At 38.5% G+C, this 64,514-nt stretch overlaps 4 protein-coding genes across 4 annotated transcripts; all 4 read right to left on the bottom strand.

The window, feature by feature from the left end:
• Positions 1-23,337: 23,337 nt before the first annotated feature.
• Positions 23,338-23,903, bottom strand: LOC113315932 (chloroplastic import inner membrane translocase subunit HP30-2-like). Its single transcript, XM_026564175.1, has 2 exons — positions 23,426-23,903; positions 23,338-23,378 (listed from the first exon to the last, which is right to left on the bottom strand). Exons 1-2 carry the CDS (start codon positions 23,901-23,903, stop codon positions 23,338-23,340), a joined length of 519 nt encoding a protein of 172 aa, XP_026419960.1.
• Positions 23,904-24,970: 1,067 nt separating this feature from the next.
• LOC113317068 (ras-related protein Rab7) lies at positions 24,971-27,669 on the bottom strand. Its single transcript, XM_026565217.1, has 7 exons — positions 27,525-27,669; positions 27,380-27,406; positions 27,150-27,249; positions 26,591-26,737; positions 26,422-26,502; positions 25,531-25,673; positions 24,971-25,350 (listed from the first exon to the last, which is right to left on the bottom strand). The coding sequence occupies exons 1-7, from the start codon at positions 27,575-27,577 to the stop codon at positions 25,281-25,283; spliced, it is 621 nt and encodes a 206-aa protein (XP_026421002.1). The 5' UTR covers positions 27,578-27,669; the 3' UTR covers positions 24,971-25,280.
• A 1,419-nt stretch (positions 27,670-29,088) lies between these two features.
• Positions 29,089-32,662, bottom strand: LOC113317867 (proline-rich receptor-like protein kinase PERK1). The gene is made up of 8 exons (XM_026565991.1): positions 31,785-32,662; positions 30,951-31,502; positions 30,736-30,822; positions 30,566-30,636; positions 30,303-30,379; positions 30,046-30,193; positions 29,765-29,932; positions 29,089-29,548 (listed from the first exon to the last, which is right to left on the bottom strand). Exons 1-8 carry the CDS (start codon positions 32,368-32,370, stop codon positions 29,252-29,254), a joined length of 1,986 nt encoding a protein of 661 aa, XP_026421776.1. The 5' UTR covers positions 32,371-32,662; the 3' UTR covers positions 29,089-29,251.
• A 22,923-nt stretch (positions 32,663-55,585) lies between these two features.
• LOC113318566 (probable chlorophyll(ide) b reductase NYC1, chloroplastic) lies at positions 55,586-59,257 on the bottom strand. Its single transcript, XM_026566748.1, has 10 exons — positions 58,815-59,257; positions 58,582-58,660; positions 58,335-58,470; positions 58,061-58,135; positions 57,774-57,969; positions 57,575-57,643; positions 57,139-57,278; positions 56,853-56,975; positions 56,371-56,563; positions 55,586-56,219 (listed from the first exon to the last, which is right to left on the bottom strand). The coding sequence occupies exons 1-10, from the start codon at positions 59,166-59,168 to the stop codon at positions 56,034-56,036; spliced, it is 1,551 nt and encodes a 516-aa protein (XP_026422533.1). The 5' UTR covers positions 59,169-59,257; the 3' UTR covers positions 55,586-56,033.
• Between the last annotated feature and the right edge of the window lie 5,257 nt (positions 59,258-64,514).

Below are 64,514 nucleotides of genomic sequence, written 5' to 3'. Positions count from 1 at the left end.
CCTAGATTAATCAATCACCTCTCAACAATCCTTCTTGACTACACAAGCGGTTTGTCGAGGAATCACAAACAGTGAGACGAAGATGTTTGTGACTTCTTTATCTTGCCTATCAGAGAACTCTCACGATCTCAAGCCAATCAATAGATTGTAATCGTACGATAGAAGATGCAAGATCAGATCACACAACTACGATAAAAGTAGTATCGATCTGGCTTCACAATCCCAATGTAGTCTTTAAGTCGTTAACATGGTTTTAGAGAAGAAAACCAAAGGTTAAAGGAGAATCGACTCTAGCGAGCGCACTAGTATCACACAGACGTGTGGGGATTAGTTTTGCACAATGCTAGATGTCTCCTTTATATAGCCTTCAAATCAGGGTTTTTCCTTAGTTACAAAGCAATCCATATTCACCATTAGATGAAAACCTGATTTAGATTCAAGCTAATATTTCTCAATCATTAGATCGAAAACTTATCTTGTCACACACACTTGGGTAGACGTTTACTGGGTTTGTGAAAACCGTGCCCAAACGTGTACGTGTATGTTGGTTCAACATAGTAACCCAAAAGGTTAACCATATGAAAATTTCATATTAACCTAGTTCTTCTTCACCATAACTAGTTCAATTGACTCAAATGAACTAGTTAGAGAGTTGTTCAATTGCTATGAGATCTTATGTAACTACACGAGACACAATTGAAAAAAAGATGATTCGATTCGATGAATCGGCTCATGAAATTTATAGCCACGGTTTGCATAAAGCATTCCTTAGTAATTTAAGTTTCATGTTCAGAGCACATCGTTAGATCATAACCACTTAATATCACAAACAAGTTCGCGGACTTAAGACAACCGGCAGAGTTTTCCAAACTCAGCAGAAAATCTCGGCAAAGAGACTTCCGCCAGTTCGCGGACTGAGTTCGCGGAATTGAACTTCACCAACGAATTTGGAATCCCGGCACAAATTCTCGGTACAAGAACTTCCGACAGTTCGCGGACTGAGTTCGCAAACTGGGTTCACGGACTTGGCAAAGCCAATTCCTCCGGTTTCTCTCAATCAACAAAGTTTGAAAACTTCGGATTAAGGAATACATGGTTATGTAATCTAAACTCTCATTCCAATCATTGAGACATTCTCAGAGGACGTTATATAGTCGTTATTCACAGACCGTTTCACGTCAGAGCAATTCTCAAAGTAATTGAAACTTTTCATGACTTTTGTCACTAGGTGAAGATAAACTTGATCAAAGCGAAACGATTTACCAACACACGATTTCGAGAAAAAGATAAGTAGTGAATACCCAGCTCGAAATGTCAAATGTGTATGATCCAGTCTATATAGCATACGACTTTTTGTCTCATAAGGAGTAGGAGATAAAATATATAGAATTTTGAGTGATAGATAAGTTCAAGTCTCCACATACCTTTTTGTTGATGAAGTTCCACGGTTCCTTGAGTAGATCTTCGTCGTGGTATGATGAATCGTCATGAAGTCCTTGAGCTCAACTACACTTTTCTATCCCAGTCCGAGACTTATCTATAATAAACTAGAAATCAAGACTCATAGTTTTGATCACTAACATTGACAAACATGCTTGATATAGCAACGCATGCGATGTCGACCGAGCTATGCTCTAACAATCTCCCCCTTTGTCAATTTTAGTGACAAAACTATTAATACATATGAAATACAAAAAAGATAAACTTTAGTGGCTCCTATTCCATAGTCTAATCTTCAACGTTCCTTGAAATCTTCGTCCTTCCAAGTACTCCAATGATCCCAAAGGTTGTACGTTTAACACCACCATCGTTGAAGATCCGTAGCTATAACAATGAGAGTAATCGAGATTCTCGATCATTATTATACAGTGTCATAGTATCATTATGTAACATCAAAGTCCAATTGCATCACGACTTTAACAACAATACTCTTGTGATATGTATCACTCCCCCTTAGTCAATACTCCATCTCGATCATGGAAACCACTCCCCCTTACGCAATGATCTGAAAACCATATGTATTTGTAGTGTGAACTACATTATTTCTCCCCCTTTTTGTCAATAAAATTGGCAAAGGTACAAGAACGGGATCATAATGAAATTTCCACAAGAGATATTTCATAGACTAAAAGAAAAATTACATACCATCTTAATTTAGATGCAATCATAAACCCGAAGCTAAATGCATTCATCAAGGAGTTTTAAGATACAAAATAACCCCTATAAAATTCCACAGCCGCACACCCCGCAAGATATTACCATTAAGCACAAGTTCAAAAGAACTCTCCCCCTTTTGATGTCATTCCCGAAAGAACAACAAGAGTGACCTTAATTTCGAAAGAAAAGAAGGATTTTTTTAATTGGACACCAAAAACCATGGAAATGATTTTCTATATCCAAAACTCAATCAAATTAATCACAAGTAAACCCATGATTAATTTAATCGGAATACGCAACTAAATCAAACCACAAAAGTGATCAATTTAATTGATAGTGCTCAACATAAGAAAACTCACGGAGCTACGACTAAGATAACCACACGGAGACGACTACCTTAATCGTTCAAATACTCAACATAAGGAAAACCTTATGGAATATATGACTATATCAACCAATATAACATGATTAGTATAGTCGTTCATATACTCAACACAAAAACTTGTGGAATATATGAAAAAGTTAACTAGATTAATTACAAGAGAACCTATAATTAATCTAATTGGAATACACAACCAAACTAATCACTGAAGCAATCAATTTAATTGTCAAAAGATTTTGCTCGACAAAAGAGGACTTTTGGAGCAAATAACTAAATAACCAATAAAGATGATTAATTTAGTTCAAGAATGCTCAACATATAGCATCTCATGGAACAACCAACAAGGCCAATATTAGTAGACATAGTTGTAAGGTGCTCAACATAAGATACACAATGGATCCTTCACGGTAAAACATAACAAAAAGGATCAATGAAGATCAATACCGTGGATAACATACAAGGATCTATTCTATTTTTCATCACTATTTGAATAACGACATAATAGACTTTATCCTTGTCAAACAAAAGATTTCATCATATTTTCCATCAAATAAATGACTGCATAGGTATAACTTTTGTATTTGTCAAAAGTCCATTCGTCCTTTCATCAATACGAATACCAATTTATGAACGACTTTACTTTTGACAACATATGGGACCTTCAAGTTCGCAAACGCAAACAATACATATCCTATAAACAATTGCAATATCACAAAATCATAAAGATTAATACTGCAATAACAATCTTTTCCCTTAGAAGGTAGAATCAGTCTTTTTCGCACGGATTTATACCAAGAGTGGTTACCAAAAGCGTATAAAAAGGTTTCCTTAACAAAGAAGAACATACAAATTCATTGACGACTATGCACCATAGTTCACATGAGATGATTGTGAACACTCAAGAATATATTACAATGTGAACTACTACCCATTCTCGAACTTCTTTCTTTGTGATTCACCAACATCACTCTTGTAACAGCCACAAAATAGCTTAGAATAGGATTTCTCCAAGAATCCCAGTGCCCAAATCCAAGAGAACAGAATAAGTGCAACGAAACGGAGCAAACACTAAAAAACAAGAGACAGGACAAAGACCAAAATTAAATCATCCAAATTCAACAATTCTCATCTCTATTTTGAAGGGAATTTAATAAGGAAGAGAATGCAAAACGAATGAGGTAAATACGAGTTCGGACGAAGAAGTTACGGACAAAACAAGTTTACCGAATATCGACGTCAAGTATGCATACGGGTTTGCGAACTTAAACCCCTGGATTTTGATTTTAAATGCTGTTATGCATACTTGGTATGTGTACCATGAAGTCCAAACATCCCGAACTATTATTTTCAAACCTAAACATTTAAGAACCTTAAACACATATCAAGTTAGGTAGAAATGAACGATAAGCAAGATTATTATAAGTATTCTAAGCAAGATTATAGACATACCTTTTTAGATGAATCCAATCGAATTCTACCGCCTTACCGAACATAATCTGTGTGTACCCCAATTATTGTGCTTCCCTCACCGTATACAAAGCAGGGCATTCCTTGATGAGGATGCACTTCCAACACAATAAAGTTGCGTTGGGGTGAACAAAGTCTTGCTCACCACAGGTGACCTTTGGATTATCATGAAAGAGATCACTTTTAGAACCTTTCACATCCAATTCCATTTTTCCAAAAAACTTGTTAAGTTCCAACATCATGGATACTGCCTTTTCCATAGTCATGGAGTTTTCTGGAAGATCATTCCTTTTCACACTAAAACATCATTGTCTTTCTTCGGTATCCACTTCTGAGTGCATTTAGGAACAGTCGGAACCTTCTTTCCATCACTCTCTTCTACAATTCTTGGAAGAGAATTGGATTGACTATTCTTTTGCAAGTTAGTCTTTCTCCAATTGGGAGCATCGGATCTTGTCTTCGTCTTTACGAAGTTATCCTTTTGATAACCATTACGATTATGAAAAGGATTCGTACGACGTTTATAGGCAAATCTAGGTCTATCATAGCACTGATTCCTTTGCCTAAAGGTTGGACAATTACAACCTGTAACGTTAAGAGGATCAGTCTTAACGTATGATCTTGGTTTCACAACTTCTTGTGATTCCCAAACAAGAACATCATGAAGTTTCTCATTCCTTATACGGAAACGACATCTCCTTTCCAGGTGACCTTTATTTCCGCAATAGTGGCAAACATAAGGAATGTTCTTACCCGATCCGTGTGGTTTTGGAGGTTGATAACTTTGCTTTTTGAACCTTAACTCCGGAGAAGGTATTTCACTTTTCCATCAGTGGAAACCTTTTGTTGAGAAGAATCACTAGCCTTGACAAATTTTACCTCTTTGCTAGTACTTGGAGCATCTATTCCCTTATAGCCCAATCCTCGTGTATCACGATGATTTTTACTTGCTCCTAGCATAGTGGTTAATTTGCTTGAACTAGTATTGAACTTTTTCAAGTCATCTTCCAACATCTTGATTTTATCAAGAGCAGCAGCTAAATCAGCCTCAAGGCGTTTTTCTCGAGCGCTTTCTCTTTCGTCAAAACTTGTTTGCTGGGAGTTAAACCTTTCTTCAGACTCTACAAATTTCTCTTCCAACAAAAAGTAATTTTGATAAATATTATCATATTCAAGTGACTTCATACGTATGTTTTCCTTAGAATCCTTGAGGATCGGATTCGCAAGAACGATTCGAAAAATAAACATCTGCGTAACATCTTCTGAATTTCTTGTTTTCTCGACAGAGAGGAATCAGAAGAGGTGAGACATGAGAAGTTGTAATCTTATTCATTTTCCATGAATCCAAAAACTTAACTTACTTTGAGACTTCCTCATCAACATCCCTATCAATATCTGAATCACCTTCATCAGAAAGTTCATCCAACTGTTCTTCTAGGAGAGTTTCCCAATCAACAGTTTTTACGTCAAGAGAATATTTAAATATTGACTTAGATGTGACAGTTCTCTCAGGTGAATCCAAGCTTTTAGAATCATCTGGTAATTTCTGAACTGGTACGTTATTAGAGATAGACTCGTCCATAATCAGATCGCTACAAACACACTTATAAGGTCTTTAACGTGTTTGCCTGCTCTGATACCAATTGAAAAAGCGGGGTCTAACAACACCACCCAATATTTCGCTTAGCAATCTGTATGGACAAACTCCAATATACTTTTTATGAGAATCAACTAGACAGTTAGACTCAATCAATAAAAAGATATATCAAAGAGTTTATATCTCAATTTCTCGATTTGATATTTACTCAAGCAAATGGAAATCTGCGAGTCTTTATCAAATAGAGATAACTTGGAAGGTACCAAAGACCAATGTCCAAGGATCAATCAATATTAATCAACAACCAAAGGTCGGATTTCTAATTGATTAAACTTTAACGCACAACCTGTATTATTTCAATTATAAAGATAAACAATACAATGCGGAAAATGAAATAACACAGACACCATAAATTTTGTTAACGAGGAAACCGCAAATGCAGAAAAACCCCGGGACCTAGTCCAGATTGAATACACACTATATTAAGCCGCTACAGACACTAGCTACTAAAGCTAACTTCGGACTGGACTATAGTTGAACCCCAATCAGTCTCCCACTAATTCAAGGTACAGTTGTACTCCTACGCCTCTGATCCCAGCAGGATACTGCGCACTTGATTCCCTTAGGTGATCTCACCCACAACTAAGAGTTGCTGCAACCCAAAATCGCAGACTTGATAATAAACAAAATCTGTCTCACACAGAAAATTCTATCAAAGGATAAATTTGTCTCCCACAGAAAACCTTAGGTTTTGTTCCGTTTTACGATATAAAATCAAGGTAACCAGGAACCAATTGATGATCCGGTCTTATATTCCCGAAGAACAGCCTAGATTAATCAATCACCTATCAACAATCATTCTTGACTACACAAGCTATTTGTCGAGGAATCACAAACAGTGAGACGAAGATGTTTGCGACTTCTTTATCTTGCCTATCAGAGAACTCTCACGATCTCAAGCCAATCAATAGATTGTAATCGTACGATAGAAGATGCAAGATCAGATCACACAACTACGATAAAAGTAGTATCGATCTGGCTTCACAATCCCAATGAAGTCTTTAAGTCGTTAACCTGGTTTTAGAGAAGAAAACCAAAGGTTAAAGGAGAATCGACTCTAGCGAGCGCACTAGTATCACACAGACGTGTGGGGATTAGTTTTGCACAATGCTAGATGTCTCCTTTATATAGCCTTCAAATCAGGGTTTTGCCTTAGTTACAAAGCAATCCATATTCACCGTTAGATGAAAACCTGATTTAGATTCAAGCTAATATTTCTCAACCGTTAGATCGAAAACTTAGCTTGTCACACACACTTGGGTAGACGTTTACTGGGTTTGTGAAAACCATGCCCAAACGTGTACGTGTATGTTGGTTCAACATAGTAACCCAAAAGGTTAACCATATGAATTTCATATTAACCTAGTTCTTCTTCACCATAACTAGTTCAATTGACTCAAATGAACTAGTTAGAGAGTTGTTCAATTGCTATGAGATCTTATGTAACTACACAAGACACAATTGAAACAAAGATGATTCGATTCGATGAATCGGCTCATGAACTTTATAGCCACGGTTTGCATAAAGCATTCCTTAGTAATTTAAGTTTCATGTTCAGAGCACATCTTTAGATCATAACCACTTAATCACAAACAAGTTCGCGGACTTAAGCAACCGGCAGAGTTTTCCAAACTCAGCAGAAAATCTCGGCAAAGAGACTTCCGCCAGTTCGCGGACTGAGTTCGCGGATTAACCACCAAACGATTTTGGAAAATCCCAGCAAATTCTCGGTACAAGAACTTCCGTCAGTTCGCGGACTGAGTTCGCAACTGGGTTCGCGGACTTGGCAAAGCCAATTCCTCCGGTTTCTCTCAATCAACAAAGTTCGAAAACTTCGGATTAAGGAATACATGGTTATGTAATCTAAACTCTCATTCCAATCATTGAGACATTCTCAGAGGACGTTATATAGCCGTTATTCACAGACCGTTTCACGTCAGAGCAATTCTCAAAGTAATTGAAACTTTTCATGACTTTCGTCACTAGGTGAAGATAAACTTGATCAAAGCGAAACGCTTTACCAACACACGATTTCGAGAAAAAGATAAGTAGTGAATACTCAGCTCGAAATGTCAAATGTGTATGATCCAGTCTATATAGCATACGACTTTTGTCTCAAGAAGTAGGAGATAAATAGATAGACTTTTGAGTGATAGATAAGTTCAAGTCTCCACATACCTTTTTGTTGATGAAGTTCCACGGTTCCTTGAGTAGATCTTCGTCGTTGTATGATGAATCGCCATGAAGTCCTTGAGCTCAACTACACTTTTCTATCCTAGTCCGAGACTTATCTAATAGACTAGAAATCAAGACTCATAGTTTTGATCACTAACATTGACAAACATGCTTGATATAGCAACGCATGCGAGGTCGACCGAGCTATGCTCTAACAATCTCCCCCTTTGTCAATTTTAGTGACAAAACTATTAATACATATGAAATACAAAAAAGATAAACTTTAGTGGCTCCTATTCCATAGTCTAATCTTCAACGTTCCTTGAAATCTTCGTCCTTCCAAGTACTCCAATGATCCCAAAGGTTGTACGTTTAACACCACCATCGTTGAAGATCCGTAGCTATAACAATGAGAGTAATCGAGATTCTCGATCATTATTATACAGTGTCATAGTATCATTATGTAACATCAAAGTCCAATTGCATCACGACTTTAACAACAATACTCTTGTGATATGTATCACTCCCCCTTAGTCAATACTCCATCTCGATCATGGAAACCACTCCCCCTTACGCAATGATCTGAAAACCATATGTATTTGTAGTGTGAACTACATTATTTCTCCCCCTTTTTGTCAATAAAATTGGCAAAGGTACAAGAACGGGATCATAATGAAATTTCCACAAGAGATATTTCATAGACTAAAAGAAAAATTACATACCATCTTAATTTAGATGCAATCATAAACCCGAAGCTAAATGCATTCATCAAGGAGTTTTAAGATACAAAATAACCCCTATAAAATTCCACAGCCGCACACCCCGCAAGATATTACCATTAAGCACAAGTTCAAAAGAACTCTCCCCCTTTTGATGTCATTCCCGAAAGAACAACAAGAGTGACCTTAATTTCGAAAGAAAAGAAGGATTTTTTTAATTGGACACCAAAAACCATGGAAATGATTTTCTATATCCAAAACTCAATCAAATTAATCACAAGTAAACCCATGATTAATTTAATCGGAATACGCAACTAAATCAAACCACAAAAGTGATCAATTTAATTGATAGTGCTCAACACAAGAAAACTCACGGAGCTACGACTAAGATAACTACACGGAGACGACTACCTTAATATTTCAAATACTCAACATAAGGAAAACCTTACGAAATATATGACTATGTCAACCAATATAACATGATTAGTATAGTCGTTCATATACTCAACACAAAAACTTGTGGAATATATGAAAAAGTTAACTAGATTAATTACGAGAGAACCTATAATTAATCTAATTGGAATACACAACCAAACTAATCACTAAAGCAATTAATTTAATTGTCAAAAGATTTTGCTCGACAAAAGAGGACTTTTGGAGCAAATAACTAAATAACCAATCAAGATGATTAATTTGGTTCAAGAATGATCAACATATAGCATCTCATGGAACAACCAACAAGGCCAATATTAGTCGACATAGTTGTAAGGTGCTCAACATAAGATACACAATGGAGCCTTCACGGTAAAACATAACAAAAAGGAACAATGAAGATCAATACCGTGGATAACATACAAGGATCTATTCTATTTTTCATCACTATTTTCATAACGACATATTAGACTTTATCCTTGTCAAACAAAATATTTCATCATATTTTACATCAAATAAATGATTGCATAGGTATAACTTTTGTATTTGTGAAAAGTCCATTCGTCCTTTCATCAATACGAATACCAATTTATGAACGACTTTACTTTTGACAACATATGGGACCTTCAAGTTCACAAACGCAAACAATACATATCCCATAAACAATTGCAATATCACAAAATCATAAAGATTAATACTGCAATAACATCTTTGCCCTTAGAAGGTAGATTCAGTCTTTTTCGCACGTATTTATACCAAGAATGGTTACCAAAAGCGTATAAAAAGGTTTCCTTAACAAAGAAGAACATACGAAGTCATTGACGACTATGCACCATAGTTCACATGAGATGATTGTGAACACTCAAGAATATATAACAATGTGAACTACTACCCATTCTCGAACTTTTTTCTTTGTGATTCACCAACATCACTCTTGTAACAGCCACAAAATAGCTTAGAATAGGATTTCTCCAAGAATCCCAGTGCCCAAATCCAAGAGAACAGAATAAGTGCAACGAAACGGAGCAAACACTAAAAAACAAGAGACAGGACAAAGACCAAAATTAAATCATCCAAATTCAACAATTCTCATCTCTATTTTGAAGGGAATTTAATAAGGAAGAGAATGCAAAACGAATGAGGTAAATCCGAGTTCGGACGAAGAAGTTACGGACAAAACAAGTTTACCGAATATCGACGTCAAGTATGCATACGGGTTTGCGAACTTAAACCCCTGGATTTTGATTTTAAATGATGTTATGCATACTTGGTATGTGTACCATGTATTCCAAACATCCCGAACTATTATTTTCAAACCTAAACATTTAAGAACCTTAAACACATATCAAGTTAGGTAGAAATGAATGATAAGCAAGAATATTATAAGTATTCTAAGCAAATAAAAGTACAAATCTTGCTCAAGTTTATAGAAATACCTTTTTAGATGAATCCAATCGAATTCTACCGCCTTACCGAACATAATCTGTGTGTACCCCAATTATTGTGCTTCCCTCACCGTATACAAAGCAGGGCATTCCTTGATGAGGATGCACTTCCAACACAATAAAGTTGCGTTGGGGTGAACAAAGTCTTGCTCACCACAGGTGACCTTTGGATTATCATGAAAGAGATCACTTTTAGAACCTTTCACATCCAATTCCATTTTTCCAAAAAACTTGTTAAGTTCCAACATCATGGATACTGCCTTTTCCATAGTCATGGAGTTTTCTTGAAGATCATTCCTTTTCACACTCAAAACATTATTGTCTTTCTTCGGTATCCACTTCTGAGTGCATTTAGGAACAGTCGGAACCTTCTTTCCATCACTCTCTTCTACAATTCTTGGAAGAGAATTGGATTGACTATTCTTTTGCAAGTTAGTCTTTCTCCAATTGGGAGCATCGGATCTTGTCTTCGTCTTTACGAAGTTATCCTTTTGATACCATTACGATTATGAAAAGGATTCGTACGACGTTGATAGGCAAATATAGTTCTATCATAGCACTGATTCCTTTGCCTAAAGGTTGGACAATTACAACCTGTAACGTTAATAGGATCAGTCTTAACGTATGATCTTTGTTTCACAACTTCTTGTGATGCCCAAAAAAGAACATCATGAAGTTTCTCATTCCTTATACGGAAACGACATCTCCTTTCCAGGTGACCTTTGTTTCCACAATAACTACAAATATAAGGAACGTTCTCACCCGGATTCATGTGTGCTGGTTTTGGAGGTTAATATACTTTGCTCTTTTGAAAATTAATTGCCGGTGAAGGTATTTCACTTTTTCCATCAGTGGAAATCTTTTGTTGAGAAGAATCACTAGCCTTGACAAATTTTACCTCTTTGCTAGTACTTGGAGCATCTATTCCCTTATAGACCAATCCTCGTGTATCACGATGATTTTTACTTGCTCCTAGCATAGTGGTTAATTTGCTTGAACTAGTATTGAACTTTTTCAAGTCATCTTCCAACATCTTGATTTTATCAAGAGCAGCAGCTAAATCAGCCTCAAGGCGTTTTTCTCGAGCGCTTTCTCTTTCGTCAAAACTTGTTTGCTGGGAGTTAAACCTTGCTTCAGACTCTACAAATTTCTCTTCTAACAAAAAGTAATTTTGATAAAGATTATCACATTCAAGTGAATTCATACGTAGGTTTTCCTCAGAATCCTTGAGGATCGGATCCGCAAGAACGATTCAAAAAATAAACACCTGCGTAACATCTTCTGAATTTCTTGTTTTCTCAACAGAGAGGAATCAGAAGAGGTGAGACATGAGAAGTTGTAATCTTATTCATTTTCCATGAATCCAAAAACTTAACTTACTTTGAGACTTCCTCATCAACATCCCTATCAATATCTGAATCACCTTCATCAGAAAGTTCATCCAACTGTTCTTCTAGGAGAGTTTCCCAATCAACAGTTTTTACGTCAAGAGAATATTTAAATATTGACTTAGATATGACAGTTCTCTCAGGTGAATCCAAGCTTTTAGAATCATCTGGTAATTTCTGAACTGGTACGTTATTAGAGATAGACTCGTCCATAATCAGATCGCTACAAACACAGACTTATAAGGTCTTTAACGTGTTTGCCTGCTCTGATACCAATTGAAAAAGCGGGGTCTAACAACACCACCCAATATTTCGCTTAGCAATCTGTATGGACAAACTCCAATATACTTTTTATGAGAATCAACTAGACAGTTAGACTCAATCAATAAAAAGATATATCAAAGAGTTTATATCTCAATTTCTTGATTTGATCTTTACTCAAGCAAATGGAAATCTGCGAGTCTTTATCAAAGAGAGATAACTTGGAAGGTACCAAAGACCAATGTCCAAGGATCAATCAATATTAATCAACAACCAAAGGTCGAATTTCTAATTGATTAAACTTTAACGCACAACCTGTATTATTTCAATTATAAAGATAAACAATACAATGCGGAAAATGAAATAACACAGACACCATAAATTTTGTTAACGAGGAAACCGCAAATGCAGAAAAACCCCGGGACCTAGTCCAGATTGAATACACACTATATTAAGCCGCTACAGACACTAGCCTACTACAATCTAACTTCGGACTGGACTATAGTTGAACCCCAATCAGTCTCCCACTAATTCAAGGTACAGTTGTACTCCTACCCCTCTGATCCCAGCAGGATACTGCGCACTTGTTTCCCTTAGGTGATCTCACCCACAACTAAGAGTTGCTGCAACCCAAAATCGTAGACTTGATAATAAACAAATCTGTCTCACAAAGAAAATTCTATCAAAGCATAAATCTGTCTCCCACATAAAACCCTAGGTTTTGTTCCGTTTTAAGATATAAAATAAAGGTAACCAGGAACCAATTGATAATACGGTCTTATATTCCCGAACAACAACCTAGATTAATCAATCACCTCTCAACAATCCTTCTTGACTACACAAGCTATTTGTCGAGGAATCACAAACAGTGAGACGAAGATGTTTGTGACTTCTTTATCTTGCCTATCATATAACTCTCACGATCTCAAGCCAATCAATAGATTGTACTCGTACGATAGAAGATGCAAGATCAGATCACACAACTACGATAAAAGTAGTATCGATCTGGCTTCACAATCCCAATGAAGTCTTTAAGTCGTTAACATGGTTTTAGAGAAGAAAACCAAAGGTTAAAGGAGAATCGACTCTAGCGAGCGCAATAATATCACACAGACGTGTGGGGATTATTTTTGCACAATGCTAGATGTCTCCTTTATATAGCCTTCAAATCAGGGTTTTTCCTTAGTTACAAAGCAATCCATATTCACCATTAGATGAAAACCTGATTTAGATTCAAGCTAATATTTCTCAACCGTTAGATCGAAAACTTAGCTTGTCACACACACTTGGGTAGACGTTAACTGGGTTTGTGAAAACCGTTCCCAAACGTGTACGTGTATGTTGGTTCAACTTAGTAACCCAAAAGGTTAACCATATGAACATTTCATATTAACCTAGTTCTTCTTCACCATAACTAGTTCAATTGACTCAAATGAACTAGTTAGAGAGTTATTCAATTGCTATGAGATCTTATGTAACTACACGAGACACAATTGAAAAAAAGATGATTCGATTCGATGAATCGGCTCATGAACTTTATAGCCACGGTTTGCATAAAGCATTCCTTAGTAATTTAAGTTTCATGTTCAGAGCACATCGTTAGATCATAACCACTTAAGATCACAAACAAGTCCGTGGACTTAAGACAACCGGCAGAGTTTTCCAAACTCAGCAGAAAATCTCGGCAAAGAGACTTCCGCCAGATTGCGGACTGATTTCGCGGACTTGAACTTCACCAATGAATTTGGAATCCCGGAAGAAATTCTCGATACAACAACTTCCGACAGTTCGCGGACTGAGTTTTCAAACTGGGTTCACGGACTTGGCAAAGCCAATTCCTCCGGTTTCTCTCAATCCACAAAGTTCGAAAACTTCGGATTAAGGAATACATGGTTATGTAATCTAAACTCTCATTCCAATCATTAAGACATTCTCAGAGGACGTTATATAGCCGTTATTCACAGATCGTTTCACGTCAGAGCATTCTCAAAGTAATTGAAACTTTTCATGACTTTCGTCACTAGGTGAAGATAAACTTGATCAAAGCGAAGCACTTTACCAACACACGATTTCGAGAAAACGATAACTAGTGAATACTCAGCTCGAAATGTCAAATGCGTATGATCCAGTCTTTATAGAATACGACTTTTTGTCTCATAAGGAGTAGGAGATAAAATAGATAGACTTTTTAGTGATAGATAAGTTCAAGTCTCCACATACCTTTTGGTTGATGAAGTTCCACGGTTCCTTGAGTAGATCTTCGTCGTTGTATGATGAATCGCCATGAAGTCTTTGAGCTCAACTACACTTTTCTATCCTCGTCCGAGACTTAGCTATAATATACTAGAAATCAAGACTCATAGTTTTGATCACTAACATTGACAAACATGCTTGATATATCAACGCATACGAGGTCGACCGAGCTATGCTCTAACAATCCTTCTGAGATACACTGGTCATGCCGGCCCCATAAATACGTATAGAATTGATTCCTATCACATCTCTACAAGATACGCTGGTCAAAGACAAGCGAGCCAAAGTATCGCGGTGACATTAATCTGGCGTACAAAGCCTTTACTCTCTCTTCAAGACGAATCCCAGATGACCACAGAGAGATTTAGATCTGTTAAGAAAATCCTCGTAGAGATTTTGATCCGTCCTCAAAATCTTGGAGAGATTTAAATCTGTCCTTAAAATCTCGGAGAGATTCAAATCTCTCTGCAAAAACCAAGAGATTCACATATCTCCGCAAAATCTCGAAGAGATTCACATCTCTTCTCAAAATCTCAGAGAGATTCAAATCTCTCCTTAAAATCTCGGAGAGATTCAAATCTCTCGGAAAAATCTCAGACAAGGCCGAATATTCCCCGCACGAGCCTCATGTATAAATCAAGTCTCCTTTTCAGACTCTCCACATAAATTATGAGGTATCTCATGCCTTTTCACGTGACTCATCCTAATCATTCTTACAGATCAGAGAATATCTCTCTATCTTGGCCAACCCGGCTAAATAGAATATTTCTCTCTCAACACATCATCACAAAGGGTGACTCGGCTTCACACAAATGGGGGGATAACAATTAGGGTTTTAGTCTGGAGGTCTACGGCACGTATTAGAAATACCTGACTTATTTTTCACGGCAGAAGAGAGTAAAGGTGGTGGAATAATGAGATAAAATTAACCTAGTTTATCTCTATCTATTCCTGAAGAGACGGGAGAATTGCTCCGCACGGCACAGAAATCAATCCTTATCTTCACCGACTTGAGATTAGATAATTCAGCAATAAATAAGTCCTCCATTTCTCCAAGCTACGATGATCTTTCTCATAACCTCTCAGAGCAATTCTTTTTAAAACCCTAGAATTTTTTGATCTCTCTCTTCGTATGCTTCCCTCCCTATGAATGAAGCAGCCTTTGAACGGCCACTGTGCGTATACGCAGTTTAGGCAGAGATTGTTCGTACTCAACCTCGTGTAACTCAATTTCAGAAACCTTAGAATCTCACTTCTAACCTCTCTCAGATTTTAGGTAACTACAGGTGGTTTGAAGGTTCGATTCAAAAAATAAAAAATAAAAAACAATTGAGTTTTTCCAACTCTTATATTCTCCTTCTTCAATTCTTCCCTCTCAATAACTTAATTTTAAAAAAAAAAAATTTTGATTTTATCTTACACTAATCACTAACTAACCTAATTTTATTACACTAACTAATCATTACACAAACTTAATTGGGAAGGGTAATTTTGATATTAATATAAATATTTGGATAAGGGGTGTCTTCACTTTACTTCTAAATGTATTACTAAAAATAGAACCATGGTCCCCTCCAAAAAAACCATGGTCCCAAAAAAATCATTCGTTCTAGACATTAAGGTTCTTGAAAATTTCTTTATCGTCCCCGAACTCCTTGTCATCAACGAACATTGGAACATAAGGTTCATGAAGAAAGGAGTAAATTCCAACAAACCTTCTTGACTGTTGCCGAACCAGGGCCCTATGGATTTCAATACATCTTAGAAAATAGCCTTTATTTGCTGCCTCTTCATCCTTGTTTCTGCAATTCTTCGAGAACACCAGAAAACTTCTGAAGATTCGAGGTGTTAGCCCTTGGTTTCTTCATATTCTTCCTTTTTCTCTTCAAAGTTGTAGAAGGATGGGATTTATCTTTTTCCTTCATGAGTGATGGCTTAACAATCATATTAACATCTTTTCCACCAGAAGGTATGATGCTTAGAGTCTCCATTCAAGTATGGGATTGTGAAAGAAACACAAAATCTCCACAAGCATCCTTTTGATCAAAAGAATTTCAGGGAAGGAAAAAAGAATGTAGGGTTACGGAACCTATATATAGAGTAAGTAGGATTCACGTACGATCAACACACACAACCCTAAGAAGGGTAGAAATATCGATTTTAAACCTCTTTCTATTAGACAAAAGGATGAAAACTTTTCAATATCATTGAGGACATGAAAATAACAACAAGAATCCAAAATTCACAATTTAAATAGAAATAAATAGATTAGTTTCTGACCCTAAAACCCGATTTTGCACAACTCTTGGCTCTTTGAAATTCGGGCACGTGAGACAAGATGCACCTTCAATACAATTAGACTATGTTGGGGTGAACAATAATCTGTCCACCACATAATTCTTGCACGGAATTTTTAACACCCTTTTTCCTAGGTTGTTTAGACCTAGTTCTTTTCTGTAGAGATCTAGCTTTTTCCCTTAGAAATGAACTTCTTAGAAGATGAGTTAAATTTACTCTCCGTCGCAGTTTGTTGACATATCTAACTTTATGCTTGTACTTGAAGCAATTTGAGAGTTCATGACACTCAATAGTACAATAAGAACATGCCAATGAGGAGGATGGTTCAGGCACCATATCCGATAATGCTGCTAAACAAAGAGAAGTACCTGAAACATGTGAGATAGAATTTTCAGTAGAAAGAGTAAAATCCATTTCATCCTTCAATGTGGTCGATGGAGTTTCTCCAGGAAAAGTATCAAGATTGATGTAAGTATTGCTACAATTATCAAAATTAATATTTTCGCCAAGGAGAGTTACACTTGATTTTCATCTTCATTTGAATCATAGTGATCAGATTTTTCATCAAAAGTTGCAGTTAGACCTTTGTTCCCAGTATATTTTCTACGATTTGGACACTCATTAACAAAATAGAAAAAACCTTTACACTTGAAGCATTATGGCATATCTGCATCATCAGTGTCGATAGTATCCTTGTTTTTAGGAGGAACACGATCATGAGGCTTAACTGATGATCTAGGTTTATCTCTGGTTAACCGTTTACTTCTCTTCAAAAGAAGATCTCTAAACTGTCATGTAATCAGAGAGACTGAATTTTCAAGATCTTCATCTGATGAATCAGTCTCAATAGGATCAACCATAAAGTTGCCAACACTTTTAGTTTTATCAAGTAGTTTAGTATTCTTTTGTGCTTTGAACGCAATATCCTTTCCAGTTTTGGATATGTGCTCATGATCAAGGATCTTTAACTTTCCAACAAGAGTGTTTCAGGAAACTGTGTCAAGGTTATTACCTTTCAACGATGGCATGTTTCTTAGAATCGTATCTGGCTGGCAGTGATCTGAGAATTTTCATCACAGTGTCCTTTTTAGGAATAGTTATACCTAACGCAAAAGATGCATTAATAATTTTAGATATTTTATGATTAAATTCATCAAATGAATCTTCATCATCCATATGAAAGTTTTCCCAGTCAGAATTTAGGTTTTGGATCCTAGCTTCCTTTTCGGAAGTATTGCTTTCAAATACGGTTTCTAAGATATCCCACACATCTTTAGACCGAGTGCACGTAGTCACATGGTGCTAAAGATCTGGGGTAATGGCATGGATGATAGCATTTAATCCTTCAGAATTTTGCTTTGCAACAAGAATCTCATGATCTTCATACTCGTCAATATCCTTTGCAACAGTTACATCGTCTACTTTAACCATTGGAGGATTATGGCCATTAACAACAAGAACCCATGATTGAAAATCACGTGCTTGAAGAAAGGCACGCATAAAAAATTTCCACCATAAGTAATTTGATCCATCGAAGACTGGCGCTACGTTTATGGAGATATCACTTATGTCCATAGAGTCAGATTTCTACAAACACATACCTATGATGTCTTAGCGTGTTTTTATGTTCTGATACCAATTGAAAAAGCGGGAGGTATAACAACCACACCCAATAATTCGTTTGGCAATCTGTATGGACTAAACTCTAATATAATTGGTATTAGAGCAGGAAAACATGAAAAGATCTAAAAATATGTGTTTGGTGTGATCCAACCTATAAGAATTGAATCTATTTCTGATTCAGTTAACGTATTAGCAGGATTTGATATCCTCAAGGTCCCATGGTGGATGACACAAATGAAGAGTGCAATACTCTCATTAAAGGGATCTTCTAGAAGTTGGTTAAGAACTTACAACTTCTCGAGAAAGTATCTCTTTGATCTAAGAGATGACACACTGATTTCACTTTATGATGAATCTCTCATTCAAGGAAATCAATATCGTTCAAGAAGGTTTCTCTATGATAGCCTAAATGGGTTACTGAATACCTCCTCTGTTGCTTCTGTTTCTCATCGTGAACATCCCATTAAGAGAAATTGTCATATCTAAATCTTAATATTTGTGAATCTTGTCTTTGGTCCCTTATTAATAATATTCACAAATAATCCTGATGGATTAGATTTTAGAAGCAACCATATGGAAAGGAATTTTCAAACAGAGAATCAAATAACTCGACACTCTTTTTATAAAGTAGGAACTCTTACTATGTTGAAAAACAATATTGTAATAAAATCCTATTACAATACAATTCGAGTTAAAATAATTCTTCAAACTTGTGAGTTTAAGAACCATAAATATCACTTCATTTTTTCAATAAAAAGTAGCCATATGCATTCACCTCACAATTGTTTCTTCGAAACCAGTGACAGCCTAAAAGGATTTGGTAATCCTGATATAACCCATAACTCATGGGTTGATCTTCGGCTTTGTGGACCATTTCGGTTCCTAAAAATCCATGAATGGATTGGTATCATGCCTATTGAAAGAAGTTGTTACCGAAAATATGTTTTCTTAAAAACAGATGTCTCCTCAACATCGGAAATAAAAACTTGGATTATTGTGCAAGTCTTTATAATATTTTTGGTCAAGGTAAACTTTTTGATTTCTCAAAATATTTATCTGGAGGCTCTCTTAAGTATTCTTTCAGATATGATACCGAATTAAGATCTAAGGAGAAAGCTTACAACGATGATTCTCTCCAAGAAACTTGCTCGAATATTTGAGGGAAAGTGCTATAAAATTCTCTACGAGGTGAATGGAGTAATCTGTGAAGAAATTGTCAGTGAATATTGTATTCACAAGGTTGAGAAATACCTTGACTCCCTGGAATCTGACAGGCTAACCTTGTGTAAAAACACATGATATCATTTAATTCGACTCATATCCTCTTCAAAGGTGCATGCATCCAGTCTACTAGATGTTGTACTAGACCTAATCGGAAGAAGAGTTTTGCTTGACAAAAGAGTCGATGTTGAATGGAAACGAGTTCTCTACTATAAGGAGTTGATAAAAACAGCCCATGAGAACTCCTCAAATAATGCTATACATCTTACCATCTCTATTAATCATCATTATGAGGATGTTTTGTGGAAGTTTCAGTGTCTACTCGATGAGATTTCGTCATAAACGGAATTTTTAGTGGGAAGGTAGTAGACACTAATAAGAATACTTCTGAAAAGATTAAGTTATTTGTTGTAATACTTAATCCAGAAAGATAGACATTCGTCTTTGATTATTTCAATAAAGTCTATTATGAATAAAACTATCTTATTATTATGAATAAAATTATTTATTTTATAATATTTCTTGTGATAGTTTTCGGTTACATAGCATGTGCTTGAATGCTTTATTTTATTGTTATATATGTTTATGGGATGTTTGATTTCTGTTTTATTACCTTGATATTCGATCTCATAATGTGTGAACCCTTATGGTTTGGGTGACTTTTTGATTTAGCGGGATTAAGTTCTAGCCCATGTTGGTAGGCTTTATCAAAGGATCATGAGGGGTTCCTGTAGAAACAATATGTGAAAAAGTCACAATATGTTGAATCTTTTGGTTTAGCATAAAAACATATGTGTTTCGAGGTTTCAACTTTTGCATCGCATAGTTAAACCCGGTTTTCAACCTTTTTCTGGTAAAGGTTGCTCTTTGTTGTTGTTCTTTTGTTTTGGCGGGAGGATGACAACTTTAATAGGGGAGAGTTCTAAGTGAACTTGTGCTTAATGACATATCTTAAGGGGAGAAGAGGATGCGGAATTTGAGGTAACAATCTTGTTAGTTAATTGTTTTCATGTTTAAGAAAAGCATGATTTTATTTCATATTCTTATTGCTTTTGCTTAACAAAATTTTCGGTACAATTGATGTTGATTCCATTATGTGTGTATGGATGTTTGATTGTGATTCAATTGTTTCCGGTTAAGAAAAACTATTGTTATCTTTCGTTATTGTTTGGTATCAATTGTCTAGGCTTACAAAATTTCGGTGCAATTGCGGTGCTATAATGTCTATGTTTGTTTCTTCAATTGCTTCCGGTTAAGATAAATGATTATGCAAGTTGATTTATTTGGTTTGTATGGATTGTTTATGGCTTAACAAAAGTGTTTCGGGATCATTTGTTTAGTCCACGTGATTTCCGGATAAGAGAAACTAAGTTTTTCGGATCTTAGTTAGACTTATTGAATGTGAAGGTTTCTGTTATTCAAGTCCAACCGAATGCCTTAACAAGAATTACTAGTTAACTAACCTAGTATTTGTCTTGTTTAAAAGTGAAAGGTCTAAGTTATTTTTGAGAATAATTAGAGCCTAGTGAGAAAAATTAAGTTAATTCTGATCTTTATTTTGGTCTTATCGAACAAGCGATTGTATTTGTACAATCGGTTTAGTAAAAGAACTAAGGTGCTTAGGCGATTTTTGATGTGTTAAACTATTAGGGAAAATTGCTTCGGGCAATTGTTTCCTAGATAACATGTGAAAACCAAATTACTTGTAGTTTCGGTTTTGATGGTTATCTAAAATGGTGTGTAAAACCCTCGTGCTCAACTCTTATAGGTTTGCTAATTCTCTTTGTGAGATTTGTAAGATCCTTTCGGTTTATCCTTTATTTTTTCGTTTCTTTGTCATTTTGTGACAAAAAGGAGGGAGAAATATATGGAGTAAACAAGTGATATTGACTTGGTGTGAGTTGGTATCACTAAGGGAACGGACATTTGTGCTAAAACTTTTATTCTAACGAAAAGAGTGAAAGCATAGAAGTTGGACTGTTTTGTTAATGATTCGTAGCAGTATAACCCTTTTGCAAATCGGGTCTTATTATCAGTGAAGTCGTATTCTTGGCCACTTCTCACCCAACAGGGCAAACGGAAACTCAGACGACCGAGAAAACGATATGTTTTTATTACCTCTGAGTCTCTTACCACACCACAAAAGCAAATGCAAATTCAACAAAAAAAAAAACAGCAAAGACAGAAATAACCAAGGACCAAAGGCTTTTATCTAGCAATATAAAATGATGAGCCCGCCTATGTTATCCCTCAAATGGTGGCTTTGAACCGCTAAGATGTCTTACGTAGTGGTGATCGATACTGACATCTCCGACTCCAATGGCTTTCGGGCAGCATAAGAAACACCTGCATTTCTATACAAACCCCATATATTTGGATCGAATCTTGCCTTTTCACCGTCAGGAGTCAACTCTGCAACGTTTACGGCCACTATGAACGTTCCTCGGTAGAAACGGTGGACTTGAACATTCGTTGTAAAATCTTCAACTAATTTTGGTTTACCTAGCTCTTCCATGATGGTCACAGGAGTATTCTTTGGTAAGTGTAGCACATCAAGTTCCTCGAAAGGAACCAAGTGACTAGGAGTTGCATCACCACTCATCCATGGTTGCACATCGGTGGATCCGCCACCTCCAGCACCAGCACCACGACACTCTTCAAGTTCTGTTGCCAAATCGGAAACTTGTTTTTCGAGCAGTTGCTCCCGGCTCAGTTGCTCATTCAATTTTGCTTTCAGAAGGGAGATCTCTGCCTTCAACTCAGAATTTTGTACCTCAACAGCTCGTTTCTCTGCTAATATTGTTTCAGAAGGATTAGTAATACCAGGTAGACTATAGAAAATCGAGTTTAGTTCCTCGACGCGTGACCAGGTACCTGAAGATTTCTTGTATGCCCAGTTGACCACCAAACCTTGACAATTTACATACTTAACATTCTCATGAGTAATCACATCAACATTTTTAACTAAGTGAGATTTGAGAGCAGCATAATCACTCTCTCTATTATTTCCCAAAGAAAGATGTTTAGAGAAATTTAATTGTCCCTCATCGTAGGTGATATCTCCATGGTTAAGGGGGACATTAAACTTCTTCACAATCCTCCCTATCCCATACCCGTAACTCGAATCCCAGTAGTATATGAACAACTCAGGATCTCTATACCACGACATATATAGTTACTCACTGAGAGAGCCTCAACAAGAAAAATCTAGCTAGCTTTGTGAAAGAATACGAAAATTTACTTATATCTTTAACAAGATCAAGTAGTATGGATATATAGCTCTAAAGCACAAACTGCAGTACTATATGTTTATACCCGGGTCAACTATATACTTAAATATCCACAAAGACGTACGTCCGGTCTGCTGTTCACATGGACAACTTGTATATATATTTATGGCATCTTCAGTAGTTGCATTTGTCTAGGTTATGAATTTGATCCATTCAAAATGCGGAAAAACATTGTCACTTGGAAAACCATAACTTCTAAGAAGGTGTCGTTAGCTGATAATTGAACTGAAAAACATTATTGGACGACTTAGCCTTATGGGGTGCTAGTCTAGCAGCTAAATTAGCAGTCAGTACTATCTCTTAAGTTTTATGGGAGTGCTAATCTAGCAGCTAGATTAACAGTCCACGTCAGCCCAGCGATGAACCATTCAGCGCCCAGCGATGAATGGTTCAGCGTTTTAAATCTCAGCCGTCAGATCAAAAATAAAATCTCTCAGCGCTGAACCATTCCGCAAAAAGGTGGTTTTTCAAGCGCTCAATCATTCAGCATAACTATCTAGTAGGAGAGAGAAGTAGTGTTAACTTTTTTGCCACACTATTTTTTTTTTTTGAATTACAACACTTAAGTGCTAATCGAGCACCTCGCCCATAAGACCAAGTAATGCATTGTCTGTCAAAACAAATGTCCTAAAAAATTAAAGAATTTCAATTTTTTACCGCATTTTTTCACCGCACGTCCTTGCCGCGTTTTTTGCAGTTCAGGATCCCTTGCAATGTTGTCAAGTATTAGAAGCCTTGGTCCAGGAGGGACTCCTACGTCTTTGAGAACACTTTCTGTAAGCAAAGGCATAGTAATGTCTGTTAACAAGCCTTTCTCAAAGTTCTTCTCGTAACTCTGAAGTCCAAGGTTCGACAGCATGCATCTAGTTCTGGTATACTCCACTGCCGGTTGAGAGTGTGTTTGATCTAGCTGATGCATAGTACCTGCAACAAGTGCACAGACGACACCTAGTATGACTGCATCGGCTGCCAGGTAAGGACCGCCCATCCGCGTCATCAATCTAAACATAGCTCCAGCACCAAAACCTGCCGCCATACGAGTCTGTACATCCTCTTTCCCTCTAATTCTTTTCATAGCACAAGTTATACTGGCACAGGTAGCCTGTAGAGCAGCATGAACACGAGCTTCTTCCATAGGACTAGAGCAGAACCCCTTAATGGCAGGTGAATGCTTTGGAAAGACATTCCCAGCAGTCTGGCCTACGGTTCCGAAAAGAACACCGTAAGCAGCTCCCCCCCCCCCCCCCCCCCCCCCCCCCCCCCCCCCCCCCCCCCCCCCCATTGCATAGGATGTAGCAACAACAGCAACTTCAACAGGAAAACATTGTTTGGCAACCCAACTATCGTATCCATTTTTTAATTCCTTGAATTTCTTTTCAAACTCGGTTAGTTTTCTTGAGATTATTTGAAGCTGATTTATCATTTGAGTACTGTTATCTTTAGGTATCCTCACTACTGCTTCTCCTCCTCCTTGTCCATCCATCCTTCACTAAAAAACCCTAATAATCAATAACTCTTCGTTCTGTATGCTGAGAGCCTCAGACAGAAACTATAAGTTTTATTGCTTTTGTTTGGGCCGGTCCAAACGAGTGGGCTTTAGAAGTATGGATATTATTAATTTCAATGTCGTGGAAAAAGTATGGATATTGTTTGGGCTTTAGGAAAAAGGGTGCTTGTTAATTTCAATGTCGTGGTTGAAGTCGAAGAAACTATTTGAGAGATTCTGTCTGATTTCTATGCAAAATCTGTTGACATTGGTATGAGTAGGCCGGCTCTACTCGGCTGGAAGGTGGCTTTGCTTAATTGTGAAGTCTAATAGACTTGTGCATTGGGTGTGACTCATGCTGGCTAAAGCTAGCAAGGATCAAAAAAATACAATGTATATAGGCTTATTTGATAAAGATAAATAAAGTACTCCCTCCGTCCCACCATTAAATGACCTATTTACTTTTAGATTTTGTCATACTTTTAGAGTTTGTCCCACCATTAAGTGACCTATATCACTAAACAAGAGATATTTCTAAAATTATCTTTTTAATTGATTATAAGAAATATAAAAAATATGCATAATTTGATAGGCATGTTTATATTCGTTACATAGGTATTTTAAAATGCTTTTCAATGGTACGAAGTTTGCGAACCGTGGTGTAATTTGAGAGAGAAATCATTTCAAAATTTCACTAGTTATTATCTATAAGGGTATAATTGTAAAAAATGCTTAAATATACTCCTTTTTCTTGCTTGCCTTAAAAATTGTGCAAACTTGAACTAGGTCACTTTCATACAGAGATTTTATGACGAAAGAGCAAAGAAATATAGACAGTTCCAAATGAGCAAAATGGTAAAGGGAAGACTTCGGGTTTTGTATGGAATGCTTTGATATACAAAAGGAACCTTAATTAATTTCACTGCACTTGATATCTAGACAATCAAATGGCGGGGAACTGGATGCACTTTTCTATGTACGCCCCAAAGGATCGAAATGCCTAAAGTGGAAGAGTTCTTCTTATTCTTAGCATTCGCAGCCTGTAGATCTCTGTTGTCGTCCTCCACCGCCAACATCAATGGTGTCAGGAAGGTACCTTCATCATCAAACCAATCAAATGTCAGGAACAGTTTGTATCACTTTCGCGCTATAATTAAGAGAGCAGTTAAATTTATCTGTGTCTCCCATTAGATACTGATTAATTAGAAATGGCACAACACTATGAGACTTAACAGCCAACAGGGGAAATATAACATTATGTAAAGAGATCACTCACATTTCTTCCTCGGGTTCATTCTTGAGAGCATTTTTTGCTATACACTGAAAGGCTGCTTCCACATTGAAACCTTCTTTGGCAGAAGTTTCAAAGTAGGGTATTCCTTTAGAGGCACACCATGCCTTTGCTTTCTTCTCAGAGACCTGTAAGTCGGATTGAAGAATTCATTCACATAAATGTATAAACAGAAAAACACAAGATGACAGGTCTCCACAAATGTTAAGAAAAATGCAAATGCATGGAGCGCATGAGCACAAACAGACTAGTTTAAGTTGCATAAGTTCAGTGCAAATTTAACAATTTTATACTCCGAGTAGTAGGCAGTACTATAAGCATCGCTAGCAACTTCGGGAAAGAGTACATATATTTTGTCAATTGTATGCTAACAAACCTACCACTAGGACAATGACAAGAGACATTTTTTAAAGTATCTGCTATCATTGCTCATTGTTCTGATCTTTTACTGGTTTCCACGATGAATCTTCCCAAGCAAAACTTGGTACATAAGAGTCTCTTACATTAGATTGAAGCTAGAAACATATGATACTCCACATGGGCATCAACAATTTCTGGGGATTGATATTCATCTCATACCCTCAAATTCCACATACGAGCCTATGAAATTTTATAGATGATGCGATTCTTATCTGCAGTTTTATACCTCACTATTAATTTGAGGGGTATTGAGATACACATTTATCACACCTCACCTAATTAGAAAAAGTGACATCAGTGACTCCAATACCTGCTTTTTCTTCCCTCTAACCTTCCTTCGGGGGACATTTATGTTAATACAATGCCTCAGGGAAGGCAACTACGAAAACTACTTTACACTAACAGATTTCTAATATGTACATTTTGAGAGAGAAAGAGGGAGGGGGAACATCGTACCACTCGGCTGTTGCCACCATCAACATCTATCTTGTTCCCCAGCACCACAAACGGAAAGTTTTCAGGGTCCGATGGACTAGCCTGGAAAATGAACCAACACATAATACACTTAGGATTGTGCTTAAGCTAATACTTTGAAGAGATTATACAATAAAGGTTATAACAGTACCTGAATCAGAAATTCCTCACGCCAATTGTTGAGGTTCTCAAATGACTTAGCAACATTCACGTCATATACCAGAACACAGCAGTCCGCACCACGGTAAAAAGCCACCCCAAGGCTTTGGAACCTTTCCTGCCCTGCCGTATCCCATATCTGAAAATGTGCCCACAAAAAGTTCAACTCAATTACTTCCTTTATTAATCACACGCCAAGCCAATACATACGGATACGAAACTTTAGAACAGATTTAAATCACATGACACCCCTCTAAAACCCATAAAGAGCTAAAAGCAATACATGCAACAACCCAACATTTCGGAAAAAGATTGGGCCCTGATCAAGAAATCATGTTATAGCTTTATTCTTTTTGTCTCGCATTGAACACGCAAATCATGTATTTCCCCCAGAATCCATGTCCAACAAACCAACCACCAAAAGCAAATAACGAATTTGTAGTACAAAAAAGCATAATTGATTTACACCCACAACTATAAATGGAACTACACAAAGAATAAAACATCAAAAACTACCCAAGAAACAAGAAAAAAGATGATTCATTAAGTACCTGCAATGTGAACAACCTATCTTCAAACTCGACTTCTTTGGTCAAGAAATCTGCTCCAATAGTAGCTTTATACTGATTACTAAATTTCCGATTCACATATCTAAACACAATCTCATTAAAGAAACAGCACAGAAAAAATCATCTCCAAATCATAATTCACAAATAAATTCCTAAACTTTAAAACCTAAAAAAAAAAAAATCAATAAGAAAAATAAAAAAGAAAAGGATACTGATTCATCAAAGATGTCTTCCCGACCCTATCAATAAAACCAACAGATAAATTAAAATCAAAATAGAAATTGAAAAAAAAAAAAAAACGAAGAATCATTAGGGATTTAAAAGACTAATCAAATGGGGGAGAAATTGAGAGCTAACCCGCTATCACCGAGGATTATGACTTTCAAGAGAACTCTTCTACGCGATGCCATTGATTCTGAATTAGGGTTTTCAGAAATCAAAACCTAACGAAACTCTTTGATTTCAGTTGTAACAGAGAGAATCGGGAAAATAAAAATAAAACAAAATTAGTTGGAGGCAAAAATTAATGATATTATATATAGATGTTGTATTATTAGGAGCTTTAATACTGTTAAGGGGTCGCTTAAACTAGGACTGTTTCAAGTTCAAAAACGGAACCAAATGGGCATCTCTTGGATATTCTTCGTGAGTACTAGAAGTCTAGAATGGCCCTTCAAGAGACTAAAATAGAGTTCTTTTTACTTTTAAGAATTTTTCATATTATACTCGAATTATCGTGTCACCGTAATTTTTTGTGGATCCAGATTTTAAACATCTAGGTCTCATGATTTTCGTGTAAAGTTGTATGTCTTCATTTTAAATTTTAAGCTTAAAATGTATGTTTGTTAGATATAGAGTTGTGATGTTTACACAAAATGAACAAAGGTTAAAGACAGTGAATTAAAAATGAAAGAACCTATTATTATTTGGTTGAATTGTTGGCAAGAAACACAAGCAAACATGTGCATGAAAGAAGCCAAAAATGGGAGTTTCTTTTAGTAACAAAATATTTTGAAAAATGGGTCATTTTGATTCATGACAGGGGGCTAAATCCAATATAATTTGTTTCCTTGTTTCTAGTCTAGGGGTAGATCCTAGACAGCCTCATTTCCTATTTCTATGGTCTTGATTCTTTTGAACAACTATTCTCTTGGTTATATGTATTTGAAATGATATCAATTCACAGCCCATTCTGCTGAATCATTCTCTTCAATTCACAGCTTGGAACCACCAAGTAAACGAGAAAAATCACCATCACTTGTTGTCATGTAATGTGATGTGGCACCCATTTCATCCTTAGGGAATGTGTGTGGGACTAATTTTCTGTGATTGGGGTGAACTGTACCTAGATTGTGCAGTAAAGCTTCAAAATGCTAGAATACTGAAAAGTCTTGTATTTGAATAAAAGCCAGCTAAAGCATGCATGTGGCAGGCAAAATCAAAGTTCTGGCTGATGCATCATTTCCTTACTTTTGCTGCTGGATGCATGTTCAGTTTCTTCTTCCATCTGCAATAATCATACTGAGATACAGATCATAGCCCCACTCACCACCAAATTCATGTTACTCCTCAAACACAAAAGAACAAGGAGGTAACTGGTCAAGAGAAATGGATATGGCAACCAGCATCTGCTGAACCCACCACCGGACGCACAGTATCTTGCGGCAGATAAATGATAAAATATCAGATTCCAGCTCAGACAGCCCGTTTGCCTGTCATTTACTCCATTGACAGAATCCAACTCCAAAAAAAATTCCAGTCAAAGAACCGCACAAACATAATGAAAGAATATTCAATAAATATCGACAACCAAATCACTGCCGCCCTTGAAACAGCCTTACAACCAAAAGAATTGAATTGATTCTGCATTATTTTGTTTTACAATCACTAAAATAGATACAACGTAGGGGGGGGGGGGGGGGGGGGGGGGGGGGGGGGGGGGGAATTAAAGGAGAAAACTTCAAATAGAAGAAAAAAAAATCTGTATAGGTTAACGTAGTCCGAAACACAAGTTGCTTTGACATTTTCTCGAGTTTGCAGGTCATATGTAAAGGTAATGATGTCAGCTATTTTATGAGTTTCCATTAAAATCCTTGACTGTCTTTTTTCGTTGTCCGCCTTGACATTTCTCCAGTTTGCTGGCCTTCGCTACTTGATCCAGATGGGTTGAGACCATACTCACTTGTGGGTGGAGCACTATACTCTGTGCTAGTATACTCTGTGCTGTTTAGTGCCATTTTCCTAAATTTCTTCATGTCTTCATTGTACTGGAAGGTGTCGTAGTCGGAGCTTTCATGGGAACTATAGGTCGATCTATGCCCAGGTTTCATGCCTTCGTTCAGATCAGAGACAGACGCATCTCCTTCCAAAGCTCGAACTATCTGTTTTTGGTATGAGTACTCATATTTGTTAGCCTCCATCAGTAAAACATTGTAAATATCGAACACAAGAACTTCACATTGATACAAGCAGAAAACTAATCTCATAGGAAGTATCAGAAGTGAATTAAATGGCCAGCCATTGACAGTTGTAGACTCATAATAAGCAGTAAATATATCTAGATCACAAAACATTATTCAAGAATTCGAATGAGTTACCTGGCTCATTTGAGGCCGACGTCGAGCAGAATGGCGCACAGCTGCAGCAGCACAGGCCACCATGCGCTTCATCTCGTTGTGGTTGTAACTTTGCAGATGCTGATCCACGAGAATATCATAAGCTTCGTCGCTGTCATCCTCCAAAGCTCGTTGAAGGATGGGCCTTGCCTATAAAACCAACAGATGATTCAATTAAGTAACCATGAAGGGAACCTTGGAGAATCCCACACCAGAAACACATAGTGAATCTAAGAACGACTGTATTGGTTAGGAATACTGACCCAATCTACCAAGCTATCCTCTGTGAAAGAGTTGCTAGCATCCACAGGTCGTCGTCCAGTAATCAATTCTAGAAGCATGACCCCGAAAGAGAAGACATCTGACTTTTCTGAGAGTTTACCACTTGCTGCATATTCTGGAGCTAGATACCTGAGCATGCTAGCACGTTAGTACAAATTGACCCAGAGTAGAACAAGTCGCAGCATCAATTAGTGAATAAAATACATCAGATTCTATAATATCTAAGTACTGTGCTTACCCGAATGTTCCCATTACCCTGGTTGAAACGTGGGTATTGGTATCAGAAGAGAACTTTGCAAGCCCAAAATCTGCAACCTGAAAGAATATCAACATCAAGTTTTTAGTAACCCAAAGGAGACGTGAAACACCATTTGTGTGTGCACTACAAGATGAAGATACCAGATTACCAGGATCTTCTAGTGTTTGTGATTTAAGAACAACCTAATAATGATTTAACGTTTATCATATCTACTAGCAAACACTGACGGATCTGAATCCTACCTTGGATTCAAATTTGGCATCAAGAAGAATGTTAGCTGCTTTAATGTCACGATGAATGATTTTAGGATGACCTGCAAATGAAATTATTTTAGTCCCCAAGGAAATTTAGTAACAAAACTGATTGTGACTAAGTATTGTTGTCCATAAAGAAAACAAGTAGAGGAGCTCACAATCTTCATGTAGATACGCAAGTCCTTTTGCAGAGCCAAGAGCAATTCTAAGTCTGGTGGCCCAGTCCATTGTCGGTCGTCCCTTTCCTGCAAATTAGAATTCAAGATACATGGTTAGTAAAAGCAATAATTGGAAGACACCAAAGTAATTCTAGTAGCACCCCAGAAATAGTTATGGAAGAAAAAATAAGAATTCACTGGATATAAAGGCATACCATGTAAATGGAACTCCATGGTGCTGTTTGGAACAAACTCATAGACAAGCATTCTTTGAGACCCAGTGCTGCAGTAACCAACCAATGAAACAAGATGCTTATGATGTACCCGGCTAATAATTTCAACTTCAGCCTGAAACTCACGCTCTCCCTGCCCACTTCCAAGTTTAAGATGTTTAACTGCTACTTCTTTCCCATTAGGTAATATTCCTTTATGTACATACCCAAAACCCCCTTGACCCAAAAGATTATAATCAGAGAAACCATCTGTGGCCCTAACTAACTCTTCGTATGTGAATGTACTCTTTGAAAAACCCAAAGCCATTGGCGGCGGTGGTGGATGTGGACTTTCATACTCCGAGTAATTAGAACCAGAATCTCCACTGCTTATAAATGGTGGTGGTGGAGGCGGATGTACTGAACCCATACTGCTTAGTGACTGCTGTCGTCCTGGTGGAGGATTCAGCTTTGGTGGCATATTAGCAATATGATCAGCTGGTGGCGGAGGAGGAACATTGTATGACCACTGTTGTGGTTGTCCACCGTAACCTTCTGTTAAACCAAAATCACAAATAAACACAAATAAGATAATTTCAAAGAAGTTCTCGACCTCAGCAACATAGTTAGAACTAAACTCTGGCCAACATTGAGAGTGTAATTTCTGATTCAATTTGTCATCTCCTAAGTAACATTTTGCAGAACCAATATTCAATTTCAATGTTTCTCCCAAAAAAAATGTAGTTCCAGGGACATCAAAATATGTCCAATTCAACCTAATTCTAATGCCCTACAAATGAATTTTTCTTTTGTAGATTTCAAAAATGAAAATTATACCTTTAGGTGGAGGAGGTCCTCCATAGTAATCAACAGGATATTGATCTCTTTTCTTCTTTTTCTTACAACAAATAAACAACAAAGTCAAAACAACCAGAACAGCTACACCACCAATCGCAACTCCAACAACAAGACTAGTCGATATCCCTCCTCCTCCAGAATCTGGCGGAGACGGTGTGTTTGGTGTGTTTGACGGCGTTCGTGGTGGAGATCTACCAACAGCCGGAGGTGGAGGAGAAGCTCTTGTCCCAGGAGTTTTAGGAGTCGGAGTTGTACCAGACGGTGACGGCGGTGATGGTGGAGACGGCGGAGAAGGGGAAGAGCTAGGCGGCGTTCCAGTTGGAGTTGAAGGAGTTGTAGGTGCTGGTGGAGATTCAGATGGCGTAGATGGAGTGGTTGGAGTTGACGTTGGTGGTGGTACAGTAGGAGTCGTCGTTGGTGGTGGTGCAACCGGTGTTGTTGGTGGAGGAACAATCGGTGTTGTCGGAGGTGGAACCACTGGTGTTGCGGTTGGCGGTGGTGCTGTTGTTGGTGGTGGTGCTGTTGAGTTTGTTGATGGTGGTGATGTTGGTGATGGTGTTGACATTGCTTATACACTAATCAAAAAAACCTAAACTATAATTTTTCAGAATTTCAAGATCCGATAATGGGAATTGAATTTTTTGTTTGTCAGAGGTTCATCATTAATGGATGGAAGATGGAGAGAAGAAGAATAAGAAGGAAGGAAGAATTCTCCTCTTCTTTTATCTTCTTCATCTCTCTATCAATCACAGAGAGACAGACCTACTGTACTTTCACAACTTGATGAAGAAGGAGATTTGATTTTTAGAGAGAGAGCAAAAAAGAAGGAATATTTTTGAGTTCAGTAAAATAATGAGAAGAAAAAAAAACGGATGAGAAGTCTTAAACCCTGTTTTCACACGCGGGTTAAGTGACTAAACAGATGTGAAGAAGTGTTTTGAATTTGATTACTCTTTCTCTAACGCTGGATCTGCTTACTAAGGGGCCTACACACGGTTGGCCCGCGTTTTTCTATTTTTGTTACCATGAATGAACCTACCCTAGAGGAATTTCGTTTCAAATTTACTTGAATGGATCTGCCAATTAGCTGTCAAAGCTGGTCATCGAGTGGCCGGAATTGTTAATTTTAAAGCGCCTCTCGATTCTAAAAACCGAAATCAAAAAATGAAAGCTACAGGGAGACCTATTCTTCCAGACTGTTTTACTATGAAACCCACGTTCAGAAAAACAAAGGCGCGCATCCATTTTTTGGAAGAAAATTATTCTCAAACCCATAATTTCTGAAATTATGTTTCGATCTTTTTTTTTCTTCTTCTTCTTCTTCTCAGATTCGTATCTCCCTACAGCTTTCTTTCCTATTTATCGACGGAGTCCAAAATCTCGATTGAGATTAGAAATTGCAGCAACCAAGTTGGGTCCATTTGTCAACTGCATTGGGTGTATTCAAGGGTTCGTTTGTGATTCGAATCATCTACAGTTGAGGTAATGTTTGAGAGGAAGAAGTTAGGGTCTGATTTGTTGATGTAATTGATTATGAATGAAGTTTTAGAAGATCAGATAAGGAATTTGGTGAAGTTGCAAAACTGAAATCAACAAAGAAAAGGGGATCTGGGACTGATTGATTAAATGGGTTTTGGTGGTTGTGTTCGAAGAATCGGGAGCTCGAGATGATGTAGAAGTTTGGGTTGTATTTTAACTCAAGAGAGCCAGGAAAGAAGAATTTCTTACATCCCCTCTTTTCTCTGTCCAAGAGATGTTGTTGCTGTGGTTGATTGTGACAGTAAATGATGATGAATAAGTCTAGTTTATAATTCCTGGAAGAAGTGGAGTTATTGGGCTGTGTTGAATGTGAAATTGCAGGAATTGGAGAGCTGAAGGAGATGGTTTCTCAACATACAACAACACCATCAGGTAGCGTATATCAATTGTTCGACAGAAAAGCTGAACCACCATCTTATTACCACCTAGTTCGCAGTTGTTACAATGGTTGCTGCTATGGGCATTGTTGATTATCTGGGTCGTGTAAGAAGAGGAGAAGAAACAAATGTTGTTGCAGATGTTTGTGTGGGTGTTGTGTGTTGTTGTCGTGGGTTTGAAACCAGCAAGATATCGAAGGATACATGTTGTCTATGGTGAGGGTTTGGTACAGTTCTGACAGCGAGAAAAGAATGAAGAAAAGGGTGCAGAGTGATTCACAAATTTGGTTAGTGCTGTGGAAGATTTGGTCAAGGCTAAACAACAAGAACATAACCAGCTGCAGCTGCTTGACCGCACCGTTTCCTTGCTAGTTTTCTGTGCATTTGTGGGATGAGTACAAGGGTTGTTTGCAGCGGATGTGGCGTTAATTAGAAGCCAGTAGGGTGAGCTAACTTGGGTACCAATTTTTTTCAGCATCGGATAGAGTTTGGGTCCTTGAAAATAGCTAAGAAAGAGTGTAGCTGCCGTCAGTTTTATGAGATGAATGGTTGCAGATTGGTGGTGTTTAGTGTTTGTATCGAACAAGGATTGTTGGAGGCGGTTTATGGTGCGACATTACAGGGTTTAGCACATCAGGTTTTGACAGAAGAAGCATTATCAACGGCAGCTTGGTTTGCTGCCAGGATTTGACTTGAATCTATGATGTTTTATTCTACGTCTGCAACAATGGATATGAGGGTGTGCTTGTTTTCCGATATTGAAGAGTTTGATTTTTGTCGAGATATAGATGGGGAGTTGTGAAGTTGGTGGCTAGTTATGCATGACACGTTGTTATGACTGCATAACATGTCAAGATCATATTTGGTTTTTAGTCTGTTGGGTGTTGTTTTAATTTGTTATGCAGCTATGAAAATGGATGCATAACCTGTTATGCATATACAAAATTTGTTTCATAACTTGTTATGCTGTCCAGAAAACGGTTGTATAGCACGTTATGCATCAACTTTTTCGTCACTATTGAAACCAACAAAAACAAAGACTGCACAACTTGTCATGCACCTACAGTAATATCTGCATAACATGTTATGCAGTCGTGAAAATTGATGCATAACCTGTTATGCATCCGAAAATATGGTTGCATAATGCATTATGTACCGAGAAATTTGTTGCACAATCTTTTATGCATCGAGAAAATAGATGCATAACCTGTTATGCATCCGAAAATATGTTTGCATAATGCATTATGCATCAATTTTTTATGTACGCACTAAAATCAACCAAAACAATGGCTACATAACTTGTTATAGATGCATAACTTTGTTATGCAGTCGAGAAAATGGTTGCATAATTCGTTATGCGTCTGCAGAATGTGTTATGCATCTTTTTTGGTGGCTGCATAATGGTTATGTAGTCAGATTTCGAAATTTTGCCTAAAATGATGATCGCCTCCGATTTTTTCGTGAAAAAACAAAAATTTAATATTGTTGTTTGTACTCGTTGCGTAGCTCTCTTAAAAAGATTTCCAACGATATAAAATTTGTAAAATTCCAAGGCGCGGATTTTTAGATATGTTATATCCAAGTTGCGTTGCAAATTATACCCCTGATGCATAACCCGTCATGCGGATGCATAATCCGTCATGCATACATTTTTAATAATTTCATATAATTATGGGTGTCACGGTACCTAAAATTAATTGTGGGCCTGAGAAGGAGAATTTTTTTTTTTTGGTCTCCCCCTAATTTCCCCAATCAAAAAAAAATATGTATTTTGCTTCTTAAAAGTTTATTCTATTATTTTTAAAAGTCGTTCTGAAATTTTGTATCCAAACTAACTTCTTGTCTTTGACTTTTGTAGATTGAAAATCTATATCTAAAGACCTTTCTAAATGCATATTTAAACACACTATTAGACGACAACGTATGTTGCATAAAAAACCTAGTGTATATAATACATTTTTCGATTTTCGTAATACCAATTTGTGCATCTCTTATTAGTTGTTTAACTAGCATATATTAATTTTATCATTTAATTCAAATTTCGGTTAATAAAAAAACACAAAGTTCACTAGGAGATTTTATTAATAAAAGGCAAAGAAAACAGAGAGAAGTGGGCTAGGCCAAACCTCGGTAAAAAAAAATGGGAGATAAAAAAAAACAAAAAGAAAACATATTATAAGTCATTTCGATTAATAAGAAGACAGACTCGATCTATCACTACCCAAAGCTGCACGGATAAAACATGGTGGTTCATTCCACCATTTAGAACCTGTAGTAGTTTTGCGTTTATCCAACAAAATAGCCGATGCATTCATTCTCCACAAATATGAGAATATCTCAAGTGTATTGATGATAAAAATCTCAAACAATTTTCCCAATGAACTGCAAACCTCAAAGGCACCAGAAAAGGAGCTGATAACGTCCTAATAACTTGCTTCGAGTTGCATTCAAACCAAATGCGAGTCATCGCTCTTGTTCGTGCAATTCTAAAAGCGAATACATCTCCCTACGTGCAATTCTAAAAGCGAATACATCTCCCTAAAACTCAGTAAACACTGAGTTATCTACGGCAATTGACTGTGCCAAGCATCCAACAGCTAAACTATTGTGATTACGAATAGAAATCCACATCCACATGGTCCTGGGTTGCCTAAAGAATATTCATATGCATTAATCTTAAACCAGTCATATAATGAAGGATGTCAATCTACCTCTTAAGAGCTTTAGTCACTTTACTTTCAATCTTGAAAAACCTTAAGATACAGAGGTCCATTATAGAATTATATATATTTCCCTTTCCCAACATGCCTGATTCACTAATAAGTAAATTTAACTTTGTCGCTGCCTATTTGATTGGAGTAATTTCATGGTCAAAACGAAATGTATTTCTTATCGCTCACATAAGCCACACAGGGGTAACCACTGCCACCCACAATAGTTGTTTGATCTGTGATATGTTGTTATAAAGACAGAAAATAACAAAGAGTTCACTAATAAAAGTCGTCTTTAAATAAACACAAAAAACAGCAGATATCCGGTACCAAAGCGCAGGTGCATAGGAATATTCAATGAACAGGTGTTGTTGGGATTCACATCACCTTGGAGTGTCACAAAGGTTGCAATATGACGCGCTACTAATTCCACAGAATAATACAATATCATCTGTCTGCACTCTATTATGTAACAACTTCCAAACAATTCGAGCCCTCCTCAATGGTGTTTTGACAACCCACCAGTCACTGGAATCAACATCAACATCAATCTGTCTTTTTAATCTATAGTAGTCAAAAGCTTCTTCCATTGTGGCCGTACCTGAGCTATTCTGAGACCAAACCATCAGCAAACTGAACTTCTTGTATATGTTGTTGCATCTTTCCTTCTAATTCGGGCATGTAGTCCGGTAATACCCACCTACCATTTATTATGCATGTTTGACGTGTTAAGATCTAAGTAATCACCTGTTAACGATCCTAAAGATCAGCATAAATTATCACGCCAACGGTCAATTTACGAATAATTTCCACCAGCAAAAAAAATATTATCTTTGTGTACACATATATCTCACTATCGGACACGTGCATACAGAAAGGTACGTGGAAAGCATGCAAGCCAAAACATCAAAACATGATGCGTCACGAAGCACCAAATAAACCCCTAGGAGTTGCTTTATCTCATCCCCAGAAGAGGGTCCAAGATCAACGGTGGAGAGGAAGTTAGCTGACACGGACTGACAGGGGCAGAAGACACTTGTCTGACACGAGCAGACCCCTCAACTACCCGCATTAAACACTCTGAGCAGTGCACGTGTCGACCAACCTGTGGAACGAGCGAAGATGCCTCCGCGGGATCGAGGGGGAAACGCAGACCTCCGCGTGATGGACGCAAGGACACGAGAAGATAAGGTTCCAACGGTCTTCAGAGATGGGTCCCACGTTCCAACCTTATAAATACCCAATCTCCACAAAGAGGGAGAAAGGAGAAGACATCAGGAGAGAAGGAGAGAGAGAGAGAGGATAGTAAGGGTAAGTTAATCCCATAGTGGAGAGAAATATGTAAACCCAAATTCATTCAACTATTCATGTAACCGGGAATAATATAGTAGAACAACAAACCCCGTGGATGTAGGCCTTAGTGCTGAACCACGTAAACCTTGGTCTTATTTACATTTCAGCACTTTACATTCATTTAGCTCCGCACGTATTTGCTTATATGTTTTGTTTTCCTTTAATACTTGTATCCCATGCATGATTGCCACGCACGGGGAAGTAGGAGGAGGCTATGATAAACCCGAAGGTTTTGAGCCAATGAATCCACGTCAGGGTATCATCATCATAATCTCTTTAGACGTTAACGATTGATTGTGGGCATTCGGACTCCCGCGTAGTTCTTGTGTCCACAATCTTTTAATCGTTCCTATTGACAACAAATTACTGTGACTTTTTTATGGTAGCGGCCTGTTAGAAACCTAGCCTTGATAAAAGTAAACCAATACGAATCTCCGGTCATAATTTGGCAAGAAGTTTTCACGAGAGCTGAATGATTTAGACTCGCCAGATTGATATTTAAACTACCTTCTGGAACAGGCAAGCAAAGTTTGTCCCAAGCAATTGTCGTGTATTTGACAAGGATAATATCATTGGACCAAATAAAATTTCTCATCCAACTTTCCAGAGTATGAATACAGTTTTTTTTAGACACTCATACACATGCAAACTATTTAGTGAAAAACTAATTAGTACATAAATAAACTAGTTCCACTCTATATATCATTAAAAACTACTTGCTCTTCCACACAACATGTTTTGGTTAATTATGTCTATTAACAATTGATTATCCCTCTTTTTATGCTTATCCTGAAAAACAGGAACATCAAGATGACGGAAAGGTAAAGTTCCCATAGGGATACCGTAATGAGCATAAATGAGATTAGCTCTTGGGATTATGTGCTTGTTGGGAAACAAAGTACACTTTTAAAGAGAAAACTTTACATAAGGCTCGGATTCAGTTGAACGATGTGATTAGGATTTTCATTAGGAACCAACCTTTCTCGTTTAAAGAGAAAACTTTTAATACAAAGGGTAGCTAGAGCGAGGTAGTTAACTACTTAACCAAAACGATAAAGGGTCAGGATCCAATTACATAGTTATATTGACATATTCATGACAGGGTTTGGCCATTTTTTCTACAAAATCCAAGCGACAACGAGTTTGAAACTAATCTTCTTGTGACATGTTCCATTTATATAGCTGTGCATTCCTGCCAAAAATGTGAATATTCTAATATGCGAAACTTCACCAACCACAAAATTTAATTTCAAATGTTAATCTTCAATGGTTGATATTCAAAATGGTAGATGGTAGTCTTATACGTTTCGGAATGCTCTCATTTTTTGTTGAAATGTAGAGATATATATGAGGAACATGTCGCCAAAAAATTAGCTTCAAATACATTGTCGTTTGGATTTTGTAGAAAAAATTATTAAACCATATCATGATTATATCAATATTACCATAAACCATGTCATTAAATACTATCCAACGATAAAAATGCCAAACTAACATTTAAAAAACGTGCACGTAATTGGGTTCTGCTGAGACGATCAATTTAGAATCACGTCACAAAAAAAGAATTTACGGAATTCCTCCATGCAACATTGTTAATAGGAATACCAAAGTAAATGGGGGTGTACCAAAATTATAAGAAGACAAAACAAATTTTTATATAGGACAAAGCTATTTTTGTCTTGACTTGGTACACCCCACTAATCCTGGCACCCCGATTAGCATTTTTGCCTCCATGCGGTGCCAGAGAACTTTCTGTTTGGATCACTATATTTTATGATTTCTTAGAGCCGTTAGATTAGCATCTAACAGACAATCATTTCAGCATTTATAGAGAAACACACTTGCGGGGGTCCTACTGCTGCCTTAAAACAGGGGAACGCCGGCATCTGGTCTTTTAAATGTTTGGGACGATTGGACCTGATTTTGGTCCCTTCCACACTAAACATTGCTTAAAGCAACCACAGTCATAACGATCCCTTGGTCCTAACATTACCAATAGCTGGATGTAACCTCAAAAAGATCCTCATAGACGGGGGAAGCTCTGTGAATGTCCTATTCTATGATGCATTCAAGCGGATGAAGCTCCATGATGAACAATTGATGACCTCTTATCACACCATCTACGGATTCAATGGAGCGGCCACGAAGCCCTTGGGAGACATTGTGTTACAGGTTAACGCAGGGCCCATGAAGCTGGATACCCGATTCAGTGTGGTGGATACCCCTTCCCCCTACAATGCCATTATTGGACGACAATGGGTACACAAGCTCAAAGGAGTTGCGGCAACATACCACCAGTACCTCAGATTTCCAACACCTGAGGGAATCATGGATATCAAGGGAGATCGAATCGCTACACGAGAATGCCAGGCCACTCAGGATCATATCAACAATGAACAAGAAGAACATCGAAAAATCCGAAGAGTAAGAAATCAAGAAACCACGAAAGAGAAAGCCGTAGACCTATTCCTTAAGGAAACTACAGGAAAAGGCTTGACGAAAGAGGGTAATGTCCGAGGCTCGGAAACAAGTACCTCAACAATCAACAAAGAGCAGAAACACGCCAAATAGCAATTAAAGAGCGCCCCAGTCCTCGGAAACCCAAAGCCTATGTTCACACCAGTGGAACCCACAAAGGAAATCAACATAGGAACGGAAGAAGACCCGAAGATGGTCAAAATTGGGACCATCATGGGCGAAGGGAGAGAACAGTCCTTAACCAAATTACTTAAGGAATATGCGGATGTGTTCGCCTGGAAGTTAGGAGATATGCCGGGGATTGACCCAAAAGTAATCCAACATGAACTACGCATCAAACAGGGCACGCCCCCGTTCAGGCAGAAAATACGAAAAGTGGCTCCAGAATATCATGAGGCGGTAGAAACGGAACTTCGGAAGCTACTAGATGCAGGATTTATCAAGGAAGTCAAGTACCCTACCTGGATATCCAACATGGTCATTGTTCCTAAGAAAAATGGAGGGGTTAGAATATGCATCGACTTTACTAATCTCAACAAGGCATGTCCAAAGGACAGTTATCCCCTGCCGAGCATAGATCAACTGGTTGAAGCAGTTGAAGGATACGAGGAGCTGTCATTTATGGACGGATACTCTGGTTACAACCAAGTAGCCCTGGCAGAAGAAGATCAGCCACACACAGCATTCTATACACCACATGGCCTTTATTGCTATACCAGAATGCCTTTCGGGCTCCGAAACGCAGGGGCAACATACCAAAGGATGGTCGATGCTATCTTCAAACCATGGATCGGAGGAACCCTAGAAGTCTACGTGGACGACATGCTCGTCAAAAGCAAGCTGCGTAAAAATCACCACCAGGACCTGAGGAATATCTTCAATGCAATGAGACAGCATCACATGAAAGTAAATCGGAAGAGAAATGGAGAAATGTACTTTCGGTGTCACCTCGGGGAAGGCTGTCCTCGGTTATCTGGTGACGAAAAGGGGCATCGAGGTAGACCCAGCTAAGATTCAAGCCATAGTAGAGATGCCGTCACCAAAGAATCTGAAGGAAGTGCAGAAGCTCAATGGGTCCATAGCAGCGTTGGGCAGATTTATTGCACGGTCTTCGGACAATGCAAACATTTCTTCAATATTCTTAAAAAAGGGAGCAGGTTCGAATGGACCGCCGAATGCGAGGAAGCATTCCAAAAATCAAAGAACATCTAGCTTCAATCCCATCCTGCAGAAGCCAGACCCTGATGAAGTTTTGGCACTGTACATAGCAGCAACGGAGGAGGACGCAGTCAGCGCGGTATTAGTCAAAACCAATACAAAGATAGAACAGCCTATCTATTACGTCAGCAAGACACTCAATTCCGCGGAAAGAAATTATACTAAGATTGAACAACTCATCCTCGCACTGGTATGGGCTACCCAAAAACTGAGAACCTACTTCCTAACTCACTTCGTCAGGGTACCATGCAAAGCACCATTGGAAGCAGTCCTCAAAAGCACGGGAAAAGTGGGCCGAATAGCCAAATGGAACACCCATCTGGACCAATTCAACATCATTCATGAAATTCAACATTCTCAGAAGTCCCAAGTTCTGGCAGATTTCTTAGCAGACCTCCCTCAGACAACGACGAAGAGATTAAGGGAATACCAGAAGCCGAGGAAGCAATCAAGGATCCAATGGATATCCTCGAACCTGCGAGTCATAGACAATGGGAAGTCTTCGTCGACGGATCTAAAAATAAGGAAGGAGCAGGAATAGGTATTGTCATTATCACCCCAACTGGAGAAAGGATCATACAGGCACTTAGATTGGAATTCAAAGAGCATACCAATAACATTGTTGAATACGAAGCTGTCGTACATGCCCTACGTATAATAATAGAGATGGGGGTAACCGATGTAAGGCTGACAAGTGATTCGCAGCTGGTCATACGGCAAATTGGGCTCGAATATAATGTGTACGATGACACCCTTTCAGCTTACATGGCATTGGTCCAAACATTGGCATCACAAATCCCGAACATTAAGTTCCGGCACTTATGAAGGGACCTCAGGCACGCGGATGCCCTAGCATACATATCATCCATGCTGAGGGATAAAAATGCCGAAGGTATTAAAATAGCAAGGGTATACGAGCCTTCGATTGCATCTCAATTCTCCTTCGCTACCAATCAAGAGACGATGGAAGAATATCGAAGACCAGGTAGGAGAAGACATCCATAACGACTTTGATGAAGAAGACATCTGTCAAAGCAAATCAAGACGAAGATTTCAGCAACGAAGATGACTGGAGGGTGACAATACATGCCTTCTCGAAAAGGAAGCTACCTGCGGATCGGAAACAAGCTAGGAAGATGCTCTCCAAAGTGGGAAGATACGATCTTCGGGAGGGGGTCCTGTATAAAAATCCTTCCTGGACCATTACTACGCTGCTTGTCCCGGAAAGAAGGGCATCGAATTCTAAATGATATCCATTATGGTGACGCAGGGAATCATAGCGGTATGAGATCACTAGCTGACAAGGCAAAAACGCAAGGATATTACTGGCCGACCATGATACAAGATGCTGCGAGGATGTCCCGACGATGCGAAGAATGTCAGCGCTTCGCGAAAAAATCCACGCGCCGGCAACAATGTTAAACTCTGTCGATAGCCCGTGGCCATTTGCAAAATGGGGAGTAGACATCGTCGGGCCTTTCATCGAAGGATCAGGAAGAGACGATTTTTGATAGTAGCCACGGACTACTTCAGTAAATGGGTGGAGGCTAAGGCCTTGGCCAGGATCAGAGACGCGGATGTGTTCACTTTCATATTCCAGAACATCATTTGCAGATTTGGTATACCTGCTGAAATTGTATCTGATAACGGCAAGCAATTACAGGGAAAAAATATAGACATGCTCTTCGACACCTTCAAAATAAGAAAGAACAAGTCCACCCCCTTATACCCTCAAAGCAACGGACAAGCGGAAGCTACCAACAAGACCCTCGCCCTTATACTCAAAAAACAATTAGACGAGCATAAGGGAAGATGGTGCGAACAACTGCACAATGTCTTATGGGCATACAGGACAACACGAAGATCCGCTACCGGGGAATCCCCGTTTCTTCTACTTATGGAGCTGAAGCAGTCATACCTACGGAAATCCTCATGCCAACCACGAAGACCGAAGCTGGGAGAAAAACCTCACAACAGATATGATGTTAGAAAGGTTGGACGACTTGGAAGGAAGAAGGGAAGTAGCATTGCAAAAGATGGAAAATTATCAACGAAGACTAGCAAGGGAGTACAACAAAAAGGTAAAGCTACGAATTTTGTAGAGGGACAGTATGTGTTGAGAACAATCCCACGTATCAGCAAGAAAAGAAATGGGGAAAGTTAGCACCTACATGGGGAGGACCGTTTATGATCCACGACATTGCGGGTAATGGTTCCTACTACCTTCGTAATCTAAAAGGTGAGGTCCTCCGGCATCCTTGGAATGCTAAATGGCTCAAACCATACTTCCCATAGAAGCAACGCAGATTTGAATCTGCTGGAGTGTACCAGAAAAAAGGAGCCTGACCGCCCACATGTTTCTATCTCTGGAAGAGGAATTGCAGACCTCAACTTATCAATCAAACAAGCTTTCAAATTATCAAGTCAGTGGAATCTACCTACAATATTGGGGAAAGTAGTTAATCTACAATCTCTCAGGGCTCCCCCATCAGTGTCCATAAGTGTAGGACCAGGGGGAAGGCACCCAGCAGAAAGAGATACCCAACCAATCTTAAGGCAACGGGTCGACGGAATGGGTGCGTAATATTTTACCCATATCCTAGAACGTTGCCCCGGCCCCCACCGTCTGGGAATCCTCTGGCCCAGGATTTGCCAGGGGGTGACAGGTCTCAAGACGATCACGAAGGTACCTTCCTTCAGTATCGCACTCAAAAACACTTAAAACTTTTGTTTTGATTTTTCACAAACTTAAAATAAAAACAAAACAACATTGTAGGTATATCAAGAAGAGGATTCATTTCATAAAGGGTGATTACAAGAAGTGAACGGCCAAAGTCAAGGATACACAATCAAAAAAATTCCTTTACATGGTTACAAAAATATATTATGCCGCGGACCCTACAGAACGCTGCGATCTCTACCTAGTGGCGGTCCCATCGCAGGATTATTCCGAAGACTTGATGGGACGCTCCCACCAGAAGAGGGGCCCGAGGAGCTGGGCAAGGCAGCAGGAACGGGACGACGAGGATAGTTCTTCACGAGACCATGTTCATTCCTTAGGCCAAGTTCTATCCTCTCCAGCATCTTGTTCGTCTCCTCAGCCAATTGACAACGAGCCTTGTGTTTAATAACTGTTGTCCGCTGTTGGGCTTGGGATAATAACGAAGATAGCCGATTCACTTCTCTGGAAGCAGCACCAACGGCCTCCTCGCGGGTGCTGCTAAATTCTTGAAGTGATTGGTTTGTTCTCTGCTGTGCTAAGGAAGATTGAGCCTTTTCAAGTTTTCATTTGTGACGCGAAGGCGTCCCTCGAGCTCTGAAAAAGACAACACCACGGAGTTAGCGTAGAAAAAAACAAGTCACACTCGATGAATGGGATTATACCTTCGACACAAGCCGAAGCCTCTTCATACTCATTAACAACCGCATCTCGCGCTTCATCAAGATGATCATATTCCGCGGATAATTTCTTATAGTCTAGTTGAAGGTTGGTGAGAGTAAATTGACAGGCATCTAATTCTACCTGCTTCATCGAGTCCATATGACGAAGGTGGTCGACCTCTTTATTTATCTCTGAGACCCCTTTGCTGAGTCTGTACATGCACACTTCAAGATTCCTCTCAGACTCAGCAGACGAGCTACATCGGCACGAGACGGCGGAAAGAGCATTGCTGAGAGCGTAGACTTCAGCACGAGCATCATCTTTCCTGGCAAGACGAGCATATTATCTGGACCCCAGGAAAGAGGAATGGAGCGCGTCTGTAATTCTTCTTCCAATAGCTGAATCCTAGATTCCAACAAGGAAGTACGCTCACGGGCTTCCCGCAGATTATCACTGGTCCACAGCAGTGTGCCATTAAATAAAGCACGATCATGGTTGTACAGATTTTGCATGTCGACCATCTGAACATGCCGCGCGCGCCATACCTCAGCCCGAGCATCCCATTTCTTAGCCTCACTCTTAATTTCTCAACCAAATCTCTAATACGAGATTTTTGCCGAGCTCTTTCGTTTCGAAGCCATATCAGCTCGGGGATGCCACCCACTGGAGATAGGGTGGGGAGACTCAGACAGAACAACTAAGAGATAAAAGAATGACGACATACGGCGAGGGAAAAGAACCAAACCTGTGAAAGTGGAAACTTGGCTACGAGTTTGCTCTAACTCAGCGCGCACTGCAATAAGTTCTGAACGAAGATCAGCCTCTGCTTCACCCAGCTTTTCTTTCTCCTTAAGGCTTTTCTTCAGCTCTTCTATTTCCACCTCAGCCGCAGATAATTCCTTTTCGTGACGAAGCTTAGCCTCGAGCTTCAGAGATTTCGCTTGAAGAACTGATACAGCACGTGGTTCAATGCTCGCTCCTCATCATCTACACATCAAGATGACAAAACATTATTCAACCGAAGCGTCGATCTCACGTACAAGCATGTACGAAAATTTACCTCCAGCACACGCTGCTGCGGAAAGCCATATTGATACCCGTCGGCAATAGCCATCATATCGGCAACGGAAGTAGGAGGCTCCGGCACGAGGGTAGCTTCGGGAACAGTCAACCTTTTTCCCCAGGCTTCAGACACCTGCGCCTTCGAAGACATCTCCATCATGCGACGGGTATACGCGGTTGATTCCTTTTCCCCAACAACCACAGGAGCGGGATGAGAGACAAACAGAAGATTCTTTCCTTAAACCAATCATGATGGCGTCCTCACCCTCAGACATCGGCGACTGGGGAAGACTATCGGCGGGCGCGTCAACAACAGATTTTCCTTTCTCTGACTCGACCCCCTCAGCATGAATGTTGGCATGCTCCTCCGCGCCTACATGCACAGCAGGCTCCTCCGCACCAACATCCTACAGTAGCATCCCCATTACCATCACCACCAAGAACATCCCAATCATCATTAGGGGAAAGTAAAGAGAAGTCCTCGGGAAAATCGAGGGCTTCGTCAAAGAACTCCCCCGTGGAATACATCCGATCGAAAGAAAATTCTTGAGAAGTGGGAAGGGTATCCGCGACATCACCAGCAGGGACGGAAACATCCCCGATGACAACATCATCGCCACCACACTTTGTTCCTTCCTTCATCACCAGCGTGACCAGCGAAGACCTCTTCTTCGACATTGATAGGGGAGGTACCAGTACGTTCCTCCCCATCTGTAATCTCGTCCTCAGCAAACTCTTCGTTCACTGGACTAGTAACTTCTTCTTGGGCCTCAACCTCGCCCATCACCGTAGTAGAAGACTGCTTCGGCCTAATCTTTTTCTTCTTCAATACCTGAAACCAACACCACAAAAGAATTATTTTCCCGTCGATGGAAGTTATAAAAAAGAAGCGCAGCTAGAATCTGCGTACCTGAGCAGCTGAGATATTCTTCGGGGGAGTATAGCACCGGAACCATCCTCCTCGTCTCCCTCTACGACATCCAGGGCATAAGGAAAATTCATGCCCGCAAAGTTCAGACGCCAGGGGCAGAAATCTCCATAGCGAACAGGAGGAGATTCGCGCGGCTTACTATTCTCGGTGGCCGCCACCGCGGGGACCAGGAATCCAACCGTAAGCCCACGGACCAACTATCTCGATAACGGTGGCGTGCCACTCGTAGTCATGATCGCGCTTGATCCTTCTCGCGCGGGGAAGAGTTTCCGACGACTGGACGCCTCCGTGCCAGGAACATACTTCAGCTTGGCATCGCTGACCTCATTTAACAGACGAATCTCGCCTCGAGGAGCAGGGAGATTCCGAAGGCTGACACTCCACGGCTTGCGATTCCTACTATTGACGTAATCACCGAAGGAGTTATTGAAATTCTCAGGAGTATACCATTCCTTCTCCAGGGATTGGGGACGTAGCAAGTCATCGACGTTTCCCCCTTACTCCGCAGATAGCATTCCTTCAGGGCGCGAGATAATTCCCCGATAGTTGGGATACGGAACGGCTATGAGTATTGGTGGAAGAACCCTCACGACTAGCGAGCACGTCGTAGTAGAAGGAATCACCCGATTTGTACAACGGCAGCATCAGACCAGCCTCGAAGGCCCCAACCGTCGTTAACAAATGAAATTCATCGAATTCGTACTTGGAGATAAGCTCATACGTAATATCATCCTCGGGGCATAGAAACGAACCCGAAGGCTTGAAGCTCATGCTTTTCCTTGAATATTTCAAGATCGATATGCTTGAAGGTTACTTTTTTCCTGCTAACAGAGACACTGCGTATCAAGGGAGCAGCCTCATCCTCCTCGGCGGGGCCGGATGAACTAACAAACGCTTCGAGCTTTTCTCTTCACGGGGGGATTCTTTGAAGATTCACCCTAGGAGCTACGCCCTTGTATTCTTCCCTTTAAAAGTTGGAGAAGACCGTAGATGATGCTCGGGCACTAACGAACGTAAGGAGGAACGTCAAAAGCAACAGCGCGGGGCGGAGCCTGCGTACTCCTAGTATCACGAGGACGCACCATTGAGCGATAAAGACTCTTCGTGAACCAGACGGAATTATCGGAGGAATCTCTTCCCGAGGACGAGGCTTTCGCTCCAGAAGAAACTCGACTCCGACGAACATCATCTTGAGACTCTCGACGCTGAGGAGATCTCGACCAGAATCAGGAGTCTCATAAGTAGGCCGCGGACGGTCAGACATGGCTGCGGAAAGAATAAAATCAAGAACAAGTTACACACATAACCAAAAATCAAAAAACACATCCATAGCAATACAACCACGATAACATAGCAACCCTAAAATTAGATACATGCTCAATATTTCACCCTCGAAGTAATGGCTTCCTTAATTTAAGATGAAGAACAGGGGCAAACTAGTATGCAAGCATCAGAAAAGTTCTTCATCACAAACAAGGAACAACAGTAGCAGAAAATTCACAAATCAACACGGCATAAAACAGTGAAATAAAGAAAAGAAAAACACCGGCAAAAACAGCAGTAGAAGAAAAAACAGGGAAGACGGGCAATGAAGGGAGAATTTAAGATCACAGGTGCAATGAAGACTGACAGAATTTAAGATCACAGGTGCAATGAAGACTGACAAGAATTTAAGGTCACAGGTTCAATGAAGGCAGCAGGAAATTTAAAGGAAGAATGAACTGAGAGAGTGTTTAGGAAGAATGAAATTAAATTTCTCTATCCTTAAAATACCCGAAAGAAAGAGAAGGAAATTAAGGGAGAGAATAGGAAAACGTGCCCGTTACATAAGCAGTTAATGCACGAATAAAAGACGTGCCCAAGTATCTAGGAGAAGTTATTAGGAGTGAGAAGAATGTGCGACGATAGTTTTTCTTCAAGGCACCCATTAGTCATTAAGCCCGAAGAAAAGGGGCAAATTGTGTACACATATATCTCACTATCGGACACGTGTATACAGAGGTACGTGGAAAGCATGCAAGCCAAACATCAAAACATGATGCGTCACGAACACCAAATAAACCCCGAGGAGTTGCTTTATCTCATCCCCAAAGAGGGCAAGATCAACGGTGGAGAGAAAGTTAGCTGACACGGACTGACAGGGGCAGAAGACACTTGTCTGACACGAGCAGACCCCTCAACTACCCGCATTAAACACTCTGAGCAGTGCACGTGTCGACCAACCTGTGGAACGAGCGAGATGCCTCGCGGGATCAAGGGGGAAACGCAGACCTCCGCGTGATGGACGCAAGGACACAGAAGATAAGGTTCCAACGGTCTTCAGAGATGGGTCCCACGTTCAACCTTATAAATACCCAATCTCCACAAGAGGGAGGGGGATCAAAGAGGAAGAGAGAGAGAGAGAGAGAGAGAGAATAGTAAGGGTAAGTTAATCCCTTAGTGAGAGAGAAATATGTAAACCCAAAGTCATTCAACTATTCATGTAACCGTGAATAATATAGTAGAACAACAAACCCCGTGGATGTAGGCCTTAGTGCTGAACCACGTAAACCTTGGTCTTATTTACATTTCAGCACTTTACATTCATTTAGCTCCGCACGTATTTGCTTATATGTTTTGTTTTCCTTAATACTTGTATCCCATGCATGATTGCCACGCACGGGGAAGTAGGAGGAGGCTATGATAAACCCGAAGGTTTTGAGCCAATGAATCCACGTCAGGGTATCATCATCGTAATCTCTTTAGACGTTAACGATTGATTGTGGGCATTCGGACTCCCGCGTAGTTCTTGTGTCCACAATCTTTTAATCGTTCCTATTGACAACAAATTACTGTGACTTTTTTATGGTAGCGGCCTGTTAGAAACCTAGCCTTGATAAAAGTAAACCAATACGAATCTCCGGTCATAATTTGGCAAGAAGTTTTCACGAGAGCTGAATGATTTAGACTCGCCAGATTGATATTTAAACTACCTTCTGGAACAGGCAAGCAAAGTTTGTCCCAAGCAATTGTCGTGTATTTGACAAGGATAATATCATTGGACCAAATAAAATTTCTCATCCAACTTTCCAGAGTATGAATACAGTTTTTTTTAGACACTCATACACATGCAAACTATTTAGTGAAAAACTAATTAGTACATAAATAAACTAGTTCCACTCTATAGTCTATATATCATTAAAAACTACTTGCTCTTCCACACAACATGTTTTGGTTAATTATGTCTATTAACAATTGATTATCCCTCTTTTTATGCTTATCCTGAAAAACAGGAACATCAAGATGACGGAAAGGTAAAGTTCCCATAGGGATATCGTAATGAGCATAAATGAGATTAGCTCTTGGGATTATGTGCTTGTTGGGAAACAAAGTACACTTTTAAAGAGAAAACTTTACATAAGGCTCGGATTCAGTTGAACGATGTGATTAGGATTTTCATTAGGAACCAACCTTTCTCGTTTAAAGAGAAAACTTTTAATACAAAGGGTAGCTAGAGCGAGGTAGTTAACTACTTAACCAAAACGATAAAGGGACAGGATCCAATCACATAGTTATATTGACATATTCATGACATGGTTTGGCCATTTTTTCTACAAAATCCAAGCGACAACGAGTTTGAAACTAATCTTCTTGTGACATGTTCCATTTATATAGCTGTGCATTCCTGCCAAAAATGTGAATATTCTAATATGCGAAACTTCACCAACCACAAAATTTAATTTCAAATGTTAATCTTCAATGGTTGATATTCAAAATGGTAGATGGTAGTCTTACACGTTTCGGAATGCTCTCATTTTTTGTTGAAATGTAGAGATATATATGAGGAACATGTCGCCAAAAAATTAGCTTCAAATACATTGTCGTTTGGATTTTGTAGAAAAAATTATTAAACCATATCATGATTATGTCAATATTACCATAAACCATGTCATTAAATACTATCCAACGATAAAAATGCCAAACTAACATTTAAAAAACGTGCACGTAATTGGGTTCTGCTGAGACGATCAATTTAGAATCACGTCACAAAAAAAGAATTTACGGAATTCCTCCATGCAACATTGTTAATAGGAATACCAAAGTAAATGGGGGTGTACCAAAATTATAAGAAGACAAAACAAATTTTTATATAGGACAAAACTATTTTTGTCTTGACTTGGTACACCCCACTAATCCTGGCACCCCGATTAGCATTTTTGCCTCCATGCGGTGCCAGAGAACTTTCTGTTTGGATCACTATATTTTATGATTTCTTAGAGCCGTTAGATTAGCATCTAACAGACAATCATTTCAGCATTTATAGAGAAACACACTTGCGGGGGTCCTACTGCTGCCTTAAAACAGGGGAACGCCGGCATCTGGTCTTTTAAATGTTTGGGACGATTGGACCTGATTTTGGTCCCTTCCACACTAAACATTGCTTAAAGCAACCACAGTCATGAGACGGACCAAATACCAAAAATCAGATTAAAAGCCAAAAAAAATTGGTATTTTGGGGTGTTCAAGTGCAATGGGAGACGACCAAAATTTGGTGAAGCGTAACTTATACGAACGCTTGGTGCAGACGGAACTTATACTCACGTTTCTTGACCGAGCGCTCTTTAAAATATGCGTCTGAATGAAACGGAGTTATTACGTGCGCCTGATTGAGGCGTAGGTATAGTTCACGCCTAACATGGGACGGCGATGGGAAGTGCGTCTACTGGGACGGAGAAGTTATGTGCGTCTGATACATACGGAGATAGAAAGTGCGTATGACTCGGGCGGACATAGAAGGTGCGTCTGGGTAGGGCGGATATGGAAGGTGCGTATGTGTTGGGCGGACATAGAAAGTGCGTCTAGTTCAGGCGTATATGGAAGGTGCGTCTGTGTTGGGCGGACATAGAAAGTATAGTGGGCGCATCACACAGACGCTCATAATACATGCGCCTCACACAGGCGCACGTAATACATGCGCCCAAACCTGGCGTTTTTAATAACTACGCCCCATTGGGACGTACATTCTAATTACGCCTGCTATGGGGCGTATGTTTTATCTCCGTATGGCCTGGCGGTGTTTATAAATACGCCTAATTCAAACGCTCTGTATACATCCGCCCCAATATCGTACGTTCTTTATACATACGCCCGGTGTGAAGCGCCCACTATACTTCCGTCTCGATTCATACGCTCGTAATAACCCCGTCTCACTATTGATCATTTTAGTCTGGGTTGGCGATCACATTTGGTCACGAACCCTAATTCTCTGGACTAAATATGGCTTTACTCCTCACCACTGTGGCACTTTCTGGGACCAAATTTGGGTTTAGTACCCAAATTTGGTCGTGACTGTGATTGCTCTTAGGTACTAAGTAGAGTTGATTGATTATCCTAAACCGATACCGGTTGCCGGAATCAAGCAGATGCCGGCGTACTCTCTTGATAATCCTATAGGAACCGTGCTAAGGGGGTGCTAATATTGGGATTCAAATTTGGTGTACCTAGATACATATGACTATCCACTAACCGTATCTAATATTGACCCTACTTTTCTTGCTTTAATTGGGGATTAGTCGCATGTTCTTTGTTGAACAATGCTCTCCCACGTTGTGTTTTGTTGAACATTACAGCACTCTCTTGTTTGTTGTTCCGCTCAAATAATTTTGCCAAGCTTAAAATCAAACCTAAATAAACCGGTAGGTTAAAGGTGTGTGGATAACGCTAAGGTGAATAAATAAAAGAAGCACTGTGCTGTGATTAGACAAACTGATCACTAATCATCATCAATTATTACTAATTCCCCTCCTTATCTGGCCAAATTATTCATCTTGGTACAACCAATTGTTTTCAGGCTCAGGACTGCAATTTATATTTGACTTAAAAAAAATGCTCTTCATCGTTCTCTACTAGTACTACTATAATATATTGAATACATGCGATGATTTCTATAGTTCTATGTATCACTGCACCTGTCTGGAACATGGATCTTGTCCCCTCAGTCTAACCCAGATCAAACGCGTGGCTCAAAATTGATTATTCCGGTCTGGATTTATACACGACGGAATGATGCTCTGATCCAACATAATGTAAGCATTCCTAAAGTTGATTTATGGCAATTCTGTGATTTTAATTGTACCTCGGTAAACAGCCAGTCTTACATAGATGAATGATTAAGAGTTAATACATTATTTCCTTTGTTTAATCACAAAACTTGAATTTTTTATGTACCAAAAGATAATTCTATGAAACAGAAGTCATTGGCACCACATGACATTTTGAAGACTTTTGCAGCATGTATTTCATTTGTTTATTATGGGTCCTATAGAGGTAGTGGTGGTGGTGGCGGCGATATTCTTTTTATCTCATTATCTATCTCTTTCAAATGAGATTCATAACTGGTTTGCCTACTAGTACTAGCATCCTAGGAGGATTTCTCATTTTCAAAATTGCAGTAAAGCCTTTGTAGGCACAATCAAAGGAGAATTTGGAGAGAACGTGGAGGGAGGGAGTATCATTTTTTCTTTTATCAGTCAGAATCAGGCTCCCCACCAAAGAACTTTCACTTTTTATTTTATGTAGAGTCAGCAGTTAGAAGGATCAAAAGTTTAAGGGTCTGTTTGGTACAGTTTTGAAAAACAGTTTTCAAAAATAGTTTTCCACTGTTTTAAAAACATACCCTTTTTTCCTTGTTTTTATTTTCTAAAAATTGTTTGGTAAATTGTTTTTGAAAACAAGGAAAACCAACTAAATCGGATCAAATGTAAAGATTCGTCTAAGAGATAGTGATATTAGCCATGACTCACTTGCAGTCATTCCCCATCTCTTACTTTGTTCTGAAAAGAAGAAAAGAATAAAGAAAAGAAAAAAAGAGAAAACACAGAAAACAATAATTTGTTGTTTTCATTTTTTTTGTTTTTAAAAACAGAAAACAGATAGAAAACATTTTCTGAAAATGTCCTTACCAAACGCGTTTTCTCCTGTTTTCTGTTTTCTCTGTTTTTAAAAACAGAAAACTGTTTTTGAAAACTATACCAAACAGGACCTAAATTTTTGGAAAAACATGCATTGCAGGAGCCAGTTAGCAAGTGGGCACAGGTTTTCCTCGCATCCATCTAGATCCACCCGTCAGAATAGGTTTCAAATTCATACACAAAAACCTTTTTCATCGCGTAAACGTGTATATTGCCTCGACAATTAGGCCTGTCAATATTTGTTCGATATCCGGTATCCGTTTCCGAGTATTCGAGATCCTATAGGATTTTATCCGTTTTATCGGATATCGGATATCGGATCGGATATTTTATCGGATATTTCTTCCTTAACATATCGGAAACGGATTAGACCCCATCCGAAATGTTAATATCCGATATCCGATAGTATAGGAACTTATTTATAATTTATCCTAATTTCGAGTCTAGTATCGGATATTATCGGATATTGTCGGATAAATATCCCATAAGTGTCAATTATGAAAATGTTTTACAAAGGTTTTTAAGCTTTTTTGTTATAACCGGATACTATCGGATATCCGACAGCTTAGCCTATCGGAATCGATATCTGATTTTGATATACTATAGGATATTATCGGATATCGAATATCCGGTAATGCTTAACATGTCGGATATCGGATTTCTGAATATCCGACGGATATTCTTCCATTGACAGGCCTATCGACAATTTTGAGTTTCCATAGTGTATAAACATTGGCTAACATTTTCTTTTGCAAGTCTTTATTTCAAGGTTTTAGTTCCATTACACTGACTTTTGACTAGGGCTGAACATGGTGTCGGTTAATCGTTGGAAACCGACCGAACCAGACCAATAAGCAAGAAACCGAACCAAACTATTTAGATTTGAATTGGTTTGGTAAAAAAGTTGAAAAACCGACATTACTGGTTTGGTTTTGGTTTGACCTGAAAACCGAACCAAAAACCATTGGGGAACCGATTAATTTTTAAACTTAGTTTCTACCGTCGATTTAAAAGTATTAGATTCTACCCATTGATTTAGAGCATAAATAGAAACCCTAAATCTAATATTTCATTATGATACTCTCCCTCTTTCTCTTTCTCTCAGCCACCTCCCTTCTCCACCCCCAACAACAGCTGCTGCTACTCGACTTTTTTCTTCCCGTCTTCCTTCTTTTTTATTTGTCAATAACTAAATTAAGATATATTATATATCTTCTCTTCTTTTTTATTTGTCAATAACTAAATTAAGATATATTATATATCTTCTTTTGATCTTTAGAATTAGAGTAAGCTTACACTATTCTTGATTCTTTTTTTTGTCTGTATATTTGGGTAAACCAATATTATCGGCAACTACGATTTTTTTATCTGTAAATTTGTGTATTTTTTTTTGGTTTGACATAATTATTGGTTAACCAAAAACCACTGGGACAAACCGAAACCAACTGGAACCATTTGGAAACCAAACCAATGGTTAATGGATTGGTTTGGTTTAGATTTTTAGAAACCAATAATATTGGTTTCGGTTTTGGTTTGGCTAGAAACCGAACCAAAACCGACCATGAACAGCCCTACTTTTGACATGAGGCATGTTTAACTACTGTAGGTTGAAGATGGCATCCATCTGTTAGATACTTACTGCTATGACTTTTTGATTGTTAATGTTATGTCAAACACGCGCCAAACAATCGGTGACGATGAAGTGACGGTGCGATATAAACAAGTAATAGAAGAAAAGTGAGTAAAGAGAGAAATATAACGTGCAACAAACATGACAAGTGATACTCCCAGTAATGAAAATTTTCATTAGAACTACAATAAAGAAATACATTCTAAATTCTATAAGCTAATCGACTGAAAATGTTCAGTTGATGAAACAATTCTGCTGTTGCTTCTCTTTTGTTTTTTATGTTTACAGGAAAACAATTCTGCTAGAATAGGTTTGCCATTCACCCAGGACTTAGGTCCAAGGGTGGGTGAATTTGATAGTGAACAGATGGGTTTTAGATTTACATACTTTTTCTACAAATGGGTAGAACATCTGTTAAAAAAGATCGGATGAACGATTAAATGAAATCGTTACATCCGTGGTTTGGTTGATGTACCTGATTTCAGCTGTGTTGTTGTTGTTGTTGACGTTGTTCTGAGTTAAGTCTTACTTTGCCAAGATATTGAGTAATTTGTTTCAGTTTTTCGTGGCAATTGAGTTGGATTCATGAGTGAAGGGTTATGTGCCAGGAAGTATGGGAGTAGCACTTGAAAGGATTATGAAGGCGCAAACAACAGAGAGAGAAAACACTGAGACCCAAGTGTTTTCCGTGTACATCTCCATAGCATCGGTGAAAGAAAACCTTGCACGGCTTTCGGCCCAGTTACGGATTCTATCTGCTTCTGATGCGTATAATGCTCTTCCCTGCAGTGGTGAAATTTATCCACAAGTTAGCTTTTGGACGAAACAAATACTCAATATGATGACTATAGCTGAAAATATGCCAAATGATACACGAGTAGAATTTCCAGAAAAAATGATGATGAAGAAGAAGAAGAATCAGAACTAAGATTACCTTATCATCGAACCACCGACCTCTGCGCACCCATGCACTGACTAATGCAAGCAAGATTCTAGGTGGAGTTAAGTAATTGATAGATTTTCCAGTTCCCTTAACAACCCGCATCCGTGGAACCAATGTTCTTGCAACTGTCTCCGGAAGTTCACATATTATGTTGAACGCCTGTTTGTTTTTGAGACTTGCACCACTGAAAGTCAACAGCAGATGCAGTACGCACTGTTAGTTCACAGTCTTATCTTATTTGGTGTATACAGATAGTGCTAGCGAAACAAGCGAAGCAGTCTACTCAGGAGGCATGTCCGTAGCTAGCATCGGTAAAGAAGAAGAAGAGAATAACCTTAACTTTCATGACAGTGCGAACCAAAGAAGCAGATAATCTAAGGTTGAGCTTCACGGTTTCGGAAAAAAATGCTCAAAATGTTCTTAGTTATTAGCATAAAGGAAAGAGAAAATGCAGAGCAAAACATATTTAGTACCTCAGGAGCAGCTCTGTTAGGACCATCCCAGGAGATGCTGTATGTACTCCTACTCTGCATCGTTTGGACTCTTTCAGAAGTGATGACTGAAGCTGCCTTAAGCCACACTTAGTAGAACCATAGCTGTAAAATGTAAATATCACAAATTTAGAAAAAAAAATGACAAAATGGCTACAATGATTAATTTTCTTAGTCTTTGTGCAAAACCAAACAAGCATAAGGGAGTATGATTTTTGTAGTGTGGGCTCAAAGGATTTCAAAAAAAGCTCAACAATTAACAACTTACACAGCTGTCAAAGGGGTGCTAGAACCTCCTGAGCCGGCACCATCCATGTTAAAAATATGACCAGCCTTGCCTTGCAAGTCCATCACGCGCATTGCTTCTCGTGTGCAAAGTAAAGATCCAACCAAATTCGTGGAGACAATCTAATCATAAAAGCACATAAGTTAGACGAATGCCCAAAAGCTTCATCGAGCATCTATCCAGTTGAACACTCGCAATTATCATAAGATAACTCCCAAAATGGTTGGATAAAATATCAATTACATTACATGAAAAAGAGAGAAGCTTTGTAAGAGCTTGCATGATCAGTTCATCGTTTAGTTTCTCACTGACATTACATGACTTCTATAGAGAAACTCCAAGTTCTTACATGAGCGAAAATGAATTTTATCCAATGTAGCTAGTAGAGCAGAAAATGTTCATCAGAATAAACTCATACCTGCTCAATATCTTCATTTGTAAACTCCAATAGCGGTCTGAAACCTTTATTTGTGCCAGCGTTGTTAATCTGCCAAAGATTATACAGAATTGTTACTAGATAGTTGCATACAGGAAATTAGATCAAAGCGTTTCACATTTGATTGTAAGTTCAAGAAACTCCATGTAAATTTCATAAACCCAAATGCTGTACCACTTACCCAAATATCAATAACACCAAGTTCACCAACAGCAAAGTTTGACAGTTTCTCCACATCATCGGGGTTGCCAACATCACATGCTATGCCAACGACTTTAGCATGCGACAGTTTCTCTTTAGATTTTTCACCCAAGCTGAGTATGCCTTCCCTTAGATTCTCTTCAAGCTCCCTCACAGTTGTTTGAACGGATTCAGGGCTGTATTAAAGCATCCAATTAGAACATGCTTGAATAGAAATCCCGAAAACCATACATATTACCCTGCAATCAAAATGAGTTGAATTGGCACCTGCGGGAAGCAATAACAACACGATCTCCAGAAAGAAGAAACTCCCGCGCAAGTGCTTTGCCGAGTCCCCTGGTGCTGTATAAATAAAACACACAAAAACGACTTGTAAGCAAAATGGATAACAAAACAATTATTAAAGCATCTCAGACCCGCAAAATGAAATTTGGGCAAAATGGATTATAATGATAACAACAATATCTTCAAGTAAAGATCAGAATGTAGAAGTAAAAAATTTAGCAATTTAAGAGATGTAAATGAGAATTCCATTTATTACCTTCCAGTAATGACGACGTTTCGTGGACCCTTTCTAGCCATTTCCTCTAAAACCAGATTAGCACTTATCATTGTTCCAATGATAATACCACCAAGCCAACTATACCAAATCAATGTATTCAAGTGACTATCCCCACCTTCATAAACAACCATGTACAAATCAAAATCAAAATTCAAGTCTCAAAGTAAAAACTACATATAATTTCCAATGAATTGGGGAAAGTTAATTGGAATTATTGATGTCACACCTGATATTTGAAATCCAACTGCAACAATGACTCCAGTACTCATCATAGTAATAAGGTATCTTCCAATTTGAGTCGCACACTGAAAAATCAAAAACAATAAGAACAAATTAACAATTGAACCTAATCAGCAAATGGTTAAATCTTTTAGGGTGTTGATTCCCATGACTCGAGTTCAAAACTCATCAGCTAAGCATAAAAATCAAACAATTTTTAAGGGTTTCATAGTAACTTACAGAAAAGAAAATATCTTCAACTTTAGCAACAACACTTTGATACTCATCCTTTCTAGATTCACCACCAGACAATTTAAGAATAGCTGATTTCAAAGATGAAAGAGCATTCTTTTTCTTCTTCTTCTTCATATCATCTTTCACTAACTTCCCTTCTTCTTCAGACCTAAACGCTTTACATTTTTGTAAAGACAACAATCCACCTCTACACCCATTTTTATGCCCCATAATGGATGTCACACCATCAAATTTAGCTGGTTTTTTGTGCAGAAATGGTTGAACATTTCTAAATGGTTCTTTAAAACTCAAACAATAGAATTTCTCTGGTGACAGATAAAGCTTAGCTACTGTATCCATGGTGAAGAAGATGCAAAGATCTGTAGAGGGTTCTTTTTTTTTCCTCTACTAGCACTTCAAATTCTATAAGTTATAGTGAGTGAGAAATTTCTGAAGATGAAAAGATCTTCTTTTCTTCCACTTGTACCACCATTAACTACTTCCGATTCAGTATAACACAATTTACCACGCTAAGTGGCATACATCTCACGTGACTCTTTTGTATCCAAATTTTGAAAGCAACAAAGATAATGCTAGCTAATCAGCTTATGCCGTGTAGATGGATGTAGGTTTTTTCAGTGCGTTGGGATGTAGGGATAGAGGCTTTTCCATTTTACGAGGAGTAGAAGAAATATCTTGAAAGGGAAGAGTACTGTGATGTCCACACGTTAGGAAAACCTCATCTGATCTCTTCGTATAAAGTTGCCACGTGGATGGATTGTCCTTGTCAGCGTAGTCACTTTTGCGTCCAAGTCACGAAAGTACCCCTTAATGTTTATACGCAATGATTTTTTGTGGAATGTTTGGGAATGAGGTTAAGGTTATTCTGGTTTGGGGTAACTTTCTTTTTTGTTGATGGAAAGATTTTTTTAGGACAAAATATCCTAGTTACAAGAAAACAAAGAATGGATGAAATATCTGTCTGACTGTATGTCACAGATCCAAAATGTTTTGGTAATTATCTTTGACTTCCCATTTGAGGTAAGTATCTCAGTTATTTACAAACAGTTCATAGATAGGTTTACTTTTGACAGTGTAATGCTGTATTGTTCATCCTCTGCAATGATACTGGTGTGATGCTGTATTGTTCATCCTAACAATTAGATTTTTATAAAAACTTAAAACAGAGGCTTCACATTTCAATAGAAGGGTATCACATGGATTCCTAATGATTAAAATTTTGATTACGGGGTGCAGGGGCGGAGCCGGGAATCATGGGAAGGAGGTGCAAAAATTTGCTAGGGTGCAACCAAAAACTTTAGGGGTGCGAAAAGGCAAAAACGAGCTTGTTTGTAAAAAAAAAAAAATCGTATCGGGCCTAAAATAGGCTTTGGAGCCAGCTGGGCAGAGGGTGCAAGTGCACACTCTTGTAATGGGCTGGCTCTGCCCCTGATGGGATGTCTTGATACAATAGAAAATGTCTAAGTTACCCTTCATTTAAAATTAAAACATAAAAACTAAAATCAAAACCTAATTCTAATTCAAAATTCTGCTCCTCTTCTTCTAAACTCCTCTTCTTCGTTAACTATAAATCCTTCCCTTTTTTTCAATTGAAATAATTTTATCATCTTCGATCAATCGGCGATTCGAAAAACTTATAATCGTCGATTGAAATCTCTATAACCACAACCAACTAACAAGACATTAGGATCATGAGATATTAGGGTTAAATTGGTTGAAAAATTAGGGTTGCAGATTCACATACGGTTAGGTATTCTTAATTGTCTAACTGTAAACTTATTCTCTAAAGCTGTTACGGTTAGGAAACTAAGAACTCCTAACCGTAAATAAAAAAGAGAAAAAAAAATTATATACTGCTACAGTTAGGTTTGTAACCATATATAGATTTACGGTTGGGTATGACTCTCCTAAAACCTAATCGTAAGAAAACCGTAAAAAATCATATGTACAAGTTTTTTAAATACATTTACGGTTAGGCTTGATTTTAAATAAACCAGCGGTAATTTTGTTATGCTTGGTTCCTTTCCTTCTAACTAACCGTAAAAGATCATGTTAGATGTGTTTCATAGATGCAAATCCGTCGATCTATTTTATTTTTAATTTAATATTTTCTCCATATCTCTTAAGCCCATACAAATCTATGTATATCTTTATTCAGTTCTTAATTCATTTGTTAAGGACTGAATAAATAGGGGCAACAAATTCATTTGTTAAGTCCTTAATTCATTTATTTTTCCTTCCTCTTCTTAATTCAATGTCTAGAGAATCTTTACAAATGTTTTTTTCTTTCTTTTTCCTTTCTTTTCATCTTCTCTCTTAGAAAAAGAAACCTAGCCACTATTTGCCTCTTGCTCAAATTTGGTCTTCTTTTTAAGTTTTGATTGAATAAAATCAGTTTTTTTTTTATGTTTTTGATGTCTTTTGACATATTTCTTCGCTATTTGGAGCGATTTTTCTTCGCCATTTGGGCGAGTTTCTCTTCGCTTTGAGAGCAATTTATTCAAACCTTGATCGCTGGTTCATGATTTTCTATTCTTGATTCAGGAACATCGACTATTCAACTCGATATTGCATATTTGTAGATGGGGAAAAACTATTTGCTGGTTTTTAAGGAATTAAGGAGACGAATGTACAGAGGAGACTCCTCGAACCTAGCGACTGTTAAACCTCACATAGATGCACCGCTGCAAAGGGGGTGCTTTAGATTTGAGAGATCAATCTGTAGTACTCCGGCCTAAATCAAGACAATGACCGTTCCAGAGTACATTCGGTCACAAGAGAGGATGGGTTGATCTGTAGGAGGGAAGTTGGGAAATGTGTGGAATCAATGGTAATCAAAGATTGTGGGTGTGTGAATTTTGAATATGATAAGCTCTGAATGATTGAAATTGCTCAATTGAGAGTAGTTGCTCAATTGATGAGTTGATGATCTCGTGTTGTCGATGAGACGTGAGATTGATGATACTGTTGATGCTGATCCTTCAATCATGATTCAGAGACTTATTTATATTGCTGGAATTTTAGACATCATGACCCCATGAAGTGTGACAGTTGATGGAATCAAGGAGTGGGGAAGTGGAGATCGTGTTTGAAACCAGTTGCTCAACGTGTAGACACTTGGTCGATTTTCCACCCACTACCTCGTGAATTCCTTCAACTGATTGCACGACTTGCTCACATTCCATCGTGTGTTTGAACACACGTGCCGTAGACCGCCAGACCAAAACCCTAAGTGATATCCCCCCAAAGTGACACGATTGACGTCTCGTGGTATGTTAGTCAATTGATGACTTCGTGGTTTGATGGGACGATGAGTCCATGTAGTTGCTGAGTTGAACATGATGTTCTGAAACTCATGAATTGAACATGTCATGAGATAGAGGTATAGTTCTTACGATGAAGTGAGAGAGTATTACTCATTCGATGGATCGTTGAATACTGATTGTTGAACCAATATTCCTTGGTTTGAGAAAATATTTATCATCTGAGCAAGTGTTGCTCATGTGATGAATTGTTGAATATTTTGATCGTCTGAGCATGTGTTGCTCATCTGATGGATTATTGGAAGCGTACCAAAAATATTAATTAGAATACCGGTCGTTGAACCGAGCATAATTAATAAAATTAATGACCATGAGGTCGTCATAAAATTATTAAGGTTGGAATCTGGAATGATGATCCTTGGATTCAGAAACCCTAATTTGATCAATTGATGATCATTTCATGGTTCGTCAGAAGTTTAACCATGGGACGAAGGAGAGAGCGACTACATGGGACCGTGGATCAACCATGTAGTGTCCATATGCTCACGTGAGAAAATACAAATAACTCCTGAAGAGTTGATGATTTGTTGGTGAAAGAATGATTAAATGCTGGTTTAATCATTTATTCGAAAATGCTCGTCTGAGCCTTAGGTGAGAAAGCCTAATTAATTATGACGGAGTGAATGGGGTCATGAAACCATCCCTGGGTAGTCACGTGAACGCCTGATGATCACTTCATGAAAATCCAAAGTGTTTGGAAGAGTCTTGGACCTAATACGTGCAATTGTGCAAATTAGGTCAAAACTGTGAAACTTGATGGTACCGGCTTCTGTAAGCCAAAGAGCCAATCTTGGTCGGTCAAGATAGCGTGCTCGTGTCCCCAAGGCGTCCGCGTCTCAGTCCTGAGAATTTTGATATTTTCTGGCGTGCAATTGAGCATCCATTCGAGAAAATATGCCAAAATTAGGGTTTCGACGAAACTGAGGAAAACACCATAAGATGATGGAAAATAATTATAAAATAAGGAATAAGGAGGCGTGGGACCGCCGAGGCCAAGGCATGGTTGGCGGTCGTGACCATGGTCCCGTGGTGCCATTTTCCTTAATTTTATAATATTTTTGATGATTTTATGAAGAATTCATGAATTTTAAGAAAATTGATGAATATAGGGAGTTTCCATGAATTGAAGGAGTTTTCATGAGTTCAAGGAAGCAAAAAATATTAAAACAATAAAAACACGGGCGTGTGGGACCGTGGGGGCGTGGCCGGCCGGCTAGGGACCCGGTCCCACGAGTTTTCATAATTTTTTATATTTTTTAAGTATTATTCATGATTTGACTGAATTTTTCCTAATTTGAGAGAAATACCATGAAATCAAGTAATTTGATGAATTCAAGGAAAAATAAAATAAAATAATAAAACAAGGGGCGTGTGGGACCGGCTAGGGCATGGCCGGCCGGCTAGTGGCCTGGTCCCACAAGTTTTCATAATTTTATTTGATGATTTGTGTAAAATACCATGAAATCAAGGAGTTTTTTTCATGAAATTAGAGAAATAATAATAATAATAAAATAATGAGGAACCGTGAGGTGTGGGGCCGGCTGGGACCAAGGCATGGCTAGTTGGCCAACGGTCACGCCCCACACTTCTTTTCTTAATTTTATATTATTTTTTACGAATTTATGAAATAACATGAAACCGAGGAGTTTCCTTGAGACGAAGGAGATTTGATAAAATGAGAGAATTTTCATCAAATCATGGAAAATAATAAAAATGCATTAAAAATATAAAACTGACGTGGGATTGGCCACGACACGGTCGGTCGGTCGTGTGTCCGTGCTCCCAGCATCCTGGTCAATATTTTTAATTATTTATTATTTTCTTCCCTATTTTGCATAGGTTCATCGTTTCGTTGTATTTTGAAATACTCGTTCGTGCGGTGACTGTTAGTGTATCGTCGTTGAATACACCTTCACCATTTGAATCGGGGCTTACTTAGAGGTAGCTCAGACGCCCGGTTGTTGATTATTTATTACTAATTGTGGAATTCGGTGGAGAATAATTCACAAAACTGAGTAATAAGATGTTTATTATTAATTCTCCCATGCAAATGAGAAGAAAATGAAAAATATGTGTCTCTGCGAATTCGAACCCGTGACCTATTTGTTGTTCGCTCAGCCTTGAACCATCTGTGCGAATTTCTGTTTGTGACGGAAATCACAACTTCTGACTCTTATCATTATCTTCGTCTTTCCTTTGTTTCTTCACAAAATGCCTATTGCTTTCTCCTGAACATGAAAATATTCCACTGAAACTTCCATTTTCTCCTTAAATTTCACCACAACAACCAATTTTTTCTCTCACTCTTTTCATGTCTTTGAATTGTTGATGATGTTTACTCCCTGAAAGTGTGATTTCTTCC

This window comes from Papaver somniferum, chromosome 10 (genome assembly GCF_003573695.1).
Source record: "Papaver somniferum cultivar HN1 chromosome 10, ASM357369v1, whole genome shotgun sequence".
Taxonomy (NCBI): Eukaryota; Viridiplantae; Streptophyta; class Magnoliopsida; order Ranunculales; family Papaveraceae; genus Papaver; species Papaver somniferum.
This window is presented reverse-complemented; position numbering and strand designations above follow the sequence as displayed.

What these genes read in the sequence shown, in the direction of transcription:
- LOC113315932 (XM_026564175.1), bottom strand. Translation starts at nt 23,903, where the DNA reads ATGGAAGAAGCTCGTGTTCATGCTGCTCTACAGGCTACCTGTGCCAGT. An exon ending in ACGTGCGGTGAAAAAATGCG is followed by an intron (nt 23,379 to 23,425) that starts GTAAAAAATTGA and finishes TTGTTTTGACAG; the next exon opens with ACAATGCATTACTTGGTCTT.
- LOC113317867 (XM_026565991.1), bottom strand. Translation starts at nt 32,370, where the DNA reads ATGTCAACACCATCACCAACATCACCACCATCAACAAACTCAACAGCA. An exon ending in AGGACCTCCTCCACCTAAAG is followed by an intron (nt 31,503 to 31,784) that starts GTATAATTTTCA and finishes TTGGTTTAACAG; the next exon opens with AAGGTTACGGTGGACAACCA. An exon ending in TGCGTATCTACATGAAGATT is followed by an intron (nt 30,637 to 30,735) that starts GTGAGCTCCTCT and finishes TTTCATTTGCAG; the next exon opens with GTCATCCTAAAATCATTCAT.
- LOC113317068 (XM_026565217.1), bottom strand. Translation starts at nt 27,577, where the DNA reads ATGGCATCGCGTAGAAGAGTTCTCTTGAAAGTCATAATCCTCGGTGAT. An exon ending in AAGACATCTTTGATGAATCA is followed by an intron (nt 27,250 to 27,379) that starts GTATCCTTTTCT and finishes GATTGTGTTTAG; the next exon opens with ATATGTGAATCGGAAATTTA. An exon ending in GTGAGGAATTTCTGATTCAG is followed by an intron (nt 26,503 to 26,590) that starts GTACTGTTATAA and finishes TTCATTTTCCAG; the next exon opens with GCTAGTCCATCGGACCCTGA.
- LOC113318566 (XM_026566748.1), bottom strand. Translation starts at nt 59,168, where the DNA reads ATGGATACAGTAGCTAAGCTTTATCTGTCACCAGAGAAATTCTATTGT. An exon ending in TTGAAGATATTTTCTTTTCT is followed by an intron (nt 58,661 to 58,814) that starts GTAAGTTACTAT and finishes TTGATTTTTCAG; the next exon opens with TGTGCGACTCAAATTGGAAG. An exon ending in TTGGTGTTATTGATATTTGG is followed by an intron (nt 57,644 to 57,773) that starts GTAAGTGGTACA and finishes AATCTTTGGCAG; the next exon opens with ATTAACAACGCTGGCACAAA.